The 71,467-nt window shown below is 49.9% G+C and overlaps 1 protein-coding gene across 1 annotated transcript; it reads right to left on the reverse strand.

Moving 5' to 3' along the window:
• Window positions 1-9,921: 9,921 nt before the first annotated feature.
• On the reverse strand, window positions 9,922-59,739 carry NGF (nerve growth factor). The gene is made up of 3 exons (XM_081113090.1): window positions 59,659-59,739; window positions 17,383-17,506; window positions 9,922-10,813 (listed from the first exon to the last, which is right to left on the reverse strand). The coding sequence occupies exon 3, from the start codon at window positions 10,799-10,801 to the stop codon at window positions 10,076-10,078; it is 726 nt and encodes a 241-aa protein (XP_080969216.1). The 5' UTR covers window positions 10,802-10,813; window positions 17,383-17,506; window positions 59,659-59,739; the 3' UTR covers window positions 9,922-10,075.
• Between the last annotated feature and the right edge of the window lie 11,728 nt (window positions 59,740-71,467).

The raw sequence follows: 71,467 nt of genomic DNA on the forward strand, positions 1-71,467 counted from the left end.
CTTACAGAGGTCATGGTGAATGCAACGTGTAGGATAGATATAATTATCATTCCCTTTTACTGAGGCAAAGTTTACTTAACTTGCTCAAAGTCACATACCTTAGTTTTACAGAGTGAACGGTGTGTCCCTAAAATTCATGTGTAGAAACCCTAACTCTCAATGTGACTGTATTAGTAAATGGGGCCTCCAAGGAAGCAATTAAAGTTAAATAAGGTCATATGGATGGGGCTCTGATCCAATAGGGTTAGTGTCTTTTTTTTTTTTTAAATTGAAATTATTATTTTTTTTAATTTATTGCTTAAAGTATTACAAAGGGTATTACATATGTGTCCATTTTATCCCCCCGCCCTAGACAGTCCCCTAGCCTCCCCTATCCCCCAGTGTCTTATGTCCATTGGTTATGCTTATATGCATGCATACAAGTCCTTTAGTTGATCTCTTACCCCCCTACCTCCTGCCCCCCAACCCTCCCCGGCCTTCCCGCTGCAGTTTGACAATCTGTTTGAGCCAGCTCTGCCTCTGTATCTATTATTGTTCAAAAGTTTATAATGGTCTCTATTATCCATGAATGAGTGAGATCATGTGGTATTTTTCCTTCATTGACTGGCTTATTTCACTTAGCATAATGCTCTCCAGTTCCATCCATGACGTTGCAAATGGTAAGATTTCCTTCCTTTTTAGAGCAGCATAGTATTCCATCGTGTAGATGTACCACAGTTTTCTAATCCATTCATCTACTGATGGGCACTTAGGCTGTTTCCAGATCTTAGCTATGGTGAATTGTGCTGCTATGAACATAGGGGTGCATATATCCTTTCTGATTGGTGTTTCTGGTTTCTTGGGATATATTCCTAGAAGTGGGATCACAGGGTCAAATGGGAGTTCCATTTTCAGTTTTTTAAGGAAACTCCATACTGTCTTCCATAGTGGCTGCACCAGTCTACATTCCCACCGGGTTAGTGTCTTTATAAGAGCTCTTCCTCCCTACTTATCCTCTCAGGAAGAGAGCCCTCACCAAAGACCAAATTGGCCAGAAGACTTTCCAGCCTTAAAATCTGTGAGAAAATAAATTTATGCTCTTTAAGCCACCCATTCAATGACTGATACAGGCTGTAAATGAGAGAGCCAGAATTTGAACCCGGAATTCTACTTCCATAGCTTACTCCCTTAGCCACCTGCTAAAGTATAAATTCATAAACAAAACAAACCAGGTGGATTAGAAGTTTGGCTGAACGTGGACTGATGGAGTAAGGTTTCTCCCTTACCCCAGTGAATAAGGGGCAGAGATACATGTGTAGCTTATGTGGCGTGTTGAGGACAGTGGGGATCAATGTGTTCTTTGGACTTGTCACTCCTTGCCACCTGAACTGTGCACAGTTAATCAGTACTCAGATCCACCCATAGTCCAGATGGTCTACACGTGTCACCAGGCTGAGCCTTCTCTGTTCAGTGGCACAGTCAGGATTCTGATTTAAATATTGCTTTCTTGTCTGACACTCCCCTTATTCCACTGGGACCTGGTTATCCCATTCTAATTGTGTCTTTATTGCTTTACATAAGACAAAGCCTTTTATAACGAGTAAGAAAACTGAAAAGCTTTTAAAAACTTTTATGACTCACCAAATATGCACAAACCACAACCCAATGAAGCCATAATTAAAGTCTATATAGACTAAATCCCTCACTGAGTAGAGTTTTGCATCCTCTTACCACAGGGTATCCAAACCCTTTGATGTATGTTGGGCCCTCTTGCTCATAGACCTCTGTCCTATCATCACTTTCCGCACCGTGAATCTTATGCCACTGTGATTTCTCAGTGGAGACGAAGTCGTGTCTGGCAGGAGGTACAGAGGGAGGCTTCCTGGAACATGTAGGGAGAATCCAGGAAAATGACCAAGTGAAAGTTAAGAACAGAAGAAGAACAGCGGTAGCAAACAGACAGCTTTCTCAGCGAGAATTCTTGCTTGTGCTGAATCCAGAGGCTGCTGGCATAAGAGAGCAAGACTTGATTTAGAGGGAATTTTGCCCACATTTTGGTCTTTTGGCTCTCATCCTGTGTAGGATCATGTTGTAAAAAACAATCAAACAGTCTCTGAAACAAAATATTTTTCAGAGATAAGTTTATATTTACCACCTGAGGCTGCAAGTCTGTGGCTTTGAATACCTAGATGTAAACCAAAGAGATTCTGAATAGATGACTTCTGGTATGCACATACAACATTTACTTTGGTTTTATTGCTTTTAGCATCTATTAATTCAGAGAGAACTAGCCGTCTGTTCTGATAAACTTTAGGTGGCTTAAATTCTCTGCTATGTTTTTCCAGCAAAGCTTCTTTTAGGGCATTTGAAAGCCTCCTCTCTTTTTTTGGTATGTCCACGATATTTTACTTAAAATAGTGATATTTTTACTTAAGGGATAAAAGAGAGATTGTAACTACATCAGCATCCATTATAGATCCAGAAAGGAGCCAACTAAAGAGAAAAGGAATAGAACTGGCTGTTATTTTTAAATGACATTCTTCAAATATGACAAACTGTAAATAAACTGTATATTGCCCTTTAAGGGTGAGAGCCAGAGGTGGAAACTCCACATATGGCCATCAAGGGAACAGTTTGGGGTTTTCAAATGCTTCAATGACTCCTGACATGATTTGGCTTTGGAATTCATCTACTTAAAGCTGGAGGAAGACAAACTCTGAGACTGATGGTTGCTACTTGTTTTACATACTTAACTGTGACATTTTTACAGCCATTGCCAATAGTTATATCAAGTGTCATATAAATTGTCCCGGGTGCAGTAAAAACAGCCCCTCTGAGAAATTTTAGGACAGTCCCGAATGTCTGACGCCGATGAAGATGACTTTTCATCCCTCTGTTATCAAGATGAACACACTGAGCGTCGGAGAAGAAAGCAAGCCTGCTCGGAAATATTTTGACACGAAAGATGGCATCAGGCCTCCGTCGTGGTGCTTTGCTTGTCACCGACTCTTCTTCTACGACTAGGACCAAGCCTGGTGCCAAGTGGCAGATGCCTTTCCCTCATCCTGCTTTGCTGCCAGAGGCCTGACTCTGACCTCGCCTCTGCCTCTGGCTTCCCTTTGGGATGAGTTTCTACATCCTCAAGACTTGGTTGTAGCCCTCATCACATTCTTCCCATATTTATGTAAGTCAGGCCTTCCCCTTCCTGACTTCTCCCCATCAAGGGAGGACAGCAAAGCTTACCATGTGGGACACTGGCCCAGGAGCGTGAGGCAGGGGTTGAATTCCCAGTGGCTGGACGCAGAGCCAGGACTGTTGTACCCAACGCTAATTTGGACTTTGAGAACAAGACGGATGAGTCTGGTTCAAGTTCCCAACTTGACCTAAATGAGAACGGAGGTCTGGGCTTGGGATGACCATGTGTGGTCTATGACCCTGCTTCTCCAGGGTGTGGCCCCCAAAACAGCATTGTGGGCCTTGCCAGGGCGCTTGATAGGAGTGCAGGATCTCAGCTTCCCACTCTCCCTCTACTGAATCAGGTCCCCAAATGACTTAGGTGAACATTAAAGATGGAGAAGCACTTCTCTGGAAAACCTAGGGCAGGATCAGGGTCAGGGTCAGGGGGACAAGAGTTTGGAACTCAGTAGGGATGAAATGGAAGTGATAGCAGGTTAGGAGCAAGCAGGTAGAGGCCAAGGTGAAGAGACAGCGTAGTTGCTGCCAACACCAGGGTGTGTGAGAGCCCGCCTCCCTGTGCTGTGGGTGTGTGGTATGTAGATATATCCAGACTGAAAGCTGAAAGACCGAAATCCTCTCTTCAGCCTACAATTCGGATGTTGGAGGACAGGAGGCCCATCTTGTCCCCTGTCCACTCAGGACCTTGGGTGGCATTTGCACATCACAGATGTGTAGCTGGTCTCTCCTGAACTGAGTAGGTCCCTTCACCCACCCTTAGGGTAATTGTAGTGGAGAGTTACCACTGATTCTGGTTTCCCCCAGGAGACTCCTGGTAAGATAAAGACACTTTGCTGTTTTCTTTCCCAGAAGCCACCTTGCTGGATCAGAGAAGTTCCAGCCCTCTATTCAGTGAAAGTCCAGGCAGTGCCCCAGAAGACCAGGCCCCCACCTGGGTGTTGAGCTATTAACATGCCATTTCTGCATAAAAGAAAAATGGACTTGCTGATTCTTGCTATTATTGCGGAAAAGTCGGTGCGTAGATGCCAAGTTCAGAGGCTTGCTGTGCACTTGGGGGATTGTTACTGCCAGCCCCTGCAGAAGGCCGGGAGTGAGCTCGGCTTGCAGCAGCCTCCTCCTGGCAAGAGTTAACGCTAAGGTACAGCTGAAAAAATGTGAACGCAGGAGAGCCAGCTCGTGGGATTGCTTTTGCAATCAGAAGACGGCCCAAGTCGGAGCTGCAGAGCCCTTTGAAGGGGTGCCAGCTTGGACACATGTTTCCAATTATCATATGCAATCTCGAGACAGTGTGCAAGTTGCACTTTCATTATGTCAAAGTGAAAGGAATGGTGAGGGCGAGATAAAGGGGGAGAGGCCCGCTGAGCTGGAGACTGCACTTAGCCGTGGCACCAAATGTTAGCCGAGGCGTCTAGCTGGCCTCACACTCAAGTCCATCCCCGGGTCCGGGGCACATGAGGGCCTTCCTTTTTCCTACTTATTTTTGGGGGGACCAAGGAGATCCATCCCAGCTGATCAGGACGGGTGGAGGAAGCCCCATCTTCAGGAAGCTTCTTGACAGGCTCTTCAGCATTTGGTCTGAATACAAAGATATCCTGTGCCCACCTGCAGGACTTCACATGGTTGTTCTTTGAGTTTTTCCGAGGTCTGTATTTGCAGGAGAAGCTGGTCCCGCTGCCAGTTTGTGGTTCACGATGAGGTGAGAGGATAGAGGCTGCTCTCTCTCTCTCATCCAGACCTGGGAAACCTCTGGTTTGGGTTTTACCTTGTTTGTAAATCTGGAAGAAGTCCCAGCACAAACAGTAATTTCACTCAACCTTTCCCCCCAAACACGGTTCAGAGGTTGTTTCCTCTGAGACGTCTTCCTGGTTTTACTCTTCCCATCTGATTGCTTCTCATTGCTGTAGCCATCGCTCAGAATATTCATCTGCATAATCTGTGCATTGCTCTGTGTTTTGAAGTCAGTTTGCGGGTGCATGTGAGTGTGGAATGTACACTTCCCGGCTGCTTCTTAATGCTCAGTGGCTCTGTGAGTGTATATGTATATTGTGTGTGTGTGTGTGGGGGGGCTATATTTACTAGTATTGCATATGGCTGTGTGTATGTTTGCATGTTTTATATACAATAATTTACTATATGCCAAGCACTGGACTAAGTGCTTTACAAGTCGACAGCGTAGGATCTATTATTATCATCCACATTTTCCATGTAAGAAAACTGGAGTACAGAGAGAGCGGTCATTTGTCCAATGTCACTCAGACAAGCTGGTGGTAAGGCTAGGGACTGACCGTGGCCATCTGATCATGTTCTTCACCATGACACCAGCCTCTGAAAAGTGCTGGGATGAGTCCCACGCAGTGGCCTCAGGAAGGACCTTACCTTCAACTCAGACCGTTAACCCACTTATTGCTGACACAGGGTAGGCACAGGCCGGGATGGGAACTAATTCTATCTGACCCGCCCTAAGATACTGATTGAGTGCCTGTGACCTGCAAGATTGGGTCCAGGGGCTGCAGCCCTGGGTTTAAGGGGTTCTCCTCAGGCTGCTGCGGGGGAGGGCCCGTCCCACCTAATGTTGGCCCTGGGCCCCCGAGCCATCTCCACATGCCCAGGTGAACTTTAAGCAGGTCAGCGCTCTTCCTTTGCCGACCCAAAGTAATTGGAGCAAAACAGAACCCACATGCTGGACACATGGAAACTCTCAGCGCCAATGGTTTATAAACTTGCCAAGGGCCGAGAGAGTAAACACATCCCAGAGAACCGTGGAGAGGCTCGCTGGCAGTGATGTGTGAACACAGAAAGCGCAGCCTCTGGCATCTCCGCAAGGTGCTCCTAGTACTAGAACGTGGAGGCTTGCTCCGGCTAATCCACGTTAACTGCTTCCTACGGGGCCGGCACACAGCACACGCTCAGGAAATGCTAACAGTCATATTAGCTTGCTCGTCACAGAGTAAGCCCATGATGCATTTACAAAACGCTCTGTTCACGAACCTCCTTGCCTTGCTGAAAGGTGTTCCACCCTGTTCCAACATCCTTTCAGGGTTTCTCAGCCAACTCTACTTAGTTCTCAGAACTAAAACGTATTCCATCTTCTTCAATGCCAGGCACTTGTGTATGTTTATATTATATAATTTATATCATTTAATTGTCTCCCAGCCCTCTGTCCTCATTACACAGATAAAGAAATTGGAACTCAGAGAAGTGAAGCAACTTGCCTAAGGTCACACAGCCTAAGGAGAAGTATCCTCTTGTCTGGCTCCAGAGCCCATGCTCTTAATCAGGTCTCTAGCATCTAGGGCAGTGGTTCTCAACCTTCTGGCCCTTTAAATTTCCTCATGTTGTGGCCCAACCATAAAATTATTTTTGCTGCTACTTCATGACTGTCATGTTGCTACTGTTATGAATCGTAATGTAAATATCTGATATGCAGGATGGTCATAGGCGACCCCTGTGAAAGGGTCGTTCGACCCCAAAGGGGTCGCGACCCACAGGTTGAGAACCACTGATCTAGGTGGTCTTCCTGAGCCCAGAGCAGAATAGCTGCTGGTCTTACTCTTACCCTTCTGAGCCCGGCTGTGCCAGGTCCATATTTTTAATGCCCATGACCGGAGGGTTTCCCTTACGCCATCTCTACATCTGCCAGCAAACAAATACCTAGTGAGCACCTCATAGTTGTTACTCTCCTACAATCACTGCAGAATTGTAAGTTTAGAACAAATCACTTTGCCCTCCACTTGCAGGGGACCTGACTGTTTACTTTCAAATGCATGGTTTTGCTTTAGCTCTGGGCTATAGAAATGCTTATTTTCATTCCACAAGGGCAGGAGCTGAGGTCAGAGAGGAACAGTGGCTTGCTGAGCGTTCGCAGGCAGGCATGGGAGCTGGGCCGACATCCTGGCTCTGCTGACACCAAGCCCACGTTTGCACCTCCACATCGGACTGCTTCCTCAGCACCAGGGCCCCAGCTCCCCACTGTCCCACTCAGGCCGTGGAGCAGAGACTCTGAGGTCACTGCTGAGTTGGGCCCTGTGTTCCTGCGGGCCCCTGCCCAACGGTCGGTCCCTTTCCTCCAAGGAGCAGGGACCCTGTGGCCCAGGAGGGGCAGCCCCTCTGTCCTCTGCACCCCAGGTGGGGGGCAGCCCCTGCTCCCATCACGCAGATGATGCCGAGACGGTGGTGGGATGGACAGCAGTCCTGGGGTTCATGGGAATGAAAGGAGCCGTTTGGTTGTGTTGCAGACCTGTCTCCCGCGGCAGGATGTCTGTGAGGGGAAAGCAGGACTCGGGGAGGCTGGGGCCTGCGCTGGGAGGGGGTCAGAGGACTGACTTGGCACATGAACTAGGGTCAGGCTCCGTCTCCCAGATCCAGCATTCTGCCTCAGCGTCGTCGCTAGGAGAGCTGGGCTGTGTCAGGCCGAGGCGGCAGGGACTTCGGTTGCTGGAGGGACGCTTTGGAGAGGGAGCTGCTCAGGGGAAGGCTTCTGTTCTGACCTTGGGGCATTCCGTGACCCGGGCACGAAAACCTCAGTGAGGCGAGCAAAGGGAACGTTTACAAGACCCACTTGCCACTGCTGCTCCTGTGCAGAACACAGCGGGCGGTTTTGAGCCATTTTCAATGTGTCCAAGCGTCTGGGGCCTGGCGACCCAGGACGGCCCCTTGGGGGCAGCCCGGGTGGGTCTGGAAGCCAGAGCTCCCCTCTGTGTGGGGGGCAGAGTCCAAGTTGCAGAAACCACCAGGCTCAGGGTTGTTTTTGGACCCCTCGGTTCAGGCAAACTGATAATCCCATGCGGTGTGTAAACACATTGGCTCCAGGCTCGGCCTACAGCCAATGCTGCCTTTGGGGAGGGCCGTGGTTAGTGGGGTCAGGGGGCCTCCATTACCCACCCCTCGGCCTCCATCCTTCCTCGGAGGCTGTCTTCCCTCCAGGTCTTGGGGACCCATGCCCTGAAGTGTGGAATGGCTCCCAGATCCAGACTCCACGCTGGTGGAGACAAAGCCAGCTTCCCAATGCACCCGCCCCCCAACCCCCCAACTCCGGGGCCCAGCAGGCCTGCGCAGCCCTAGGAGGAAGCGCCCGGGAACTGTTTGTTAAGAGGGGCCAGGATGGCTGAGGCCCTGGCACTGGTGCCCAGGGAAAAGCCGCAGACACAGGTCAGCGGGAGGCCTCTCCCCCTGCAGTCTTTATCTGACCAGAATGTTCTGGTTGGTGTTTCTTTAACATAAATCTGCATTCTAGCTGCAGTAGCGTTGATAGGAAAAGCAGGCTACATTTCATCATGCTTTCGCCCTCATCAAATTCCTCTCGTGCCAAAGCTCTTGACGTTTCTAATTCACCCTATTTGGGTTGGGTTGGGTGTGGGGTGGGCCATGGAGAGTTACAGAGGAATAAGCACGATTATTTGCTTTTTATATCAGAGGGACAATTTGGGCCAGTTCTCATAAAAGCTAGGGTCAGGGAAGGGGTGGGGGGAGAGCAAAATTCCCATTTCAGGGTAAGTCTCTCTCTTGAGGGGAGGTAGTTGTACCTTCAGAGAAAATACAAAACAAACAAACAGAAAAGTTACAGGGCAAAGTGGCAGCTTGAGGCTGGTTGGAGTCCTGTTCTGGGCTGTAACCTGGAGTCTTTCTGTCACCTCCATCTCTGTCACCTCCATCTCTGTCACCTCCATCTCTCTCTAAGACAAGATGCTCTTGACGTTGTCAGTGTTGATTAGCACCCATCCCGCCAAAAAAGAAGACCCCCCCAGGGTGCTGGGTCTCTTGGAGGCAGGGGAGGCTGGTAAAGGTGAGATGACACCTTCCCCCTCCTCCTGCTCCGTGTCCCCCTTCGCACACCCTCCCGCCCTCCTCTCTCCCCTGGTGGCTCCCCTGTTGGGGAGCAGCGGAAAGGCACTGTTCCCCTGGCGTGGCCCACCTTGCCTGGTGTATTTGTGTCGGTTTTCGCTCCATTTACTTGTGTCTTTCCTACCCCTACCCTCTCTCTGAGATCCCAAGACCCTGCCCACCTTCAGACAAAATCACCCAATTAGAACGGAAACATTTTCAAGTTTTTTTTCAGGGCAGGTCTCTGACTCCCCTGAGCAGAGGCTGACATCGGAAGGGCTGCAAGGCCCTTCATGGGTAGCAAGAGTGTGGAGGCCCTTCTATTTCCTCGGGTAACGAAGTCTTTCTGTGGGAAGCGGCTGGAGGAGAAGCTGAGGACAAGCCATTTAAGGACTAAGACAATCCGAACCGTGAAATCAGATCCACCGTGACAGGCCTCATGTGGTTATTTCGGTGCAGCTCTGCCAAATAGCGCCCCAGCCTTTTGCAGATCTTCCTCTAGAAGCCGGCCAGCCTCGCGGGTCCTTGGTGCGAGTCTCCTCCTGCCTACAGAGTGAGTGGGCCCCCCAGGACGGAGCCTTCTGATGAGGCCCCACAGACTCCCCGAGTGGAGCAATCAAGGCGCATGCATCCAGGCCAAGGGGCAGGTAATCCAAGGATTAGGGAGCTTTGGCTCTGGAATGCAGAACAAAGTTGCCATGCAGCAGACTTCCCTTCCTAATCACGTCCACTGTGGGCTAATATCTGAAACCAGTTAGCCTTCCCGGAAGCGGCAGTGCCGGCTGGGGTGGGCTGAGGGCTCCAGGCAGGCCTTTCAGGGGAGCCAGGGGCTGCTGTGGACAACCCCTCCCTTCCCCCGCCACCCTGGCCGGCCCCAGACTTGCAGATGGTCACCCTGGGGAAAATGACCGGAGTGGCAACACACAGGATGCTTCCAAAAATTTAATAAATAATGATATTTCTTTAAAACTGTATAAACTATAAATTACCATGCAGTCCTTATAATTTAAAATAATTTACAGGTTGAGGTAGGGAGGGGCCCAGGAGAGAGTGGAGGGAGCTGGGGCGGGGCTGGTGAGGGTCAGGCTCTCCTCCCAGCCTTCCTGCTGAGCACACACACGCAGGCCGTGTCTATCCGGATGAACCGCCAGGCAGCCTGCTTGTCGTCCATGGTCAGTGCCTTGACGAAGGTGTGCGTCGTGGTGCAGTACGAGTTCCAGTGCTTGGCGTCAATGCCCCGGCACCCGCTGTCCACGGGAGTGGGGTCCCGGCACTTGGTCTCGAAAAAGTACTGTTTGAACACGCTGTTGTTGATGTTCACCTCTCCCAACACCATCACCTCCTTGCCCTTGATGTCCGTGGCCGTGGTCTTGTCCCCCACCCACACGCTGATGCTGTCGCACACGGAGAACTCGCCCCTGTGGAAGATGGGGTGGGACGCGGAGCGCTTGCTCCTGTGAGTCCTGTTGAAGGAGGCCGCACCACCGGCCTCCAAGTCCAGCGGCTGGGTGTCCGCGGCCACAGGCGGGGGCTGCGTGCTGAACAGCACGCGGGGTGAGCGCAGTCGCCGCTTCTTAAACAGCTTGGGGTCCACAGTGATGTTGCAGGTCTGCCCGGCCACCCTGGCGGCTATCGCCCGGGCCGGGGCGCTGCGGGCTCGGCGGAGGGCTGTGTCGAGGGAATGCTGCAGGTTCGTCCAGTGGGCTTGGGGGACGGGGTGCCCTGCTGGGACATCGCTCTCTGCCTGTGGTTCTGCCTGGATGCCGATCAGAAGAGCTGTGATCAGAGTGTAGAACAACATGGACATCACGCTATGCACCTGAAACGAGGCAGAAATGAGGGTCATGCACGGAGGCTCTGTCGCACACAGGCAGAGTCTGGGTCGCGCAGAATCGGCCTCCCAAGAGGATCACAAGGAGGCTTCACCCGGGAGGCTCTGGAAATGACCTTCAGCCGGGACACTTTCGAGAGGGAAAGGGGGTGCTAGGAGCAATGACACTCGGACCACAGGCATAAATAGGCCTGGCTCAGACACCGGCTATGAGGTCATCCTCTCAGGGGTGCGCTTTTCCAGGAAGGGGCAGAGGCCCTGAAAGTCTGCCCTGTGGCCTGGTATGAACATGGAAGCATCGCTCACAGAATCCCTGGAGCTCCCTGCCTGCCAGCTGGAGGCAGCCGTGAGCGGGTGCGTGTGCACACGCATGTGCACCGGGAGGCAGTGGGTGAGTGGGCCTCCTCTCCTCTCTCCTGCCCAACAGCTTGACTCCCCGGGACGGCAGTGGGCAGGGCTGCCCGGGACATGTCCGGAAGCCTTAGCAAGAACACACACCCTCTTCAGAGCCGCCGCACTGTGTCAGCTCTGAGATCCCGTGACTCTGAACACTTATGAATCCATGAAGCATCGTGTTTGGCAAAAGCTGTGTGGTTCTGAGACCATCTCAGTCAGCCAGCCCGTCTGGTCAGCCGCAGGCCTCGCCTATGACGTGACACTGAGAACGTTCCCTCTCTGTGCGTTGTTGTGAAACTTTTCAAATATGTTCACTTCTAATTTCTCATTAGCCTGTGAGTTAGGTTACGATTTATCCTCTTTCTCCCATATACGAGGAAAGTGATCCACAGAAAATCAACCAAGGGGCTTAAAGTCACTCATACACACTGGAACAGAGATAGAATCCAAACCTGGTCCTTTACTGAGCAAGTCCACCCTTCCATGCTTTCCTTCCTCCCTCACTTTCTCCTTCATTCTTTAACATGTCCTTTCTTTCTATTATTTGTTCTTAATGAGAAGAGATCAAGTGGCATATCTGTCTCTCCCCAAGAGGCAGTGCAAGCCCTGAGCATGAGCCAGACGGGCCCCGAGCTGCGTATGGTTGCCCACCAGTAACCAACCACTCCCCCCCCCCCCTCGGGTCAATTAACTGTGGCACTAGCTCTCTTCTTGAGCTGGTGAGCCTCTGTTCACATGTGTAGATTCATATCACCTCCTCTGTGAAGCTTCCCCAAGTCTTCTTAGCAGGGTAAGAGCATCCCCTGTAGAGGGTGTTCAGATTCTAAATCTATCCCTTCCCCCACCTCCCCTCCCCATGCCCATGGGTCCTTCTGCTCCCTGCCTGCTTGTCCAGCCGGGCACAGATACCACCTGCGTCTTGAGACCTTCTCAGATCACCCCACTCAAAAGTGATCTCTTTCCATTCTCAACCTCGGAAGTGTGTGTGTGTGTGTGTGTGTGTGTGTGTGTGTGTGTTCTCTCCTGCTAAATCAATGTAGTGGAAAGAACTCTGCATTGGACCTGGGGTTAGAAAACCTTGTTTGGATTCCCAGCTTGGCTACTTGTTAACAAAAGGAAGTCACTAATCTTTCAGAGCCTTGGTTTCCTTATTGATACAAGTGGGCAATAAACACCATTTCACAGGGTTGTTGATAGGATTAATTAGGCGCTCATAAAATCCGAGTTAACGCTGACTCACTGTCATATCCTGTGGCCAAAGACTTCATCTTTCTGAATTATATAGCTGCTTCTTCGAGCCCCGAGCTCACTCCATCTACATCTTGTCATAGCACCTTGTTTTACCTCCATCAGGCTTCTTTCAAAGTGTAATGATTGGAGCCTGGCCCCCCACTGGCTGTGCCTGGGGTACAGAGCTGTGCCACACCAGCTAGTCACTCCATCCCTGGGTGGGCACCTCCCTCATTGCCTGCCTGTGCATAACCCTACCACCCTCCTAGTGCTGCGGATAACCACTTACACGCCTGTCTCCCCAGGAGAGCATTAGAAGCTGTGCCTTTTGCATTTAAATATCCCAGGGCCATGGGCAGTGCCTGGCATGTAGTAGGTCCTCAACAACCATCAGGAGAAGGGACGGAAGAGTGAACAGGGATCGCCAGGGCAGCTCCCCATCTACCTCCTGTCCACCATAGCTCACGTCTGGATTTTGTGCATGTGGCCACACCCAGCGTTCCCACTGCTTTAAAGCGATGCGTTCTGCTCAGTACCGTGCTTTTCTGCATCTGGGAAATAGCTCTTTGATCAGATACCAAGAACAAGACCATCGCATTCTTTTCTCTTTGGTCACTTTGAAAACACTCGTGTTTGCTCCAGTTCTCCAGCCGGCCGTGCAGGGGGTTGGGGCACGTCTGGGCTGCTGACCACGCCCGGTTCTGTTGGCCAGTGGCCGGGCCGATCAATGCCAGCGGCTGTTAGAGAGCTCATCACTCAGGTGGCAGCGAAGCCAAGCCCTTTACTTTGGCTCCGTTTCATGCTTCATTTCTCTCTGCTTCTTAGGACACGGTATCTCTCATTAGGTAGATGGAGGGAGAACTGGAACTGATATTCATCCCTCTCTACCCAAATTAGAACTTGGATAAGGAAATGAAAGAAAGGACTACACTGTAGGGTTTTGATGGCAATAAGGGCCATATTGCTCCCTGTTTCCCCTTTCCAGGGGTTCCCACCTCACTCCAGTCTCCCCGTTGGTGCTCTCACCCTCTTCTAAGGATTCACCTGAAATTGCTATGTTGTCGATGCCTGGAGACTGACACCTTAAACGCGAGGCATCTGAAACAGTCCCTCTTAGGACCATCACCTCCTCCTCTTTCCTCAGCAGCAGCAGCCCAGTGGGGGTCCCTCGCTGATTACGCAGCCGTTCCACGGCTACTGCCTCCTGACCCCTCTCCCCATCCTTCTCCGCGTGTTTCTGTGCATGCCCCTTTCTCCACGCCTGGGCCCCTGTCCTTCACTCTCCAGCTCCGGACCTGGGCTCAGCACCGGACTCCGCTCTAGTCTCGTGCCCTCCCTCCAGCCCTGTGGGTTCTGGTTCAGGAGCATCTCTTGAAACTGTAATCTCTCCCCTCTATACCTGGACCCTCATCTCTCTTCTCCCAGTGCCTGCTACCCCTGGCCGCCCCACTTACCTTCTTAAGGTGCTGTTCTGAGCACATCAGCCCGCTCTGAGCACCCAGTGGTGAGCCGGTTGTCTCGCGAGCCAGTGGGACTGCTCAGGCGCACGTCAGGCCCTGCCCGCCTTCACCGCCTCACACGTTTTGCATTCCCGGTAAACAGAACTCCTCCCCGGAGCGTCTGCTCTGTGCTTCCCCACCATTGGCCCCTTCAGACTCTTCTCTCCCAGGCATACTCCCTGCCGCCCCTCCCTGTGTCTTTTCTGCTCCTATCTCTGCTGGCTGGACTCCTTCCTGTTGCCTTTTAACACCCAACGAAGATGCCACCTCTACTGGGGAGCTCTTCCTGTTTCCAAAGAGACAAACTCTCCCCCTCTCCATTCTAAAAGCATTTCCTCCAGTCTCTTATCACAGTTGTGTTCTTCTCTTATCCTTCCTTCTAGAGCAGTGGTAGCCAACCTCTCGGACCTCATGGGCCACCAGTGGTTCCCGGGCCACCGGTTGGAGACCGATATTCTAGAGGGCAACCTCCCCGAGGGCAGAACATCCTGTTCGTCTTTGTTGTGTCAGGTGACCTCGCCCCCGCAGCTAGCTCCGCCTCTAAGAATCTGAGTATGTGGCAGGATAAAAGGCACCGGAGGGTCCCCCCACTCTTAGTTCCTTCAGTGCTCCGTAACGTCTCCATCTGAGTGGTCACATTTAAGGTAGCTTCCAACTCTGACCTTCTTGGAGTTTAAGCAATTACAGTCACACTTTGGAGATGTTGTGGGTTTAGTCTCAGGCGACCACAATAAAGTGAATATTGCGGTACAGCAAATAGCACAATTTTTTGGTTTCCCAGTGCACATAAAAGTTATGTTTACATTTTCCTGTAGTCCATGAAGTGTGCAATAGCATGGTGTCTAAAAATACACCGTATAACACCTTCATTAAAAACAACTTCATTGCTATAAAATGCTAACCGCCCTCTGAGCCTTCATTCAGCGAGTGGTAATATTTTGCTGGTTGAGGGTCTTGCCTCGATGCTGATAAAAACGAAATATCTGGGAAGCGCGACAAAGCGAAGCGTGATACAACGAGGTCTGCCTGTACGAAGCTTCCAGCTCTGCTGAGCGGCCTTGGCAAAGCTCTCACAGGCTAATGCTCCCTCTCAGCCCACCGTTCGCACAGAGCAGTGGGGCCTGGTGATGTGCACTCTGGGCCGGGATCTGCATCATGGACAGACAGTTTCATTAAGATTTGAAGACACTCTCATCTGAGTTTCAGAGGAAAAGGTGTTATTTTTAAAAAAATATTTGATTTACCATAGTGTGCCCTTATAATCTTTTTAAACTAAAAAAGTCTTCCTTTAAAAAAAATCATCAGTAGAAAAAAAAAAAAGAAGAAGAAACGAGTGTGTTTTCTATTCCAGTGATATAATGCACAACGCAGTTTACAAAAGAACATTCTCTCCTTAGTTGGAGTGAACCCGGCAGGACTTTCATCTTATTATTTTTAATAACAACCTTTGAAATGGTGACAGTCCTGACCAGGGCTCCACTAAGCGGAGCTCCGGAGCTCCCTGAGCTGAAGGGGGGGCGGTGAAGATAGGCTGAATGTGTGAATGCTCCCTGATGGCCCTGCTCCTCCCAGAATGGAAGATAAATGACAGAGTGCGCGGGACCCACCGGTGCCTTTTATCCAGGTACGAACAGGCTGCCCAACCCTTTCGTCTCTTCCTGGGCCAGGGGTACCTCACACCCGGCAATAAGAAGAGACATTCCAGCATCAGGTGAATGAGTTTTGTGTAGGTTTTGGCCTCATCTGAATAGGGGATGAAGCTGCTGGACAGAGCTAAGCCACTGGCCCAAATAGGAGGGCTGAGGCACGGGGACGCTTGGCCACCTGCCTTCAGAGGTGCGTTGCAGAGGGGAGTAAGAGCCTTCCTGCCTCCAGGGGCTAGTTCCAAGAGCTCTTCGTGATGCTCGGGCCAGAGATTGCATCAGTGAGCCAAGGTCACTGCCTGTTAGTGAGAGGGGAAATTCCTGCGGCTGAGGAAATCCAGCCTCCTCCTCCTCCATCTCACTCGCCACATTATGACAGCGGGTCAAGGGTCATGTCTTGTTTTACACTCGGCCTCCGCTGTAAATGTAAGCGGCTGCTGTCTTCAGTTGTAGACTCAGACATGCTCAGTGGTCGGGGCCTGTGTGGGGTGTGAGGGATTCTGTGGCTCCTCAGCTCCCCGGGGAGGTAGCCCCGACCAAGGCTGCGGTGGAGAAAGGCACCCAGCCCTTTGCTAGCTTTTCCCAGGGGGACTTGAGGGGATGTCAGAGGGTCTCAAGTCCAGAGGTGCAGTGCATGGGAATCACCCAGAGAAGGTGTTAAACCACAGGCTGCTGGGCCCCTCCCCCGGTTCCTGATTCGGGAGGCCTGGGGTGGGGCCCGGAAATCGGCATTTCTCACAAGTTCCCAGGGGATACTGGTGCTGCTGGTCTGGGGACCACATTTTGAGAACGACTCATCCAGCTCAATCGTTGAACTTGCAGAGCAGAGAAATGGGCCTTGAAGGCTAAGTGACCTGGGGTTATGCAGGCTCCACAGGTGGGCCCTTGACGTTGCTCAGCACTTTCCAGGGGATAGAGGACTGAAGTCCCACACACGTCGTAATTGCTGGGGTCCTGGGCTAGGTTTACTCAACCCCTGACATCAAAGTGAAAATTCCTTTCAACAGACCGTACGTCTTACCCTCCTTAGGCCACAAATCCAGATACCAGGAAACATTTGGATATTTAGTTATTTTAAAATCTAGTTTATCAGGTTTCTGGGCCTCGCGTAAACTTGATCCGAAAGCACTTAAAATGCCCCTAGTGGAAATAAGCAGCCAGAACACGCGGGCACATGCGGGCACCTGTGGGTTTATTGGTCACTGCAGGGCAGAATGGAAACAGAATCTACTGATCCTTGTTCTTAGAGACACATCTTAAAATGAATGAGGTGAGATCTTATTATCATCTCTTGGGCTTAACTGTCTCATCAACCATCACAACAAGCCGGGGATATAGGCCTTGTTATTTCCATTTTGTAGAGGAGGAAGCAGACACGGTGAGAGTAACTGGACCACGGGCACATATCTGGAGGGAAAGGAACTCAGAGCCAGGCCTCTGCCTCCACATCTGGGCTCTCCCCTCGCTCCACTCCATGGCCAAGGGCACGGGAGTGATCAAGGACCTCGCATCCCATAAGGCTACCTGCACAGAGAGAGCAGGAGCTGTGTGAGCCCTGTGTCCTGTCGCTTTAGTGGTGGGCGCTCAGACTCCCAGCATGTCCCTGGAAGCCCTGAGAGCACAGGGACTTCCTCTCCCACCTGGGCCAGGAGAGTCACATGTGTTGGAGGTAGGCCTTATGATCAGCAGTGGGATCCAATGCCCCTTCCCCAGCCTGGGGCTCATTTCCCGCCCTCCCGGCAGTTCCAGAGCCAGGAACCACGGTAAGATGGACACCCCCAGCGCTTACCTCAGTGTGGCCAGGACGGAAAGCTGCTTCCTTGGAAAAGCCGTTATTGGGCCCGGACGCTGAGCTGAGCTTGGGTCCAGCATGCCATCCAGCCACCTGGACTGCACGACCACGGGCCAGGACTCTGTGGGAGGAAAGAGCTGGCATGAGATGGGCACTTCGCCACATTCTCAGGCAGATGGAGAGCTGTGCCCCAGGCAGGAAGGGAGGGATGTGCCAACAGGACAAACCCCATTTCCCTGCGTTCTGGGATTTTATCAGCATCAGAGCTCAGAAAGGAGCTAGAGCCCAGCTTCCCAAACTGCTTGGGGCTGGCCTTGCACAGACCTATGGTGGCATCTTGTGCCAGCGCTTTTGGTTTCTGCTGGGACACAGTCTGGCTGATCTTATGCCCAGCATAGGTGCTTCCAATCCCACACCAGAGTCCTGCTCCAACAGACCCCCTAATCCAGCACCAACATGGATATTATTCTGTACATCACACACATGTAGATGTAGTAGACCCAACTCTGGACCAGCCTAAGATAACATACGGAAGGAAAAGTCTTGGCACTTGAGAATAAATTGGTGCTTTGATAAAAACCACATAGTCATATCAATTGATGCGGAAAAAGCATTTGACAAAATCCAACACCCTTTCTTGATAAAAACTCTCAGCAAGATAGGAATTGAGGGATCATACCTCAACATAATAAAAGCCATATATGACAAACCCACAGCCAACATCATAATCAATGGGCAAAAACTAAAACCATTCCCCCTAAAAACAGGAACAAGACAGGGATGCCCCCTCTCACCACTCCTGTTCAACATAGTACTGGAAGTACTAGCCGTTGCGATCAGACACGAAGAAGAAATAAAAGGCATTAAAAAAAAAAAAATCCAGGCAACCTGACCACTTGACAGATAACAGAGAGCTCTACAGGACTGAGATGGGAATCTCAAGAACCATTGCACAAGCCAAATTCCAGGAATCAGAAGCTATGGGGATCATTCAAGGAGAAAAAAATGCTACCCAGTTTTAGGTTGTAGTTCCTGGAAGCAATGGAAGGTTTCTGTTTTCTCACTTGTGTAAACTTCATATATATATAGGTGCTTTATTCATTTAGTCAGCAATATTTCCTGAGCACTTACTATGTGCCAAGCACTATTTTAGGTGCTGGGGACACGGCAGTGAATAAGACGACAAGGTCTCTGCTCTCATGGAGCTTATAGTCTTGTGTAAATAAATAAGGTTATCTTCAGATTCTTCTTATGCCATGAAGGAAATACGTGGGGTGTGATGACAGGGGCAAGTGGCGAGGGGCTACTGTAGACAGGATGCTTAGTGAAGGGTTCTCTGAGGAAGTGGCCTTCACATTGAGATCTGAAGGATGAGAAGAAAAGAGAGAGAGAGCATTTCAAGCAGAAGGAACAGCAAGTGCCAAGGCCCTGAGGTAGAAACAAGTCGAAGTTGCTGAATGAGTAGGGAATAGTCCTAGGAAATGAGTTGGGATGAGGTAGAAGGAGCCAGGTCTGCAGGGACATAGCTGGGAACTATGGTTTTATCCTAAGGGGAATGGAAAGGGAGTGAAGGGATTTAAGCAGGAGAGTTACATGACACTTTTTAAATGAATGAATGAATGAATGACTAAACTATTGTGTCTGCTGCAGAAGTTGTAGGGTGTGGCAGCTCTAATAAAAGAAAAAAAATTATAGGATGACATTGTTACCCTTCCTGTCTATATTCTCTTTCCAATGCCCCAAACTCCTTTCCCCTGGGCCTTTTTTAAGTCTTTTTCCACTGTGGATCCCCACCAGTTACCTTCCTTCAACCCCCCTCTCATTTTGTGCTACAGAAGCAAATATCAATGAAGACACTGTGGCCCCAAGTCCCTCACATAGAGAAGCCAAGGACAGGGAGGTGCAAGGGCCTCCTGCTGCTAGAACCATGAACCAGGGTGCTTCCATTCCTCTTCCTTACCCACTTTGCTCAAAACAGCCTCTTTGCTTTGGAATAACCAGGAAAACCTTCCTACTCAATTGGGGTTCAGGCCTAGAGAAGAACACTTGCTCAAAGACTCTCAAAGAAGGTTATGTTCTGCAGCAAAGAACATTTCCACTCTCTCTGGGTTGGATTTAGCACAGGAGAGGGCGGATGTCATGCGCCCCAGGGTAAAAGGTTGGCACCATGGCGTCTGGTTCCATCACTCGTAGGAAAGGGGATCTGATCTAGTCCACACTCTTTTTTTTCTTTTTAAGAAAATCTTTATGGTTGAAAATATTACATATGTCAGGGTACCAGAAACTCTTCGTTTTGGTCCAGTTTGCTCTCCTTCTAGGGTAGGTCACTCAGTATCTTTAAGGAGTTTCCTCCGACGCAGAGCGAGGAACTACCACAGGTGCCCTCCAGCTCTGATCGTCTGTGACTCTATGAGCGTTAATGTTTTCCAGCCCACATCCCTACTGGGTACTTGACGAATGCTTTCCCCCATTCAAACACTGGAATTCATTCATTCCATTAATTACACATTAAACTTGCAGGTGCCATGCCAGCTACTGTATTAGGTGCTAGGGACACAAATAATACAAAATAACATTTAACCTCCAAGAGCAAATAATCCAGAGGCGAGGAAAGGCCAGCACAGGGACTTATCACATACTTAGCACAATGCGATAAGATGACGGGTACTGGGCGCGATATGGGAGGAGGACTTAGTCTTATCTGGCCAGACTCACCAGAGACATACGTTCCTAGAGGAAGTAACATCTGAGGAGGGTTCTTAAGGATAAATAGAAGCTTGTTAAGGAAGATGGGGAGGAAAGTCATCACAGAGCCCCAGAATTTAAGAACTGGCAAGAGGTCCAACATGACTTCATAGGGGGTTTGGGGAGAGGTGAGAGGAGTATGTGATGGGCCTTATACAGAAGTAGGTGAATATGAGCTTGTAGAGTTCACTGCTGTGGCCCGCCCACTGGCTGCAATTTCACAAAAAGCCTCCACTTTTTATCTAGGGAACAACCAGGGAAGTAAGGGTGACTAGAAACATTCTGGATATTCCACTATATGCCAGGATGGCCTCCAATCTAGATTGGAGAATAAGAGTGAAGTTCAAAGTAAATAAAAAAACACTACAACCTCTAAGCAGACCTGCCTTTCTTGGGGTCAGCTATAGACCAACCACAAAAGGTTCCCTGCCCCTATTTCTGCGTTCTCTGGGCCACGCTGCCTTGGTGCATGCCCGAGTGTTGTATCTGAGACCCTGGCCAGCATCTCCCATGCCTTTGGCCTTCTCTTGTTCAGTGCAGGCACAGGGGGCTCGCTGCTGGGGAGAGAAGTCCACTGTCCAGAACACTGCAACACGACGTGATTCTCACAGACATGACTGCCATTGTTTTTAGTCTCATGCTAGTAAAGGTTGCGGCTCTAAAATTAAATCTGATTTAAATATTACCAGTTTCTAATGCAAAAATATTAGGAACAAACAACCCAAAGGCATATCTATTTTTAAAACCCTGTCTGTTCTCATGAGGTAATCACTTCATCACATGGCTCTCACACTTTTATACACGCATGAAAATTAAACCCAGCTCCTCTCAGGATCACGTTCTGTTCCTTCCTGTAGGGCACGAAGGGATACTGGTGAAGCCTGGGGTGCCTCTTCTAGACCCGGACAGCCCTCTCCTATCCTGGGTCTCATGCTTTACAGCAGTGATTCTCAAAGTAGGAGTATTAGCAATATCTAGGAACTTGTTAGAAATGCAAATTCTAATGCACCCCCTCCCATCCCCGAGTTTAAGCCTGTTGGTATGGTCCTCTCTGTTGATGCTTGCCTCAGCGTCCCCTTCAGTTACTTTCTTTTTTAAAAAAATATATATTTTATTGATTTTTTTACAGAGAGGAAGGGAGAGGGATAGAGAGCTAGAAACATTGATGAGAGAGAAACATCGACCAGCTGCCTCCTGCACACCTCCTACTGGGGATGTGCCCGCAACCAAAGTACATGCCCTTGACTGGCTGGAATCGAACCCGGGACCCTTGAGTCCGCAGGCCGACACTCTATCCACTGAGCAAAACTGGTCAGCCCTTCACTTTCTTAAGGCCTCAGTGATATTTTGGTCAATTGTAGCCAAGAAGCTTAGATGATTAATGGCAAGTTGTTCAAAATCTAATCAATACATAGTTTAAGGAAGCTGACCCTCTGCTGGTAGTTTATCAGGAGGGAAGGGCATTGGCTCAGCTACGCAGCCTAACTTCAGTCAGCACCCTGCAGAGTCCTCCATGCTCGTACTCTGTGGAAGTTTCTACCTCCCTCTTGGCTCCCACTTTCTGCTGCCCTCCCTCACCCCAAACCCTCTATGGCAGTGCCTCTCAACCCTGCCACATGCTGGAATCCTCTGGGGGAGTTTTAGGAGCTCCTGACACCTGTCCCACCTCCAGAGATTCTGATTTAACTGGTCTGGAGGGCCACCTGGGTCTCAGTTATTTATAAAGCTCCCAAGGTGATCCCAAGGAAAAGCCAGGGCTGAGAACCACTGCTGTTCAGTGAATGGGATGCTTGACATTGACTTTGATAAGCTAGTAATTAAGAGAAATTATCAAGAAATGAACATGGTTCAGCAAATGTAAAGTGCAGGTGTGGTCACATTATTGGCAACAAGGTGTGAGAATATAGCTCGCAGACTCTCTGGGGGATGCTGTCCCCATCTCCCCTGCTGCCCCCGCTCCCCACCCGTCCTCCCACCCCTGGTTGTCTAGATGTAATTGACATTTGTGAATTGGAAGGTTTTCTTTTTACTCCTCGCATGCCATTTAAAATGTTGTTTGATGTCGGAGCTATGGTTAGCTTATTATTAAGCCCTTATTATTAAGCCCAAGGATTACTGGCTGACATTTTTAATACCAAAGATTTGGGGATGCTTGACCCCAAAGATCTCTTGGATGACTCTTCAGAAGTAATGGCCGGTTCCAAGAGCAGCTCACACCACGTGGAAGGTGCTAGAGCGCTGGTGTGAAGAGCAGGCTCCTTTCCCCGGCTTCCACCTGCTGGTGGTCTGCGAGCTGGGAAAACTCACTAAAAATGTAGAGCTTAAGAACACATTGTGGAGGGCGTAATAATTGTTTGTGCTGTGGCTGTGGTTTTCATTGCCGTAACCGTTCCCTTTAATTCTCTCCTCTCTCTGTTAGTTCTTATTCTGAGCCTCTACACAAAGAGAACATTTGGAGTCTTTTGCGTTGCATGTCTGTTTTCCTAATTTTTAGCCTAATCAGAAGTTTTCTATTATGGATTATGACTGTGAGGTTTGCTGAGTAGGAGCTCTTTTTTTTTTTTTTTTTAGAAAAAAATTCAATTTTGGCCATTTTGAGATGATTTGATGTGTTTTAACTATTTAGTGGTTTTGGCACATCCAGTAGGAAAATAGTGCATCTGGCACCGAGGACTTAGGAAGACATTAAGGTTCAGCAAAACCACTATTCTTTTTCACTGGAAATTTCAATAATCACAGCTCTAAAGGGCCTTGCCACACACTGCCCTAAAAGAGGAATGGTCCTTTGGCTCTCTCGGAGATTCTGGGATAAATTACAAAACCCTTCCTGGCATTTCCCAAGAGAGTCAGGCAGCTCAAAGGAAGAAGCTATTGTGGTTGATTGACCTTGAGCTGCAGAATCAAAGAGCATTTGCTAGGAATGTGCATGACACTCTGGGGTGTGTGGTGGGCCAGTCTGTGTGGCATTTACCTGACTGGATTCCTGAGCTGTGCAATGCCAACACCACAGAAAGGCTTTGGGTACTTACAGCATTAACGTGGTGACGATAAGACATGAAACACACAGCGACCTTCTATTATAGAGCTGAGAGCAGTAAATACATTTTTTTTTTTTGCAGGAATATGCTGCTAAATAACAGTCATTGTAGTGCAGCCCATCAAGTTAGCAAATTCCAGTAATAAATCTGTAATCTCCATGGGAGTGTCAAAAGCAATCGAATAGTTTTTCAAACTTTTCTGTGACCCTAAGAAAACATCTCCTTGGTTCCAACTGGCTGATCCTTAAACCACAAGAAAAAGATCCATTTCAGCTCTGCTTTCGGCCTCTCCCTGCCTGTTGTTTCCATATTTGGGACTAAGAGCAGACAGAAGTACTGGGGAAAAAGGCGGACTCTCAGGTTGGCTGGAGTCAAAGTGTATATCCAATAATACCAGCACCTATCGGGGTCCCCAGCCCACTGCAGGCCTCGGGGGACCCCCTGGGATGGAATATGTACATGAATGAAAACAAAACGTTGCCAGTGAACGTGAACTCAGATCCAAGCCCTTTATTCTATTTGTTTTATAGGATTAAATGTCCTCAGCTCTTCTTGAGCTAACCTCTTCCTCTCAGTGTGTGGTATGTTTTCCAAGCAATGGGTCAAGCAATGTTACAACATATAAGTCTATAATGCAATTCAGATGTAATTTAAGAAAGTCAGACAAGCTAAAGATTCATAGTCCTGAGAAAGTCCAGGAAAAATCCTGGTTTAACAGACGCAGTGTTCTGGGGCTTGAAAAAAAGACAGGCAGTCCACCCTTCAAGGAAAGAGGGATGCAGGGCAAGCTATGGAACTCGAATGTAAGGATTCCAGTAGAATGCCGCCTTTACCTTGAAAAATGTCCGTGAGGCGAGGGCATTTCTGTGTCACTGCAAAAAACTGGTGCATCTCAACCAGTCTGCATCCGAGAGAACAAGGACCACAAGTAGCCAGCCCCAAACACCCCGGGGGGGAAACCGAGTCCCAAGGCCATGTCAGATGCCTTCTGACTCCCCACCACTCTGGAGTGACAGCTGCCACCGTGTCTCCTGCTCCCTGTGCATGGCTTTGAAACCATCCCAGTCCCAATGGGCTCCTACCCCACAGGACATACACAACAGATGAAGGAATGTCGGATGTCATGGGTGTGGTTAACTTCCCTGAAGGGCTGCTGGATGGGTGTCCTTAAGCTTCCCTCAGGCAGTCTCACCTAGCTCTTGTACTGTCTCGGGAGGAAAGGTCAGGGGAGGTGGAATCCTGCTGTCCCTTCTAAAGTCACTGGAGTCTCACATAATCATATTTTAGAACATTCCCAGTCTTCTAGTGTTTCTCTCTTTAGGTTTTACTTGACAGAGACATAAACAGAATAAACACTCCGCACTAGGAAATTCACTCCGGAGCTCACCAGAGGCCCACAGGGTGCATCTGTCTCCAGGGACCTGGCACACTGTGGGCAATTAGACAGTCAAAGATGGGGCAGAAGTTTTCCCCACTCAATCATGATAGTGGTGGTGGTGGTGGTGGTGGTGGGGGGAGTGGGGAGAGAGAGAGAGAGAGAGAGAGAGAGAGAGAGAGAGAGAGAGAGAGAGATCAGCCACTCACCCTGTTGCTTCTAAAGAGTTAAGTTTGGAAGTTTAAGACTCAGAGAAATAGAAACTAACTTAGGAATCTCAGTTGTTATTTTACATAATCAGACCGTTGGAGCCGTGAAGAAAGGGCACTGATGACTCTGCTGTCCAGTGGCTTCCCCTGACAGCTGGGCCAACGGAGGCCCCACCAGTTTTCAGCTGGGTGACCTTTAGCAAGTGACTTAACCTCTCTGTGCCTCGATGTCTCCATTCAAAAATCGGAATAATTATACCTTCCACCCTGGGCTATTGAGAAGATTAAATAGAATAAGCATTTAGCCCAGTGCCTGGCACCTTGTTGGCACCTTTATGGGCACATAAAGACAGGGTGTCCCCCAAAATGTATACATACTTTAACAGCTGATACCTCACTTAATTTTCACTCCTTTTCAGGTTTAATGGGTTTGAAATAATGGGTGAAGCCAGACTAAGCTTTGAACAAAGAACATTTATCCTAAAGTGCCACTAGACTTTTTTTTTATGGGGATACATAAAAGATAAAATTTACAGTCCAAAACTGGCAGCAGTTGACAAATTGAGGACACGCACATGTTGAACAAAATGATTCTTGATGCTTATGATTCCACTGCTTCACGTTATCAGCAGTGCCTGGACCAGAGCGGCCATCAGTATGAAAACATCGGGAAAAAATTATTCCTGTCTGTAGATTCTTTTAAATGTTTCAAGTGAACTGTATGTTAATCAACACTGACTTTATAATCATTCAAAGTGGGTAAACATTTCGGGGGACACCCTGTATTAGCTATTAATATCATTAGAGACAGTCAGCTACTCTAGTCATCAGGCAGCGCGTTACTGGCAGGCTGGGCACAGAACAGAAGTGAAGCCTGTGTCCACCCCGTGTCCCCATCTGGCTGTCTCTGTGCTTTGCGCCCCAATCGTGGCCGCAGTGGCTGGCCGTGCACATGCTCAGTGGCCCCGTCTGCAGCTGCAGGACGATTATCTGCAATCATTTGCCAACCAAGATGCTGAGTAAGAAACTGAAACATTTGCCTCTGAAATGATCCGTTTCCTTCAGCCCTGTTGCAGTCAAACAGAGGAAGCTGCTCGCTGTAACTAGTTGGGGGCGACAGGGAGGGGCCGGCAGTGCAGCGCAGTGTTCTTTGGGGACCGCAAACACTTGCCGGGACCCATAGAGTTAACAGCATCTTAGCGTAGGTAATTGCCCCTTCCAAGGGAATACACCAGGAAAGTGTCCTCATTGTCAAATTTAGGCTCAACGATCCAGGGATTTGGGACACATTTAGGCACCACCTGGATGGTTGACTTCTTGAGGTCTTTGGTGTTTTTCCATCTATGGGCCGGTCCTGGACTGGGCACTGAATGATTGTTTACTGAACAAGACTGAAAACTCTCCACACAGCTGCACCCAGCTTATTCACAGTGAATCAGTATTTCATATTACGTTGGGAAAGAACAAGTGGCCCTCCTTCCTATTCCTGGGTAACTTTGGCAATGCGGCGTTTCCCTGAAGGAGCGCGCCCCCCCTGGGTGGGTGACAGGTGCACTGCTGAGGAGCTAAGAGACTTCGCTCAGTAGACCTTCATTCCGCCGTCATCACGGGCACTAAAGAGCACTCACAGGTGTTGGGCAAAACCTACTCCTTCCTGTTTCCAGCTTGCTTATTTTTCTTGTCCAGAATTTCCTTGGAGCAAGCTCCGCTCCAGCAGCCGCTGGTAATGTGCAATCCACTGGGATGGCAATCACCTCATTGTTTAGTTACCACCCCTGAAAGGAGGAAAAATAAACAAGAAAGAAAGCAGAGCTCACACATACAGAAGAGGGTGGGGCTGCGTGATGATAATGAAAACCATTTGCTAGCGTTTCACTCCTTCCTTTGTGAACCAGCCGAGTGGCTGGCACCAGGCCTCTGTCTGCGAGGGAGCTGCACCTCCAAGGCCTTCCAGGGACCCGCTCCATCCTGCCCATCAGGAATGTCACCCTTTGTCCCCAGGAAGGAGGGGGCTTGACTGACCGCCCCAGCTCCCTCGTCCACAGCCACCAGGCCATCTCCAGCTCTCACCATCGGTCTCCCCCAGGGCACCACCCCTCCTGTGTGATGGTGCATTGACCTCGGTTCTTTCCAAGCTCTGCCTGAGCCAGCCTTCGGTTCACTGTGTGGGTAGGTCTCTCCTCTCTAGTCTGTATCCTGTCCGCCTATCTGTGTCCAGGACTTGCAGCCCAGCTTTCTTTTTAACTGTTTCTACTTTTCTTTTTATTCCACAGACCTGATTTCCATATTCCTAAAATATAGATTCATACTTTTTTTAGGATAAGAAACAAAAATAAATAAAAATTTACAAGCAAAACGAACAAAAAAATTCCAACAAACAAAAACCCCCAGACCCCACAACAGGTAGAACAGTGTAGATTTGCCAAAGCACGTCTGTTTGGCTTGCACTGTCCCTGAGAGAGGAATCGCCTCCAAAGGCGCATGTTAGAGTTATGGACAAGATCCCTCCTACCAGATGCTCTGTGCTCAGTAAGTCTGAGTGCCCCCCTCTCTGCCCACTTCTCAAATCTACCGCAGCATCTACACACGTCCTGTTCAGGTCCGTAGAGCATGGCAGCATTATCTCCATCAACACCACCTCCATCACCATGACAATGACCTCCACCCCCATCATTGCCTCACCATCACCACCACCATCATCTGCTCCCACACTTCCTCCCACCACCATCCTATCACTACCTGCTACCACCATCAACATGACCACTTGCACCATTTTACCATCACTGTTACCACTCCCACCTTCAATACCAACATCACCATTACTACTATCACCACCACCATCAAAGGATTAAAGAACTCCCTGGAGTCCAAGAACTGACCACTGTTCCCCAAGACCTCTAGGCTGTCAATAGAATCAGCAAGACTGGGAGTCACTTAGTTGCTTCCCGAGTAGGTAGGTGAATGGTTTAGGCCCATATAATGCCCAACTGAACTGGGTCTACTCACGAAAGCATTGCTCTCCTATGTATTCTATTACAGTATATCCAGAAACCATTCTTTTTATTTTATTTTCTTTCTCCTGATATATTTTTGAGTCAACTTTGTTTTCCCAGTAATATAGATGTCAACATTATTCAGTTTAGACCTTGATACATTTATCTCCAAAGAGGAATGACTATCTCAAGGACATTATGTGTACACACACACACACACACACACACACACTCCAGAAGGTAAATGAGGAATTATGGGCCTTGGTCCTCCAAAACGAGGCAGGTGCTTTTGTTTGCCTGATGCAATGAGTTAAGGATAAGTGCACAATGTTTGCCGATCACTTTTGCGTTTTTCTGCGTCTTCACCCTTGGAAACAAGTGGATTTGTGCTTAGGTCTGCAGGAAGGAACGCTCTCACCCCTCCCCTCAGCCTCTGCCTGGAAGACTGACTCCCTGGCAGTGATTGGCTCCCGCTTGAAAGAGGGGCGTTCCCTGAGAGTTAAAGGCCAGGCTCTCTCCTGGCCCTTCTGTCCCAGCAGGGAAAGGGACCCACCAGCTAGCTGGCCCAGGAGGCAGGCTTCTTTCTCAGCCACTTGTTCAGACTGAGTGGGGAGCTTCTTCCTGTAGGGCCATGAGGGTGAGTATGCCAACTCTGGAAGTTTGAGCTTGAGCTTGGGGGAGAAAGGGCAGGGGTGGGATAGAAATCCCCAAGGAGCCCGCTTAGGCTGTCTGAGAGGTAGTGATTAGGATAGAAGTGCCTATATTTTAGGTATAAAGTTCAATGTAATGTAATACGATGTGTTAAAATATGTTGAGTACTTCCCTAGAATAAACTGTGGGTTAGAAGTGAATGCAATTACGACCACTGATCACAATATTTATTGTGTTGTATGTGCCAGGCGCTATACTGAGGGCTTTCTATACTTCCTCCTTTAAAATACTTACTAAAATCTTCTGAGGTCAGTATCATCCCCATTTGATAGGTAAGGAACTTCGGCTTAGCATGCAGAGGGCAAGTGCAAAGCCACCCTGCCTAGGGGATGGGAGGATGGAAAAGCCCAGGTCCCCCACTCTCTGGTCTCTCCTCTTCACCCCGCTCTGATCTGCTCAAAATCTGACCATGCAAAGGAGCAACGGCCGTGTTCTCTGGGTTTTGCATTCGAGGGTCCATTTCTGCTCCTGTGATATGGATAATGTATGGGCAGGATTCTGCATGTTTTCTATTCTTGAATTTACTCATTTCTTTTTAGAATCTAGTACTGATTTTCTCATTGTAATTGGCCTTGACTCCTCCACTTGTCTGTCACCAGACCCTCCTCGCTTACAACCTTGAGGGCGACCACAGACCATGCTCCCTCCTCACTGAGATACTCTATCCACCCAGAAACAGCTTCTTGGAAGACCCACGGTTCTGGCAGAAATGCAGGCACAGAAGATAGATGCTGAGAATGTGGGGTTGTTTCTTACTGGGCAGTTTATAAACATAGGAATGTGGCGATTCCAGTTACTCTCCTATATTTTCTGGATAAGATTTGCTGTTAATTGTGAGGCCATGGAGTGGGCTGGCGGGGGCGGGGGGCGGGGGGAGGGAGGGCACAGGCAAGACATGATCTACTCACTCTGGACTGGGGTGGGATTCTCTGTTGGTTGGCATTTTGGGCGTGAAGACCAAGCCTGAGGCTGATGGAGCCAAGTGGGGTCTGTTAATATTGCCATTCGTGGACATGCACTAGAAAACCACCTCATGCATTTACAGGAAAACATCGAATGTAATATCTTTGTTGAGTTTAATCAGAACCAGAGTAAAATTCCAGTTGCCAAGAATAGAAACTTACCCTAATGATTTCATTTTCAGCCCAAAATATACAGTGTTTTCTCTGCCTGCTCTGTTTGCCGCTTTCTAAAACAAGAAATTACCCAGCGACGACTTTGGTTTGAGGGATGGGAGGGAAGTAATAAACACTTAGCAGCAAAGCAAAGCGATCGCGTGTCGAAGGACCTCGGTGGACGGGCATTCGGAAGCACGTTCAGTTGGTGAATCGTTGCCTTTATTTCCCAGGACCCCGTGAACCACTCGGTCAGGGTTCCCTCGTCCCAGCTGTGTGCTCTCGGCAGCGAGCACTTCAGAGGGCAGAAGTGAGTCAAAGGCAAGAAGAGGAGGTTGAGTTACTATCTCTGTATTTTTCAGGCAGACATAGTTGTTTTCATAGTTTCATCTTCTAGAAAATGGCCCTTTTCTAGAAGAAGGAGAGTCTCAGGCTGTGAGAAAGAGACAGGGCACCTAGACAGAAGAGAAGCTGTTCGTTCTGATTTGTCATATTGAGTCGAGGAAATGGTTTAGATTAGGAATCATGCTGCTCTGAGTGCAGCAGAACGGTGGTTTCCGCTTTCAGACCTGGGGTGGAAACCTGGCCCACCAGCCTACTGCCACCAGACGCTCTTTAAAAGAGACAGGCCTGCTGCCTTCTTTGAGCTTCTCAGGAATAGCGTGAGCAGGAAGGAACAAGTCATCAGAAGGCTCTCCACCAGGGAGCACTGACTGTCACCTATAGGACAACAGTGACATTTTGGCAGACGCATCAGAAGGGCACACACTGGCCATGAATCATGTGGCTTGGCCCCTTCCCCCCGGGCACCACGGGAATCTGAGTAATGCTGGCACTGAGGAGGGCCCTGGCTCTGGGGCTGGCTCTGTTGCTTCCAATTAGGGGCCAGCCTGAGGCTGAGCCCAGGTCAGGGACAGAGGGAGAAACCGATCTCATTTCCGATCAGCTTGGAGCGTGATGAGTGCTTGTGGCATGAATGGATGTGTCTCGAACAGATGGACTCAGACCAGCCCAACACCTGCAGGCACCGGGAGAGCTGAGTGAGCTGGGATTCGCCCTACCGTTAGGAAGCCTGATGTCATGGTGGAGGGAAAACGAAGATGTGGAGGGAGGAAGATGGACCTAGAGTACAAAGCAATTGAGAGAAGAGGGGAGTTGGAGAAAGAATAAGAACAGTAAATGAGGGGCGAGAGGGGGCAACAAAATGACAAAGGAGAATGAGCAAGGAAAGGAGGGTGAAGAGAGAGACCCAAAGGGCAAAGGAGCAATGGAAAGAGAGGGGAGCAGCTGAGAGAGGAACCGGCGAAAGGAGGCAATGGAAGATAAAGGCAGAGGTTGGGAGCAGACCTTGAAGATGGCCTTGGCCTCAGCTTTAGGAAAGTGGAAGAAATCCTTGCACAGATCATAGTCTGTGCTGGTGAGATGTGACTCTGGGTTTCCCTAGAGAAACAGCCCGAGCAGCAGCTAAACAGCCACTAGCAACTCCCCCAAAGAACCCAGATTTCATCAAACTGGCTTCTGGTAACCTTACCAGATAATCCTGCTGATATTTTCCAATTAGCAGTCTATTAGAATATGATTTTTACTGGAAACATTCCATTCGAGCCCAAACCCAGTGATAACATTGCTTGGCAGAGTGACACAGTGATTTCATTCCATAGGTTAGGACAAGGCCACATCCCAGGATACTACACAGCATGTTCAACACAAAAGTCCTTCATCCCAGACCCGCTGTGCTGGGTGTGCCAGACTGGCGCGCTTAAGATACATGAGATTAAATGACCTCACTATTATCAGATTCAGAGAAAATGCCTTGGAAAGAAATGGCAAGTGAAAAGGATCAAAAGACAATGCGGGGGGAATTGGGGCTTCCCATTGATGCTCCGATCCAGCTGCAGTTCGTTAGAACGTAAACTGTGTTCAATCACATCCTCTGTCATGAATAAAACCCCAAACCAAATCCAAACACAGATAAATGGTGATGTACTTGGATTTCACTTGGGGCTTGCATCATGGCTCCACCAGGTGCCATGCATACGTCTCGGGTGCAGGCCACGTCTCCATTCTGCCTGCGCCACTGCCATTTTCCTGTTACTGCTGCCCAGCCAGTTAGTGTGTCCTTCTCTTCCTGGCGCCTCAAGCATTAAGGGCAAACCAGGAAGGTGGGGCACCTGGAAACCACCCCCTAACAAAAACGACCGGATGGATTAGGAATGTTACGGATGCAGGAAAGCTTTCACGGGGTGAGGGAGAAGAGCTGCTCTCCATCGTTCCGGGAGACACAGTTGGGATGAATGAGCAGACCTGGGGTCTTCATCAACATGAGGTTGCTGAGAATATCCGGCAAAAGGGCCGCCTGCTGAGGTGGGATTTCCATCGTGAGCCCTGTTCAATGCGGGAGAATGGCCTCTCATAAAAGAGTACTAAACTGAAAGTCTATTCAATTATAAGCAACTAGGACCACTCAAAGGAGGAAGGGAGGCAGGAAAGGAAGAAGGAAAGGAGGGAAAGAGAGAAAATGCGTCATAGTGTCAACATGAGGGTGATTCTTCATGTTCCACAAAGTGAGCCTGGGAGGTGGAGAGCTGCAGACTCAAGTTACTCATCTGACTGCCTTCACTGAGGCTGGTACCACATACAACTGCTCATTCAGGAAGCCTCATCTTGGTAATATTAGCATGAAGCTAATTTTAAGTAGATGCATATGTTAAAGGCAGACACAGGGGGGGAAAGACTAAAAGGAAATACAGCAAATGTTAGCGGTACTTGAGTTAGAGGATTATGGGTAATTTTTGTTTATTCTTTATACTTTTCCATATTTTCTAAATTATTGCAATGATCCATGAATAGCTTTTATAATCAGAATAATGTATTTTAAAATACTTGGACAACATTATATCTAAAACTATTGAAATGTCCATAGATTTTACCTATTAATTCCACTTTTGAGACTTTATCCTAATAAAATAATCTGAAAAGGGGAAAAAGATACACTCCTGATTTTTGTGTGTGTGGGTAAATGATTTATAATTGCAAAAGCAGACGCCAAGTGTTCTTCAATAGTGGGATAGTTGTTAGTTACTTTGTGGAAATTCTTTTTCAGGAGCTTCTCTGTAGTCATTCAATATGAAAAACTGTGAAGACAACAGGAACGAGGAGACATGCTTGTGCTATAGTGTGAAAGGAGGGAGAAGCAGGTTCGAGAAGACTGAAATCATGGCAGCCTAGGGACATCACATGTGCATAGCAGCCAGGTCTGGAAGTAAATACCTAAAATGAAACCAGTTGTATTGAGTGTTAGAACTTCGGGTGATCGCCTCTGCTCCTTCATTTTCCAAGTGGTTCATAATGTTGTTATAATGTCTTTATAATGAAAGTAAAGTCCATAAACCTTTCCATATGTTCTTTCTGTAAACCCTTCAGGTTTCAGGCGATACCGGATACATTCCCACGTCAGCGTTCGCCCCATGGTGCCTAGTCTAAGCTGTTTCGTTCTGCAGCGGCTCGGTCCGTGTTGCTGACTAAGTCCCCAGGTTTACTCTGTGGCTTTTGGCGAGTGCAGGTAGCGGACATGCTCAACCTGTGAGCAGCCTCTTTGTTGTCTCAAGTTACAGATTTATCATGTTGAACAGAGAATGAGAAACTGCTGAACGGCTCGGATGTCTGTGGACACATTCCCTATAATGGGCAGTTCTTGGCCATGAATGTGAAGGGTTGAGGATTCAGACTCTCCTTTATCTATTGCTGGCTTGGGCGGCTGCATACTCCAAAGCTCACATAAGGTTTGGATATAATGTCAGCTTCTGATTATCTGTTACATGGGAGGAAAAAATTGGAAACAAACCGCCAAGCTATTTGTAGTGCGTATCGTTTGGTTTTGTACACCCCAGTTTTGGGGCAAGAGCAGGAGGAGGAGCAGTGGGAGGAGGCGGAGGGGAACCACCAATGCGTGCCCGCCACTTGCCCAGCATTATACTAGGGCCTTTCACCGTGTGGCTCACTTACACTTATCAGATAGACAAGGGAACTGAGACGCCGATATATGGTAACTTGTGGCAGGCCGCACAGGCTAGGAAAAGGAATGATCTAGTCCCAGAGCACATACTGACAGATGGTCCACAAAGCGAAACAAATCACTTGCCATTAGTCTAGAACTGACTTTAATCACCAGGGGTTCTTTTACCACCCGTGGTTCTCAACTAGGAGTGATTTTGGCCCCGGACACCACCCCAGGAGACACTTGGCAACATCTGGAGACATTTTTGCTGGGGGGTGCTACTGGCATCTTGTAGGTAGAGGCCATGGATGCTGCTAAACATCATATTGTGCACAGGACCACCTACCACAGTGAAGAATCATCTGGGCCAAACTGTTAATAGAGTTGAGGTGGAGAAAGCTTGCCATATCATAATAGAACCCAATGTAACTCACCCCACTAACTTCACTTCCTGTTCACTTATGATATTAAGTTTCCGTGGCTCTGAACAGTTCTCAGAGATATGAAGCATCTGAGGTGCTGTTTATTGGTCATATAATTAGGAACCACTGAGCATATGTAAATCAAATAAATGTGCATAAAATCTGGATGACAGTGCCAAGTTTAACTCTGAAATTTATGAGGGGAGTTCATAGTGAAATTGCCAGCAAGAAATTAACAACTCCCCAAGTGTTACCAATTGTGGCTAACCCTAATCTGTATTAAATTCTACAATGAATAGCTAAACATTCACGGAGTCTCACTCGGGATTCCCATATGTAAAATCGGAAACTTGGCTGTTCTCCGATGACAAGGTCAAATCACTAAGTTTTAACACTTCAGCTGTGTCTATAAGCAGAGTGTAAATTGCTTTAGTTTGCTGTGGCTGGCCTATTTGGAGGAGGAGTACACATTAATTTTGTTCCTTCTATGTCATCAAAACAGCCCCTGGAAAACCGGAGTTAATGAATTAGTCAATATTTTTGTGGTTCACCATAATTTTGAGGCATAGAATTATAACAGTATTTGAGAAAGACTCTTAGAAACTCTGCAAAACTGAAAAGGACTCAGGAATCATCTAATTTAGTCTTTAATTGATCAAGTGGTATTCATTGGATGACCTACGATGTGCCCAACACCACGCTCAGTACCGTAGAAAATAATAGGCAAGTATAAAGCATGAATTTTGCCTTCAAGTAATAAACAATATGGGAAAGAGATAAGACAAATGCACAGGAAATATTTAGTGAATAACTTGGGTTCTAAATTGTTTTGTATAGACTGTCAGCAATGACGGGGTTCAGGGAAGGTGTATCACATAAAATTGTTGATATTTGTTCACTTGTGTACCTGTCCATTATCATGACAGCCACCTGCGTGCAGGGACCTAGAAGGAACTTTCTACTCTGTATCTGTCTTGGTGTCTAGGCAGAGCCTGGCCCATGAAAGCCAGCTAGTAAATGTCCATTTAATAAGGGAATGAATGATCTCAATGGGTAATGGACCTGATCTTGGCCTTGAAGCCACAGGAATGTCTTGACCAACGTTTCCCACTCCTGGGATGTCCAAAGAGGTTTGGTAAAACAAGGGTTCCATGGCCAAATGGTTTTGGGAATTGCTGGGTTAGAAATAGCTCTCTCTAATCAGAGCTTCCCATATTCTAATACGCATTGGGTCTAGAAGGACTCACTGACTTGGGGTTAAAATTTATTTGCTCATGGAAACATATCTTACTAAATATTTGGTAACATAAATTTGACTTAAGATACCAAGAAATCCACGTTGAGAATAATTACTCTAACTATCCAAAGGAAATAGCTTCTTGAGTTGACTAATGCTTTGAAAACCAGTATGCCGGAGCTCTTACAGTTATGATTTGGGGATCTTCTAGAAAGAGTTCAAAGGAAGTCCTGTCCTTTGGGGCCAGGCCTGTATGAAGGAAAGACCAGGACACTTTTTATGCCGCCCTAAGTAGCTTTTCTCAACGGCCTCTCTGTAGCTCTGGCTTAGAGAGTCCTACTTTGGCGTGAGGCCATGGCTTGAGCCTGGGACGCACATTTTTTAAAAATTTGGATGAGTCTTTTCTTAATATTCCCACTGGGCTTGTACTTTTATTTTTTAAATGTCTTCTGCCCTGAACTGCTCAACTGGGCTTGATAACTTCCCAGCAGGCTGCTGGCTGCAGAGCATGACCTGGGATAGTGGCTGTTTGTTTCTCTGTAAGTCTGCGCTTGCTTTGATTTGGGTGGGTTTCTTTCCATCGTTTCCCATTATGAGGATCACTTATGGGATCAAACCACTAAAAAGGCAAAAGCAAAATTGTGTTTCTTTGTTAAAAACGCTTTCCTTTTGAAATATATCTTTCAAATGTACAGTTATTTTTCCTTTTCTGATCAAACTTTGAAACAAGTCTTCCAGACCCCAAAGGGTTTTTATTAAAAGACAAAGCAGTTTAAAAATAATTGATGGTGAACTGGGGAGCTGAGTAACGTTCTATTACCATCAGGAGCAAATACAAGCGGACGGTGACACATTTTGTGAATGATTTCTATTTCAACATTTGAGCCTGAGGATACAGTTGAGAAGGCAGAGCTAAATCCATTTTTGCAAGTAGCTTTGATTTTAAGATAAATTTGTAAAATGATTCCTAGCACATTGTGTCATGTTCTATCTCAACTCGTGGCCATGAATTTTGTACCTGTACTGGGACTGGGTGTGGGGGTGGGGGGAGGGCACCGGTCCTGAGGATGGCATTACAGAAAGACCCCACCCAGTCCGTTACTGCAAATCATTGGATGTGATTCCAACATTGAGGAATGAAGTTGTCAAATTCTATGGAAATGCGGCAGAATGAGGCAGGAGCAAAAGTCGAACTCACCAAGATGTGTCTACCCGCTGCTATTGTGGGCATATGGCACACCCTCCCCTTCAAGACAGGCCCTGTGACCCTAGTGGCTCAGGTGTCACCAGCTCTTTGGTCACATTTACTCTGCTGCTGTCCCCAGCGCTGGCTCTGCCTGCACAGGCCTGACAGGAGATCACTGTGCACTGCTCTGCTGTGGCTGCTCCTGTGTCCAGGGTTCTAATGAAACACGGAGACCATCTCTCAGAAAATGTACAAGCCCTTTGGGCACAATGCCTCTTGCAGATGATATGAACTGGGCCTAAGTCACATAATTTATGGCTAGTGCTTGGCAACTGTTCAACTGAATTCAACAAACATGTAATGAGCACCTGGGCCCCGCAGGTGCAGCATGCTGGGAAGTTAGGAGGGGAATAGGCTGGTCTGGGCGGGGTAATACGAGAAGCACATACACAACGAACCCGAAACAGAATGAAAGTATACTATTGACTCACTTGCTTAGCAAATATATAGTGAGCACCTACTCTGTGTTAAGAGCACTGTTCTAGATGTGTGGGGATACAGTAGAGAACAGAGTGGGGACGGGCTCTGCTCCCAGGGAGCTTAAATTCTAGTGGGGAGGACAGAAAACACAGAACAAATAAGCAACAAAAAGTCAGTTGGTGGTAAGGGCTGGAAAAAACAAAGCCTGGTGAGGGTTTGGGAATCGCAAGTTGAAGGAAGTGCTGGATCGGTCAGGGAAGGTCTTTCCGATGAGGCGATGTTTATAGAGAGACCTGGATGAAGTATGGGAGACAGCTCTGCAGAAACAGGGCCGAGGGTGGCCAGTGTAAAGGTCCTGAGGCAGGAGCACGCTTGGCAGAAACATCGACCATGCCCCTGCGGAGGGGCGGGCAGATGATCGCCGCAGGAGAGAGTAGCAGAAGATGAGATCTGAGACGCAAACAGAGCCAGCTGTTGTAGAACGTTATGGATCCTGGCGAGGGCTTTATTCTAAAGGAGAAAGGAAGCCATGAGAAGGCGTTGAGCAGGAAAATGACACGTCTTGATATGTTTTTAAAGGAGCACCTTGGCTGAGCCACACAATGGAGAGCATGAGTGGAAGCAGGAAGATTGGTTAGATCAGTGGTTCTCAACCTGTGGGTTGCGACCCCTTTGGCGGTCGAACGACCCTTTCACAGGGGTCGCCTAAGACCATTCTGCATATCAGATATTTACATTACGATTCATAACAGTAGCAACATTACAGTTATGAAGTAGCAACGAAAATAATGTTATGGTTGGGTCACAACATGAGGAACTGTATTTAAAGGGCCAGAAGGTTGAGGACCACTGGGTTAGATGGTTCTTGTAATAACCTGGGTGAGAGGAGGGGGCCGTCTGGGCTAGGATGGCAGGGTAGAGGAGGTGAGAGGACATTGTAAGTGGGGTAGGTGGAAGGAACAGGGAAGAATAGGATTCCCGAAGTGATGTAGAAAAGTGGGGAAGGGGAGAATCAAGGATCCCCAAGGTTTCAGCATCCAGCTGGATGGAGGTGTGATTTGCTGAGATGGAGGGCACTGGGGAGGAAGCAGGTGTTAAGATCAGAATGACAAGTTTAGGTTTAGACATCTTAAATTTGAGCTCCTTAGACATACAAGTGGAGCGTTTGAGTAGGCAGTTAATACAGAAATTTGGAATCAGGCGGAGAGGTCAAGGGCTACATTTTGGAAATATCTCGCTTTGGAACTCATCTGGATAAGGAGCCTGCAGAACTAGGTCACCGAGGTTTATTATGGGATTCAATTTCTGACCTTCATTCTTCTGCAGATGAAATTAAACAAGTCTCCCCTCTCTGAGACCCCCCTAACCGCCGCTGTGCCTTCCCTGGTAAGTCTCTGGAAGGTTCCTGAAAGCAGACACTCTGTCTTATTTAGCTCCCAACCCCTCACACGGCCGCGCATGCACCTGTCACATCATCGCCCACAAACCACGGCTGAGTTGGAATGCCACCTACTATGCCCCCAGGGCTGTGCTGCGTGCTGTGATGTTGCGAGTGGGATCAGGAACCAGTGGGGAGTTAGTCTCATCATACATCAACCAGCAGAGAAACTGAGGGACCATCTGTCAGGAAAGAGACTCACAGGCGGCAAGGGCCCCAGGGTCCAGTCTTGTCTCTGTTACTCGGGGACAGTGGGTATGTCACCCCATCTCTGGCTTCAGTCTCCTCATCTGTCCAATGGTCTGGACCGATTATCTCTAAGATTCCTTTCGGATCCCTGCCTCACCAAAGGAAGCATTACTTGTAGGGTAGCTGGGAAGAGATCTAAGACCTGCTGAGGGCGGGGGGACTTGAGTTCACCTTGATATTCCTTTCACACTCACATCTACCTCAGGGAAATTCAGAAAACAAGACAATTGATATCTGCTCATTTGCCTACTTTTTTCATATCTTTAAAAGAAAATTAAATATACATACTTATTTCAGTGAATATATATATTTCATTTTCATATGACTAGTGATAGCTAAGATTTGTCAAATATTTTGTATATGCCAGTGGATATGAAGTGGATGATCTCACTTCATGCTCATGCTGGCTCTATGAGTACAGTTGTTTTCTTGCACAGAGGAGGTAACTGAGGCCATATATATGTTTGCCTTGCTGAATGTCAAAAACCAACCAACCAACAAACAGATACACTCTAACAGTGTTTTACCCAAATTACATCATTTTAACCTAGAAAACCTCAAAGAATGTCATACAACTGAGATTAAACTTTTATATCTTAGAGCAATTGAAATAGTTTATTACCTAACTAGCATTTTAAGGTAAATTTTTCTCAATGGATATTTTGTGTGTGTGTGTGTGTGTGTGTGTGTGTGTGTGTGTATATATATATATATATATGTATGTATATGTATATATATATAATTTCCCCATAACCTCAAGATTTATTTATAACTAATGGAATATTTTGGGGTGGATTGAGTGTAATTTTCTCAAACAAGTATGCAAAATTCCAGATATTCTATTGTGTTTTTTTCCAATCCAGGGATAGCTAATGCTAACTCAGGGATAACTAATGTTAACATTTAGGGGACACCCTTCTAGAATTTACTTTAGTTTTCTAAAGGATCTTATTTTGACACAGGCCTGGCCCCTCGGAGCGTGTGATGGAGAAGGGGAGGTCTTTCTCATGCCCAGTAGGTAAAAATGGAGTTTGGCCTGGCAGCGAGGAGGTGGAGTCACGGCTCTTGTAATTTTCCAATGGGATGGCACTTGCCTGGAGCCACCATCTGTTTGCAGGGCAGCTCTGAGTGCTGGGCATCTGATTTCAATAAGCCCGGAGAGCAGCCCTGGCCTAGAGCACATTAGCAGCAGGCACAGCTGCTCTGTCTCCACACCCCACAAGCCCACGGAGAGTTGGTCTCGTGGCGCCGTGGTCCTGCGTGACAACAGAAGACAGTGGTTGCCGTTGGACCCTGTCCAATCCTGCAGAGGTCAGCTCTTGACCCAGAGCCTCCTGGAGCGTAGAGGCCAGGCTGGTATTGTTCTTTATGATTCGTTGTGTTGTCTCAATTAGAAAAAAGAAATCTATGGAAGTCTGGATGCAGAATTCTCAAGTCTGGAATTCCGCCCACATATGGAAAACAAGACTCACTCACGGAAACAATGCCACTGTGTTTGTCACCCACGGACTCGGGGATGCGACCACAGAGAATAATTGGCACGTCCTCCCAGCGCTCTTCGCCTGGGACTGATAAAGAGCCATCCCCGAGCCCAGCCGCAGTCAGACCCCAGTCCTGCAACTGGGGCAGCAAGTGGCGCGCACTGTCTAACGGCAAACACAGCCCCGCCACTGGCAGCCGGCCCGCGCTCACTGCCATTTTGGCTACTTATCAGCAATAAGATATTTTATTTCACAATATTTAGACAATGAACACAAGAACATAAACAAGTTAATTATTTCAATGTTAATAAGGAAAATATCCCTTCATCTCCAGACCACATGCGTTTATTTCAGTGGAGTGAGCGGGTCACCCTGGGCTGCTGGCCCTCGCAGGCCTTGTTAAGTGGGCAGCACTGGACTTCACCTTGCCCTCCTCCAACCTCTGGCCCTCCTCTGGCCCCCACAGTGCTGCCTTCCCCCTCCTCTGGGCTTTCCATCCTCTCCCGCGGCTCCCTCCCAGGACCCCTTGGGGGCTCCCCAGGGTCGGGCTGCATGGAGCCCTTGTGTGAATTAGCAGAACGGACCCTTTTCTCAGGCAGCGTCAGCTCTGTGCCAGGGGGATGGTGTGGTGAGCAGAGAGAGCCCTGACTCACCCCCTCGGCTAGAAGCTCTGTGCTGGATACAACCTGTACCACCGCCACGGAGACTGACTGCCCACAGTGCCCTCCCAATGACTGGACGGGGCTGGCTGTGGACGGGGCTGACTCACAGTGCCCGGCCCGGCCCCTGAATTGTTGCACAGGCCCGGAGGGTCCACAGGTACCCCTGGGCTCCCAGGCGGTGTCAGCAACGGAACGGGGAGGGGATGTGACATCTCTGCAGGGCAGCTGGGCGCCCGTCTTCACGTCCACCCAGCTTTTGTCTGCGGAGCTGTGGGTGGCTCACCCTGTGCCAGCCTCTTTCCCACACCTGTCATCTCCGGCCGCCTCCTCTCCTTTGTCTCCTCCGCTCTCTAATGATACCGCACCTGCACACAGCAAGCACTCCACTCCCCGCCTCCCCGCCCGCAGCCCACCTGCTGGCCTCTCCCCGCCAGCACACCCCGCTTTGGGGAGCCCTTCTCCCCAGCCCTGCGCTCCTCCCCAGCACCCTGAGAAGTGGATTCCAGTCCAGGTGTGAGAAGCTGGTGATGCCACCCTGATCGCTCCTGAGTTCGCGTTGAAGGGAACTGGAGACTCACTGTCACCAGGTGGCAGTGCCTAGAGTGGTGCCCTGGGCAGAGAATGTCGGGGAGCTTCACGGGACCCCCTAAATCAGTCCCCCGTGTGTTCATGCCTGGCTGTCACCGAGAAGCCTGGTGGGAAGATTGACTGGTGTCACCCAGCTTTCAAATCCAGTAAGTGGTTGAGCTTCTGTCGCCCAGGGGGTGCCTTCCCCAGCCAGGACAGCTAGTCCTGATCAGTAATAGTCCCAGCGCTTGCCCAGGAGCCGGGAGATGGTCAGAGGGAAAGGAATACGTCTATTGATCTAGAGCAGTGATGCCGAACCTATGACACGCCTGTCAGAGGTGACACACGGACTCATTTTTTTGGTTGATTTTTCTTTGTTAAATGGCATTTAAATATATAAAATAAATATCAAAAATATAAGTCTTTGTTTTACTATGGTTGCAAATATCAAAAAATTTCTATATGTGACACGGCACCAGAGTTAAGTTAGAGTTTTTCAAAATGCTGACACGCCGAGCTCAAAAGGTTCGCCATCCCTGATCTAGAGCGCTCAGCTTCTCTTCCCAGCCAGACCCCATGGCTGCTCTGTGCCTTTAAGATTCCCCATCTCACCGCCCTGCCTGACTGCCTCATGGTGCCCTGTTCCCTGTCCAGTCACTGTTCCCCCACATTCTGTGTGCACAGCAGACACCACACACACACACACACACACACACACACACACACACACACACACACACACACAGGTGTTTCCTGGAAACAAAAATGCTTCCATTGCACAACCCTCCCTCTGGGATGCCCACCCCTCCTTGCTTCCTGCCCATATTGGTAAAAACTCAAAACTCACTTTTTTGTTTGGCAAATCTCTTCAGAGAGCCGGGATTCAGTGGGAGCACAAGGTCAGTGGAATCCATTGTTTTTAAACTTGATCAAATCGTATATATTGTGAGCTCTGCCTTCCACTCACCTGCTGCTTCCTGAGCCTAGACACAGACTGGGGAAACCGGCGGTGGGGCCAGCTCCTAATCTGGTGCCCTCGGCTGGGCTCGCCGCCCTGGTTCCTGTGCCGGGGCAGCTGAGTTATATTAAGGAAGAACAGTGTCGGCCTGGCAGCCTCTGCCAGGCCCCGAATTCCTGAGGGGTCACAGCCTAACTTGAGATCGGCCTGGCTGAGTGTCTCCCGCAGTGCTGGGCAGGCGTGGGCGCTTGATAAATATCGTTCGATGGCAAGGGGTGACGAAGACCCCAAGAAAGGACTCTTTCTTAGTTGCTCGCTACTAATTTGCCGGGATGTTCCGGATCCTGGAAGGAGCCAGGGGGCCCAGGGTCTGAAATAAACAGCCCCAAGGCCCAAGGCCCTTGCTGACAGTGCCTTCCTGGGAATAGGTTCTTGATCGAGTTTCTGCAGGAAACTAGGCCTGGGCTTAAAGCCGGGTCTGTGCTGTCCACAGCTAGGAAGCAGGTGGAGTACATGCAGCCTGGTAGTGTTGGTAATTGCCTCTCCCAAGGCAGGGGCTGAAGGGGAGAGTAGGCCTGCTTTGTGGCATCTGCTGCTTTCTGGGGTGTAAGTACTCCCACCGTGGCCAACTGCAAGCTACCAGTGTGACCTCATGAGTGTGGAGAGAAGAGACGTTCCCAGTGGAGCAGGAGTGAGCCCACCCTGGCTGCAACATTGCCCGGGATGAGAAGGGAGGACTTCCTTTATCTTTGGAGCATCTCACCTTCTCCTCCTGTCGACCTTTCAGATCTCAGATGTACCATGCCTTCCTCCAGGAAGCCTTCCCTGCCTGCCATTAGGCCCTCTCAGACAGCATACAGCGTGTGGCTCTCTCAGGGCCCTGATCAGAGCGGGACCTCCCCTTCCTTTGTGTGGTTCTTGGTCGCTGTCCTTCTGACCAGTCTGCAAGCCCGTGCGGGAGGGAATTGTATATGGTTTTTGTCCACCTGTCTCACCAGTGCCTAGCACAGCTCCTGCCACAAAGCTGGTGCTTGAGAAATAGCTGATGAGTAAAGTAGAAGGAAAGAAAGAACGGGAGAAAGAGAGAAAGAAAGGAAGAAAGAAAGAAAAAGAAAGAAGAAAGAAAGAAAGAAAGAAAGAAAGAAAGAAAGAAAGAAAGAAAGAAGGAAAGGAGAGGAGGAAAGGGGAGGGGAGGGGAGGGGAGAGGAAGACAAACCTGAGCCGGGCTTTATGCTAACTCTGATTTTAGATAAGGCACTTCATCCACTGGTCTTCTTTCTTTATTTCCCCCTCTCCCCATCATATATTTAAAATCTTCCCCGTGAGGATTTCTCACGATTCTCTCGATGCTAGGGTTCTATGGATCTTTGAGTCAGAATGGTTGTGCAGGTCTTGAATATTTGCAGCTGCCTCAGCAATGTCTATTTTTGTGTGTGTGGTGTGTTTGTGGTTATATGTGTGTGTGGTTACGTGTGTGTGTGCGCGTATACGTGCACGTGTGCGTGTGGTGGAGGGTAGACGGGGGCAGTCAGAAGAAGCCTGCAGAAGGGGGAGAAGTACATTTTATAATGAAAGGCCTTCATTCCCTTTTCACGTCTGAGGCTCCCAGGTCCTAGAAGAATCCTCCTGACCCTGCGGTATTAGATCCATCCCAGTGATTCTTTGCCCGAAAGGCTAAAGGCTTCCTTGGAATTAAAATGCAAGTAAAAAGGGCTAATCAGCTAGTAGGTCCCTTGCAGGCAGGTCTGAGTCGTAAACGTCCTAAATGCAGCTAATGCCCAGGGCAGTGCAATGCAGTGAGAACTCAGTAAAAACTACGGAATAGTTCGCCTTCAGACAGACCTCACTTTGGCAGTAAGTACTGGTTCTAATTAAGAACTTTGGTGGGACCCAACGTTCCTCCATTTTTATGTGTTTACTTAGGGACATATGGGCAGACACAGCTTCAGAACACTTTATAAGTTTGGTAGCTTTGATCACAAATGAGACAACCCTGCAATTACTTCTCCCTGAGTCCAGCCAAGCTAGAGGGCTCTTGTCTCTGGCGTTTCTTTCCTATCCCGGTCCAGCTCTTTTTGGCCAGGCCCATGGCAAAAGCAAAGTTATGGGCCCCTTTCCCTTGTGCGGCATAAGTTCATGCCAGAGACCATGGCTTTGTTGCTTTTGTGACCACTATGAGCGGGGAAGCCACCTCCAGGCCCTGGTAAGAAAGGAAAAGAGCCCTGGTCTGTGCGAAGCATGACATTGACTTTGCATGTGACGAAGCCACGTGGAGGCAGAGTGGAGAGAATCCCAGACATCTGTGCGAGTGAGTTTTAGCTGCCTGAGAACGCCCTGTGACGGGAACAGACCCTGGAGGCGGGGGAGAGCTGTCCCGGCCTCAGTCCTGGGTCAGTGCTCAGGAACCCGGGTTGGAACTGTCTATGCAGAAGCTGTTGACCTGTGTAAGAACTAGCAGGGGAAGATGGGTTGTGGCAATGCCAGCAATAATGACGAGAACACTAAACATTTTGAGGCTATGTGCCTGGTTACCCATTTTATAAGCATTATTCTATTTAATCATCACAGCCGCCTTATTATTACCCCCAACGTATAGGTGGCTTAACTGAGTTATCCCACAAATGAGCAGTAAATCAGTGATACTGTGGCATTGAACCTATGTCTTCCTTGTCTAGAGATTTCCTCCCAGTGTCTTAAACCCCATTTCCCTTTCCTCTCACTTTCCAAGGACCTCATACTTTAAATTTTACAAGGGTCCTCAAACTTTTTAAACAGGGGGCCAGTTCACTGTCCCTCAGACCGTTGGAGGGCCGGACTATAGTTTAAAAAAAAACTATGAACAAATTCCTATGCACACTGCACATATCTTATTTTGAAGTAAAAAAACAAAACGGGACCAAATACAATATTTGTATTTGCATGTGGCCCGCGGGCCGTAGTTTGAGGACCCCTGCTTTAAAATATCCCCTTGAGTCACTGACTAATGTTTGAAAGTTTACTCCAAGGTTTTATTAATATAATGAGGACAGCTGCCATTTGTTGAATGACTCTTATGTGCCAGGTACTATGCTGCTACATATATTCTCTCATTTAACCACTACTTTGTAAGGATGTATTACTATTGCTCCGATTTTACAGTTCAGGAAACTGAGCATCAGGGGGAGTTTATGTAATGTATTTAAAGTCCCACAGTCAGTAGGAAGGAAGGCCCAAGGCCAGCCTTTGCTTGCTCTGTTGCCTGTGAGTGGTCCACAGCCTTCTGGCCGAATTCGATGGCTACTCAAAGCAGTCGCCTCTGGGATCAGCAGCAGCCGAGCATGATTGGCCATGCATTGCTTATGAATGAAGGGTCAGAGGTCACTTTTTATGGTGTAGAAGTTTGACGGCATCAAACTTCTGTGTACCAAGCAGAGGACCTAGTGATCAAAGTGGGCCTGGTGGCAAGTTGGCAGGCAGGCTTCGTGAACAGAAAGTCACAGGGGCATGCCAGCAGCTCTCTGAGGAAGCAGAGAAGGGATGGTCAGCTCGAGGTGTGACTTCCGAGGCTGTGTGATGGACAGCCTCATCACCTCAGCCCTACGAGGCACACAGGGCCCAGGCAGCTCTGAGAAGGTGTCTGCGGGAAAATCTGTATTTTCATGGACTGAGTCAGGGCTAAATTAAGCATTAGGGTAATCCACCACATCTGAATTTCATCGCCATTATATCATTCTTCAGACCTTGTAAATGTTTATAATGATATTTTTGGTAGGTTGGAGTAAGCCGTCTACATCTGAGGTATATTACTTTAAATCTACATTTATAGACTAATAAAATGAGGTATTGGCCAGCTCGTCTCCTATAGTCATATCCTCATGTGTTTCCAGGCAGCAAAATGAACCAGGGTTATGAGTAAGTGTCCTGAGGTAGCCCTGAGGGCACAGGCCCTAAAATATCCATACCGTGTCATTTGTAGGAGGTGTGGGGATGACCAGACCTGTGTATCTGGGACCAGGCATTCCCCTCTCAAGAGAGGCTCAACGATCTGCATCTCCTGGAAATCTGAGGCCTGGGAAAAAGGAGCCATGGCCTATACTCCCTCCCCCATCAGTCTCGCTCAAGAACTGGGCATCAACATCCTTACTGTGAGGTGGCACTGGGGCTGACCTGGGATGGGCTGAGCATGAACTATGCATTATCACAGGTGGCATTACAAGAATTACATTTTAAACGGAAGCAAAGGGCCAGTGTTTGACACTGGATCAGTGTTTGGAATCAAGACTCTCTTGGAGCCATGATTTTCCTACTTTTCTCACATAGACCCAACTCAACAGGTCTGTTCAGGACAGTCTCTGCCTGGCCTTCCTAGTGGCCCTGATCCCTCGCTCACTCCTGGGAAACGATGGTGAAAGACCTTCCCAGTTCCTTCCCCAGGAACTACCGTGAGCCCCTTGGGATGAGCTGACTCAGAGATTCTCCTCTGGAGGTGGCTGCTCTTCCCTCCCAGGCCCCGCCCTCCCTCTATTCGGAACCAATGGCAACTCACCTCTCTTTCCTGACTCCTCTGTTCAATCACACATCTTGGGCCTCTGAGTCCTCCAGCTTTGCTCTTTATACCGAATATTAAAGTCCACAGCTGGCTCTAATCTACAAGGCGGCCGGCCCCCCAGGTACGTTCATGCTTGTGAGGAAGCTGCACATCCAAAGTCCTGCCCCTTTGGGGCCAGCTTAGCTGTAGGGGCGGGGACTCCAGAAACTTGCAATGCAACCCATGGCACGCCTCCTCCAGGAAGCCTTCCCCGCAATGCTGCATCCCACTAATCTCCTTTCCTAACCTCTGTAGTTTCTTTGCACCATACTTATCAACAGTCCATTCGTTCAGCACACACTCATGGAGCTCCCACTATGTGATGAAGTACTTGGTGAACACAGAAGTTCCCGCTCTCATTCTAACACAAGAAAACAAATAATAGAATGAAGTACTAAGCAATAAATGAAGTTGGGTAAGGGAACAGAGTCTACTGGTGGCAGGGTTTGGTGCGGGTGGGAACAGACATTTTCAACCAGGGGGTCATCTGAGCAGACCTAGTGGTGAAGCAGATCTGTGGGTAGGAGTGTCCTAAACAGAGGAAACAGCATATGCAAAGTCCCCGAGATAGTCACAAGATCAGTGTGTTGAAGACATAGCAAGAAGGTCAGCGTGGCTGCCACAGAGCAGGCAGGCAGGATGCAGACTGTTGGAGAGGGTGTCAGCGCCAAATCATATAAAGGTAGGGCTTCTCTACCTCAACCCTGCTGATATTTTGAGCCAATTCTTTGTTGAGCGAGGGTGGGTGGGTGGTTATAGCCCTGTGCATTGCAGAATGTTAAGCTGCATCCCTGGACTCCACTCATTAGATGCCAGTATCACCACCACTACTACCCCCCACCCCACCCCCACGCACACACACACTGTGACAATCAAAAATGTCTCCAGCTGTTGCAAATGTCCCCTGGACAGGGGGACGGGGGGGGGGGGGGCGGGGGCGAGAATTCACTCCTGGTTAAGAACCACTGAACTAAGTCCATGATAAAAATTTGGATTTTACTCTATGTGTAATGGAAAGCTGTTGGAGGGTTGAGAGCTGGGAAATAATGTAACATGACTTACAGCTCTAGAAGGGCACTCCGACAGCTGTTGGGTTAAAAGGCTGTGAGGGAACAAGGATGGAGGCGGTGGGACCCAGGAGGAGGTTCCTGTAGTCGTCGGGTGAGAGGGGATACTGGTTTGGACTAAGAAGCAGTCGTGGGCCCTGGCCAGCTTGGCTCAGTGGATAGAGCGTCGGCCTGCGGACTGAAGGGACCCAGGTTCGATTCCGGTCAAAGGCACATACCTGGGTTGCGGGCTCGATCCCCAGTGGGGGGTGTGCAAAGAGGCAGCTGATCAATGATTCTCTCTCATCATTGATATTTCTATCTCTCTCTCCTCCCTTCCTCTCTGAAATCAATAAAGAAAATATATTTTTAAAAAAGAAGAAGCAGTCGTGGGATGGGGAGAAGTGACTGGATTCAGAATTTCGTATGAAGCCACCAGAACTTGCCGGTGGTTTGTCTATGAAAGGTGATGAGGAAGGCAGGATCAGGGATGCTTTCTAGATCTGGGGTCTGAACAACTGAGGGAATAATGACGTCATTGAGACTGAACTGAGACGTGAAGAATAGTTTGGGGGTCAAAAATCCTACATTTGAGATGCCCATTAAACATCCACGTGGCCATGGACGTTTGGATGGAGATCTAGAAGTTGTAGGTCGTGTTTAATGCCTGGAGAGCATGAAATCATCTACGAAGAGTGATACAGGAAATAAAGGATCCTGGAGCGGCTCCAGGCCACCCCACTATTTCGAGGTCCGGGGAAGAAGAAGCTAGCAAAGGGGGTGGCGGAGGAGGCCAGTGAGAAAGGGGCATAAGGAGAGCTCCGTGTCCCCAAGGCATCCTGGCCCGTCACTCCATCTGCCTGAGCCTGTCCTCAGCCAGGTCGCCACGCAATCGGGGAGCTCCTTGGGCATTTGTTTGTGTTCAGCATCACCGACCACTCAAACACCAAGATCGAAGCAACCGGAAGACTTCACAGATGTCCCCCTGTTTAACCCTGACACTCACAAGTGCTATTAGTCCCATTTTATAGCTGGGGAAACTGACAACCAGAGAGTTGTTGTACCTCACCCCCCATCACTACCGACTACCGGGCCTGGCACCCTGGGAGTCTGATTCCATGTTCAGGCTCTTTCCACAGTGTCCTTGGCCAGGGGCCCACGCAATGCCTAGCACAGGCCTCCTGCCCGGGAGGGGCAGGCAGGAGCGTGGAGCGCTGGTGTAGGGCAAGTGACTCTTAAGGTCCCTCAGCCACCACGGTCCAGCATTGGCACCTGGAGTCTGACGCTCCTCACCTGGGGCTCTGACATCTTACCCCTTGTCTACGGCCAAGGTGTTTTCCCAGCCCTCAGACCATGGTCAATGCAGCAGCCCATTCAGCAGGCAGGGGCGAGATCATTAGTCTTATTTTACAGATTAAGAAACAGGCTCAGAGGGGTTCTGTGACTTGCCCCACATTACACAGCGAGGAGAAGGCTGAGCCAGAAATAAATCCCTGCTTTCCTGAATTGCAGCATTACTGTGTCGAAATAAAGAACCCATCCCTGACTTAACCGTTATTCTGTCTTACACACAACTTTCCCCATCCATAAAAGAAATAAGCTTCAGGCAGGTGTGTGGACTTTTCCCAAGCCCAAGCATGGCCAGTCCAACTTCTGTCCATAATCATTTAAGAAGCTGAAATGACTAGAGTTGAACGTTTAAAATTTTAAGATTACTTTTTTTGTTTTTTTTGCTTAATCGTAAAGGTGCTTTTCAAAAGAACCTTTGAAACATATTTGTCGCTTTACTAAGTCCTTCACTTTCTGACCTGCCCAGTTCTTTCTCAGAAAAAATGAAAAACAACAATGCTTAAAAGCCCCACCCCCCAAATGTTTTCTTCCATCTCTAAGATACAGAGAGAGATGCTGACACCCGGCCATGAAATCTGGAGTCAGATTTTGGTGTGTGACCTCCTCACCAAGGAAAAGGAAAACATTGTTAAAGGTTCACACTTTCCCATCCAAGGGCAGACACGACACCCTTGAGCCCGGACGAAAAGAAGGTAATTCGTTTCTTGCCTAGGAGACATCCTTAGCGGTGTGTCATGTCCGGGACAATCGATTCCATTTGTCATTATGAGTTTCAGAAAGGGTGGACATACACTTTCCATCCCCCCCAACCCCCCTTTTTGGGCACAGAAAAACTAAGTTGGCATTTGCTTTTCCCTTCAAAACAAAACAAACCAAAAGACCCCCCAAAACCACCAAGGTGCAACAGTGATGAATTCAAATAGCCTCTTGGCTACTTTGCTTGCCGTCTACTCAGGTTCAATAGAGTCCCCTGGGCGGAGGGGAGGGGACTGGGTGTGATGTGACACACATCTCTCTTCTGCTGTAAATGTTACTGGAAAGGTGCAACTGGCCTGATGACAGTGTTACAGGGAACAGTGGCCTGAGCGGTGGCAAGGAGAGAGGGATACTCAGACGAAAATGACACTAGAAATAAATCTGTTTTCTCCCCTTCCCTCCCCTCACCCCTCACCGCCCGGTAACCTCAAATAGAGCTGCCATAGCTGCCTTAGACAGGAGCGCTGGTACTTTGGTTGGGACTGGAATTCAGCATTTGAGGAGATGTCACTAATAATCCTCTCTGAGTCCTGGTGGTGAGCATGGGGCCCAGTGGGAGGGCGTTTCACAAGGGGAGAGTTGGAATGAGCCCCAGGGGAGCATGGGAAATGCAGAGGGGAGAAAGGGAAGCTTTCTTGTTAAAAAAGAAGCTGGGGGTGGGGGTCGGGGGGGTGGGATTGTCACTGCTGATCTGCCTGCAGGGGCTGCGTTAGCAGGGCTCTCAGGAAAAGGGGACAGGTCACCTTTGTGGCCCCTCTGGGTGTGCGCCACTCTTTCGCACACCCTCCCCTGGGAAGGGAAGGTTGGGCCTGGGGTCAGTGATAGGCTGCCCCTAAGTTAGGGCTGGAGTTAGGATTAGGTTTGGTTTCCCTGAAGGTGTCAGCTCCAGTGTCCACATCAGGAGCCTAAAGCTGTTTATAGGAGGGGAGACGCTTAAACGGCTCCCTCCCCCGCCCCCCACACTGCAGCAGCCTGGAGCCTCCATCATGAGAAAATGGTAGGCTCTCTGCTCTGGGCAGGGAGTGCTTAAGAATTTGACAATGTCAACACTTTAATGGCATCTTAGCCCTGCTGTCCTTACAAAAATATACTGAGGGGAAGGGATGCGATTTGTGGGGACAGAAGCTCCTCCCAGAGGGACTGCACCCATAGGAGGGCCAACACAGTTATCCCCTCCAGCGGCGGGAGGAGGATGTCTTGTGCCCCTTGGACAACTGCGGTCACGGTCGTGTCTGGGGGCCAGAATCACAGGAAGATGGCTCTGCAAGAACGAAGTGGGAGGAAGATGACATGGAAGGTGGGGACAAGGGCCAGATATGATAATTGTTTTCTTGCTGGGTTTGCCAGAGAACATCAAACCGCAGGGATGAAAGCGGATAGGGAAGTCATGGTGGTGATGAAGTTGCGTTGTCCTAAAGAAGATAGAGAGAGAGGAGAAGAAGGAGGACAAGGCAGAGGGGAGGACAGACGAGGACAGCAGCTCTCACTGACTCGGGGCCTCCTTGGTGGCAGGCAAAGTACCGGCCACACTGCACACTTTGGTCTGTGACTCCACACGCCAGCCCTGCGAGGGGTCATCATTCTGACCTTATACACTGAGGCTTAGAGAACTTGTTGCCCAAGGTCAGGCAACTGGGAGCCACAAAGCTGGCACTTAACCCCGGCCTCTGAGCTATGCCTTTTCCTAAGCCATGCTCTCATCCATACCAGTAGCTTGTAAGCTTTTTTTTTAACCACGACTCACAGTGAAAAAATACATTTCCATCATGATCCAGTTTGCACATGTATATGTGTAACATATATACAACTGAAACAAGTTTCATGAATACTTTCCCTTGCTGCATGCAATACCCACTAATTGCTGAAAATCGTACTCTGCTCTCTTTCATTTAGAGAGAGAGGGAGAGACCAGTAAATTGATTCCACATCTCCATATGGGTCTTTGAACAACATTTTCCTTTCCTCTGGCCTCTGACAGTCGATTTGAAATGTTTTCAACCCCCTGCTTGATCTTGTTGGATGCCGGGCAACATCTTTGCTTCTGAGGCATGTTGCTAATTGTGCACTCTGGACGGTCCCTCTGGTCAGGGGCCATCATCAATCAAATATTTCAGAAATTACAAATATCTGACAGAGACGCTCGCTTGGAAAAGAGTCAGTCCAGGAAGCCATCCAGAAAACATAACCGCTGATCTCAGGCCCCGACTAGTAATATTTTAGGCGGTTGATGCATGCTTTCGCAAAAGCAGCTATTCTCTCTGTTTCCAGAACCTAAAGGTCTCCTCTTTTCTGATGGGGCAACGCACAGTCACCATCTAACACTAAATGCCAAAGGACAAGAAGAACGCGAGGGGCGGTGGGAGACCTACCAACCCACCACCAACAGTAGGGCTGTCTTTCTCAGTTTTTGGTGATCATGCCTGCTTTTCGGGGGGGGGGGGTGCGTGTGCCTCCACCCTGCTCGCAGATTTGGGGGGTGATGTGGTTTCGACAGCAAGGGGCAGTGCCAGGCTTGGCTGAATCAGATGTAGGTCATGGAAAGTGAAGCCCAGATCAGGTGGCTCGGCGTGCGCCGGCCCTGATGAGCCCGGCCACGGTGACTTCACTGAGAGCAATGTGCACACTAATTGAGAAAACATGTTCCTGTGATGGCCTCATGCAAAAATCCAGTTACGAATTTTTTTTTTTTTAATTCCTAAGAATTCCTTGAATATTTGCCGTGCGTGTCTATACAGCCTCCCGGAGTACTTTTCCTTCTTACTGAGGGGAGCTGTGTTTTTCTGCTGAGGCCCAGGTCAGATTTTTAAAGGGGTAGGATTCTGACAAGTGGGCACAAGGACACAGACCTCGGGAGGAGCAGGGAGAGGGCCGGAGAGGAGAAAGGTCACCTATACCTTCTGTCTGTTTCCTGGGGCAGGAAAAAGCAGTCGAACTCAGGCACTTGCTCCATCAGCCTCTGGGCTTAGTAAGGGCTTTCCAGCGCCCTCTCACTCACCCTCACCTCTGACCTCTGACCTCTGACACTGACCTTATGGTTCCCTTTTATAGATGAGGAAACTGAGGCTCAGGGATTACGGAATAAACTGATAAAATCTGTCTGATTTGGGGCCGGGCTCCTTCTATTAAATCTACTCGCCCGCGGGACGGCCCCTCCCCCAGGAAGCCTTCCTGGAGGGCGCCTCATCATTGAGGCCTCTCCCTTCTCTGAGGTCTTATGGCCACACAGTCAGCACCTCTTCGGCTAGCTCCCCTGATATGGCTCGAGACGGTAAAAAAGCCTGCTGACAGGTTCTGTTGGCGCTACACGGATGTTTTTGAAAGTGAAGAAATTATACATTCAACCTCAGAGTCTTGACTTTTCTCGAAAGGTTGGAAGATCTGGCCACACTGGATTTATAACAGTGCAAAGCAAAGGGGACGCACGGCCTGTCCCCTTTCCATGGGCCATGCCATTTGTAGTTCACTGCACCCCACCAGCCTGTGGCCTTACCTCACTCACATGCCCTGACCAGCCCCTAACGCTATTTTAATTTCAATTTCGGCTCCACAGCAAGCTCCTTGGGCAGGATCATGATTTACATTTGTCATGACTCCCCTGGTTAGCACCCTGATAGAGATGCTAATTGGAAGGAGGGGAGTCAATCCAGCAGCCTGATAGCTGGTGGACCTCCCTCCCCAGTGGGGTGGGCTGTCCCCCCTTTGGCCACAGGGATATGCAATTCAGCAACAGCTGCCCGGCTGCTTACCTTGGCATGGAGAGCGCAGACGCCCTGCTCTCGTGGAAAAGCTCACAGCCTCCTTCTTCCTTCTCCTGGAAATTCCATAAGACACAGAAAGTCCTACAGACACCAGTTGTTGGAGGAGGAGGAGCTGTTATGCGGGTAAGGAACCAAACACTCTGAAAGCTGCCAGGACAAATGGCCCTCCTCGAGAAGTGCCTTATTTAGAGAGCGTTGCATAACGTTTCTGAAGTACGAGTCTGAGGGGAAGCTGCCTCGGAAAGAAAACCGCCGGAGCGTAGCCATGGGTCGCCTTTTACCAAGATATTATGAGGCAAAGAAAATGCAGATGAAGAGTTTGGTTAAAATTCTATGTAAATGAGAATGTTCATCACAGAGGGTCAAAATATAGACTTAGAGAATGAAAGGTGGTATTGACTGACCTGAAGTGAAAAGGCATCAAGAAAGATACCCCCCCCCCTCCCCCTCAGATCAGTCCTGCCCAGGGAGAACAGGAGGGGAAGGATCGCGTGTTGTGGAGTGCCCACTGTGTGCCAGGCGCGGGCTGGCGTCCCACCGACAGCACCCCCACCGTGCACTGCAGCCGGCAGAGAAGGTACTGCTCATCTCTTTTCCAGAAGAGCACCTGGGATCAAGAGATGCTCTCCTGCATCTCTGTCCCCTGGTGCTCATCTCCATCCTCTCTGCTCACCTGGTCCAACATCCTTCCTGCAGTCAGAGCCCAGCATGACCGCTCCTCCCTTCAAAAGCACAGTCCTAAGGGGGCCTGACTCTCTTGGCATCTCCCGTCTCCGCGGGGATTCGACACAAGGTTGTGGCACCCCAGTGTGTTCACCTCCGAGCCTGGTCTGCTCAGGTCCTAACATGGGATGGCATGTCACCGGAGTGGGCAAAAGAGATACTCAAGTCACTGTAACCACACCTCAGAGCCACAGTGACAAGGGCCTGAGACAGCACCTCCCTGTACCCCCACCTGGGCTGAGCACACCTGGCTTCCACCAGGCAGTCCTCCTGGGCGCACCCCGGAGCAGCATGCAGCAAGCAGACAGGTGATACGTACCACCGACCCTGGCCCCTAACCCAAGAGCCGAAGGAAGACGGCACAGCAGCCCCTCTGTACCAAACAGCAAATACAATGTGGTTCCTGGGAACAGGTCCCGTCGCTGCGGGCTGTGGCTGCCCTCCACGTGGCAGGGCTTCTGTGCAGAGCTCGGGGCGTTCCTTCCCACGCGTCCAGTGCCAGACCCTCCCCACCCGCAGAAGCCACCACAGGCGCGGCCCGAACATCGCCCTCTGCTGAGCCTGGTGGCGGGCTTACAGGGAAACCCTGACTGACTCTGACTAATACTCCTGCTCATAGAAATAAAAGGATGCTCCACGAGTGGAAGGGCTTGGCCAAACTCTTGGGCAATTCAAAAGGCATCTGCTAGTCCCACCTGACAGACCACAGGCTCAGCCAGTCTCCTTACTGGGATCTCACTAGGGCTCCCAGCCTTTTTTTTTTTATTACTTCATTACAAGTCAACTCTCCAAACTCTATCAGCCCTACCCCTTTGGTAGTTTTCTCTCTCCTACTACTTGGGGGTGAGTAGCAAGTAGGCCTCCCTGTAACATCCTCCCAGGCACTCCTTGTGGCCCTTGGCACTATGCATAACCAAATGGTTCACACTGCCCTCCAGGGAGAGGCTGGGTCAGAGGGAAGGATGAGCTGTTCTCCTTGAGAATAAGCCCAGCGCTAGAAGCACCGTCCCTCCAGGTAGCATTGCCAGCCTCTTTTTCACTCCAATGTCACATTATTGGTTCCCATTTATCCTCACAGCTGGGGCCCAGGTGTATTAATTTGATAGCAACATGTACCCACGTGGCATTAAGTGCTGTCAGTGCTGGGGAGGTTCTGCTTCCTCATCCTGTCATTTGGGGAGGAACCTCCTGGTACCACAGTGAGACCCACTTAAGGAAGGAAGGGAGGGTCTCTGCCCAGAGCTGCGGGTACCCCGGGCAAACAGTCTGCCTGTGTTTTTAGTAGCAAATAGCACAGACAGAGGCCGCCACGATCTAAACCCTGCCGGCCCTTCTCCCCATTCCCTCTGGTTTTGTTTGCATGTGGCTCATTTGCAGTCACACTCCACTGACAGAAGGCAAAGGATGAGGCTGGTGGGGAGACAGCACCGATGTTCCTGCCAGTGGCTTCCCGGAGCCTGAAATGCTGATTCTTGGAGAATGGTGCCCCAGGCCCATTCTCAGTGATAAACAGATGCCCAACATTAAGGCCTGGAAGAAAGGGCCTCGCGGGTAATTTCCAAGGGCGTTCTGAACTGGGAGCAAATTATCCTTTTAATAAGCATTTAACCATAAATGGCACGGCGGGGAGGGGCAATCTTCGGTTGTCACCCTGACTTCCGTCATTCAGTCGCGAAGGTAGGGATACGAAGCTTCCCGCATTAGGTAAATAGGTCATCCTTACCCAGGAAGTGTCCCCAGCTGCCACTGGCCCCATTGAGAAACACTAGTAATTCAATGCACTGGTCCTGCCGATTGGGAAATGGAAGCTGAGAAGTTCAGTGACTTGCTCAAGGGCACCAAGCTACTTTCCCTCCTGTTTCAAAACTCAGGAAACGACCACAGGAAGTTACCTAAAATACAGGAGGAAAATAGCAAGAGATCATCCCGCGATGTTTCAGCCTGATTCCTGCTGTGTCGAAGGCCAGTAGTCTATGGCGACTTCTCAAGAGCATGTAACGTAGCCCCTAGGAGGATACGGGAAGAATCACGGAGCACGGAACTCTTCTTTGTTGTCCGCTGTCATCATTCTGGTCTTGGCCCAACTCTGTGGCTGAAGGGCTCTCCGCCTCGGCTCAAATAGTGACAGTCCTTGTGCACATCCCCCCAAAGGCCGGGGCCCCGGGCCTCAGCGTCTCCAGCCGCGCTTCTGCCTCAGGACCATCTTGGCTTTACTGCTCTTTGGAATGAGGATGTTAACGGTTTCTCCACGGCCGGGAAACAAGTTTCCTGGGAACGGGTTGGGGAAGGGTCCTCCATCTCCATGCGTTTGCTTCCTGCCACCGCCCTATGCTGTTCTGTAAAACTGGTCCATCACGGAGCTGGTTTCTCAGACCAGCCAAGCCTGCGAGCTGACGGTTCCGCCGAAGGTTTGTAAGGTCAGAGGCGCCAGTCACAGAAAGACAAACCCTCTGGGAACATGGGTTGTTTGCTCAGAGATGTCCAGACATTTTAAGTGAATCCCCTGCAAGCCTGCCACTGCCTCCCGAGAGCAGAAAGTGTGTGCTGCCAGCAGAGGTCTCCAAGACTTACCTGCTCTGGGCCCTGACGTCCCTACAAGGTCTTTTTGGGGGAAGACAGATGGCCGGGCCTCTGGTGCCGGGTGTGGCACCGATGTCTGGGTGGGCGACTGCTCCGTGCCCAGTCCGGAGGGGCAGGAGCGCGTCTCCTCTGTAGCTTCTCTGCGGCTCCATGCAGCTGCGTGGCAAGGGGCACTCCTGGAATGTGCAGCAGGAGCGCTGCTCGCATTTGAAAGTGAAGTGCGGTGGTTCTCATCAGTTTCATCTCAGCGGTGATGAGAAACTTCCCTGAGGCTGCAGCCCTGCCCTGCTCTGCCCTGCCCTCCCTGCTGCTGTGGCAGCTGGGCCCCCTTCCTGGCCAAGGCACGGATTTCTCCATGCAAGAGAGAGCGAGAGAGCGGAGTGTGAAGCTTCATCCCCTCCACCCTCTGGTGCTCTGGGTAGGAGATGTGGGAGGGCAAATGGGACAAGGTGAGACCCTCACTCTGAGAACGGCTGAGGGTGCAGTGCTGGGATGCCTGCCCTGAGTGGACCCATTTCCCAATTCTGTAGTGGGGCTGGGCTGCTGCAGGGGTAAGGCGGCTGCCCAGGGAAGGCGTGGCACCAGAGCTGGTTATAAAATCCTCTGTTACTCCTCCAGTTCTTTCAAACACGTGTCCCCATGCCCCAGAGACCTGGCGCCTCCTAACATGTTCCCCTTCGAGGCTGCCCTTTTTTTCACCTGCATACAAATATGGGGAAAGCCTGGGGGAGAGGTTTGGGAGCCTGGGCTGTTAGCCCCGCCCCTCTCCAAGGACCCAGGTGTTGGGACGCTCATTTCTTCAGTGTGTCCATGCCAGCAGGGCCAGTCTCAGCCCCCAGACCACTCGCACTGCCCCCTCACCCCAAACCTCTGGGAAGGCTGCCTGTCATGGAGTGACAGTGGGGTTGCCATGTGACTTAGTCCACAGAAGAGACCCATCCGGATCTCAAGTGGACTCTCTTGACCAATGGTTCTCAACCTCCCTAATGCCACGACCCTTTAATACAGTTCCTCATGTTGGGGTGACCCCCAACCATAAAATTATTTTCATTGCTACTTCATAACTGTAATTTTGCTACTGTTATGAATCGTCATGCAAATATCTGATATGCAGGATGTATTTTCATTGTTACAAATTGAACATAACTAAAGCATAGTGATTAATCACAAAAACAATATGTAATTATATATGTGTTTTCCCATGGCCTTAGGCGACCCCTGTGGAAGGGTCGTTCGACCCCCAAAGAGTCGCGACCCACAGGTTGAGAACCGCTGCTCTCTCTGCTGCGGCTCTGCAGAGGGGGAGTTTCAGGCGCAGAGCGTGGAGCCCCTGGAGATAAGTTCCGGTGGGCCCTCCAGCAGGATCCTGACTTTGCAGAAGGCAGCTGGCAGCACATGTGGGGGAGGAGGGGCTGGCACGGGCAGTGGGTGCGCCCAGGGGATGGAGCCAGGACATTAATCAAGGGCCTTTTCTCCAGGATGACAGACAGGGCAGAGGCACCCCGGCGAGCACTGTTTTTGCTTTCCAGCTGGGAACGTGCGCTAAGTTGTTCTTGAATACCCACGGCACCCAAAAGGCTTTGCTGTAATGCTCTTCAATGCACGGAACACCCATAAATTATCCTTCCCACTCTTACAACTTCCAACCTGGAACAACTTGGAAAAACCAGCCTAGCAAGCAGGCTCCTCTCAAATCTCAGTTCGCAAGAGAAGAGAAAGTTCAAGCAGAAAGCACCTTCCAGGAGAATTGCAGAGATTTTTGTTGTTGTTGAAAGAATGAGGAAAGTCGTAATGGAACAGCGCAAAGCCTCTTGTTTGCGTTGGCTGCGCGATGCCGCTCTCTGCCCCCTGGGTCCTCTCAGCCTTTGCTGCCTGGACCAAGGCGCTGCCGGCCCCACCCCTCCAGGCCAGCTTCTCACACACCTGGCAGCAGACAGCCGGTGCCCAAGAAGCCGGAGCCCAGCCTTGGCGACCTCGGTCGGTCCGGGCTGCTTGATGGAGGCCCCTTGGCCCGCAGGCTTCCTCCATCAAGCTTCGGGGGCCTCCCTCGTGAATCCCAGCCCTGCAGCTACGCGCAGAAAAGCCCACAGACACTTGCTCCGTTCCTGGCAAGGTCCAGCGCGCCCTGCCCTCTGGTCCCCTCACCTGGGGAATTTCCAAACTCGTGCACAGCCCAGCCCGCGCGCGCTGCACTCGCCCTCCGGTGCAGACCACGCTCCTCTGGTCCAGGCGCGCTCCCCTCCCGCGCGCATCCCTCTCGCCTCCCGCCACCCCGCTCACTCGCTCTCCCTCACTTGCGCGCTGTCCCCTTCTAGCCCCGGAGCGGATAGTCCGCCCCTGGCACCGCCACGCGGCTACCGCAGGCGCCAGGGTGGCCTCCGGACTTCGGGCCATTGGGAGACCGTGAACTCCGCCACCGGAAAGACCGCAGCTCCCCACGACTTGCCCGCCCGCCTGCCGAGACTCCCGCACCCCGGCACCCACTGGGGACGCTCTTCTAAGGAGCCTCGGGGTGCACGGAGGTCTGGTTCGTGGGGCCGGGACGTCCCGGGAGCCCAGCCCCGCCGGCCCCGGCCCGCCCCGCCCCCGCGCAGCGCCCTCGCGGGGCTCGCTCCAGCCTCCGAACTCACCCTGCGCGCTCGCTCCGTCCCCGGCGCTCTCTGCCGAGCGGGAGCGCCGAGCAGCTTTTACACTCACTGTCTGAAATCCTTAGCCCCTCCTCCCAGACTCCTCCTCACTCCAAACCCGTCCCGACTCCATCGCTCCCGGCCGGAGCCCCACACCTGTCTGGGCTGGGCCGCGAGGCCGGGCGGTAGATGGTGCTGGGGACTCGAAATCGATCCTTCCCCGAAGGGCTGCTCCGCTCCGCCACGGAGGGTTCAAACCCCAGAGGTCAAATGGAAACGCACGGGGGTGAAGGGGCCGCGCATTTTGGGGCACCAGGCAGGGGTGCTGGCCAAGGTGGCCCATGGGCCCACGGGCTGTGGGTGGGCGGGGTTAACCCCGGATCCCCCTGCCCCCACCGACTTTGCCTGCAGCCAGTGTCTGGGGGTCTGCCTGGCGTTTGCCATCCTGCCTTAGGTTTGGCTATTCCTCACAGTCTAGAGAGAGAAGCCAGGGGGCTTGTCACCCCGAGAGAAGCGAGCACCCAGAGGAGCCCCAGAAGATGCAGGTGCGAGCGCTCTCCGACTGGAGGGCGGTGGCTCCTACAACCAGAACTGGCTGGAAGGAGCCTGCCCTCTCCTACCCCAGCCCCACACTAGCAAGTCAGAAATATCCCTGAAGTCAGATTTTTCACCAAATGTAAGCATGTTCTGGGAGATTCATAGGTCTTTCAAAGTCATAGCCCACTTTTTCTGGTGTTGAACTCAGCCAGATGTCTTCACTTCCTCCCTGGCACACTGTGTGCTGAAGCCCTACCCTGTGCCTGGTGCAGGGAGAAGGGATGTGGGGAGGGAGGCAGAGAGGGAGAGGCTCCCAGTCTCTTCATGGTGAAGGTCACCCTCGGGTACCTGGATGTAGTGCATAGAGGGGTTCCTGTTGTAAGTCCCAGTGGAAGGCACTTGAGCAATAAATTTAGGCTCTTCTTAGGCACTTCCCATGTCCTTGGCACGGATTGGTCTGAGGCCGCCACTGCTTCCTAGTTTCATCTTTGCCCTAAGTTCACCCCATTTGTGCCTGGTCCGCGAAGGACGAGGTAGGAGGAAAGCCCCAGAATTGGAAGTCAGTTTTGGCTTTGGTCTGGCCGCATTGCTTCCCAGCAAAGGCTTGGCCACTTCTGAGTTGTTCGGTACAGACTGGGGGGCCAGCACACCTTGGAGGTGAGTGCTGGCGACGGGGCCACCGTAAAGGACCCTTTTGCAGAAGCAGTCCCCGAGTCGGGGTGACTGGTTAGGAAATTTATCATCGTCAATTAAACAAAGAAATGTCCAGACAATAGGACAAATTCACTCATCAATCATGTCATGTATAAACTTGTTTGAAAGCACTAGCCGTAAGCCTAACATAATAGCTGCCTGAGAATTTAGGGATGAAGTTGAAAATTTTAGAATAACAGAGAATTTAGTTGTTGAACGCAGAGCTTTGGTATATGTCCCTGTGGCATCACCCAGAAGGACAAAAGGATTTGGGGCACTTGTGGCTTTTCTTTTATGTGGTGTATAAGAGGGAAATGTAGAAATGATGTAAGCAGAATATAGGCCTAGATGCCCTCCTCAAATTCTTGATCGTATTCTGACGGCACAGGCTGGCTTAATGAGAGCTCCTTTCCATCCGTGACTAGCTCTGTTTCTGTCCCTGAATTTTAAGGATCTTAAATAAGAACATGAAAATAAGAATATGTAGGCAACAAACAAATACTCCAAAGATTAATTACGAGCGCCTACTATGCGCCACGCACTGTGAGATGGCTGAGCTGCCTGTTCTCAGAGAGCTGGTGTTCTAGTGGAGGCTGGCTATTAGGCCCTGGCCATTGGGTTTATCAGGGTCTCCCCAAATCCTAGCACAGGACCTGGCACACAGTAGGTGTTCAGTAAATGCTTAGTGAATCCAGTAATGGTCAGAGCCATCTGTGACTGTCAAACAGCCCATCCACACAGGGCTGGTTTCCGGCGGGTTTTAGATGAGGTCGGCGTGGTACAGAGCCCACAGCCAGGGGTCTCTTCTCTTGCCTCTTCCACGTTCGTGACCAGTCCAAGCGGGAATGTCCTTCTCCTGGGGCACCGAGAGAAGGACCTGAAGTCTTGGACCAGTTGCATGTACAGTGGGGCCTTGACTTACAAGTGCCCCGACTAACGAGTTTTTTGAGATACCAGCTGTCCCTCCGCCGATTTTTTGCATTGAGTTGATAGAGTAATTTGAGTTAACGAGCTCCTTGTCTCCGAACGAATTAAACTCGTAAGTCAAGGCCCCACTGTATAGGAATGAGAAGCAGCTGGGAGGGCAGCGGGAAGAGGGAATGGTGCAGACAAGCAGAGGAGAAGAATGTTTTTCTGAAGGAGATTTTTCTCGAAAGAGCTTTCTATCCAGGGTATCAAAATAAGCGGCAGCTGATGCATTTGCTTCCTTGGCGGACCGAGTGTGGTGCGCACAGGAATTGTTATTTCCAAGGATCCAGAGCCTGCAGCCACAGCAGCACTCAGCCCAACACAAAGCTCTTGCTTCGTTCCAGAAGCCACGGCCAAGGGCTCATGCTGTGTTGCACGCCGGGAGGCTCAGCCTCGATCTGCCCGTGTGGACGCTGTGGCTGGCTCTGCTGGCAGTACGTCTGCAACAGAAATATTGTCCCAGTTGCTGGAAGAAGAAATAGCTTCAGCGCAAAGATTGTTTTTCCTTCCTTCTAATCAGAGTGGAGAAAAACTTGAGAAGAGGAAATATTTTATAAAGCTCAGTGTGATGACATGGCTACAGAATCACCAAGATAATCACTCTGGCCACCAGGAGGGGGACACGAGAGCCCAGGAAGGACTGGGGCTCAGCCAAGTAGGAATGGCCATGGTCAGACCAGAACTGGAGCCTGCTGACTTGTAGGCAAGCCTGCTTGCTACCTCACTCTCTGGAAGAGGCCGAGGAAGAGACCTCCAACCCCGGTCTTTGGTGCAGCTGGTAAAGGAGCAAAGGCAGGCGGGGTGCAGAACACTGGGTTCCCCGTCTCCTCTCGGGGCCATCTCTGCCTGCTCCTGGCTCTACCCCTCTCTGACAGCTGCCGTTTCTCACCTACAGATTCCCTCCCCTTTGCCTGTGCCCATCCACTTGTCTTTTCTCTTAAAGAAACTACTAGCCCTCCCGCTGCCCAGCCCCTGGCCCTCTCACCTGCTTGCACTACGGAACTCCTCAGCACCCAGCGTTTCTTCGGTTCCCCTTAGCTTCCTGCCAGCTGATTCCCACCTCCTTCATCTCACCTCCCCACTGAACAGACATTTTCTCCTTAAAGGTCACCAGTTGCGATAACATCATGACCACCATAATAATCACAGCATTTCTTGAGTGCTTCCCCTGTTTGGGTTGGGGGGCAAGCATTTTACTTGCCCTGTGGGTAGGTAACACCCATTTATTTGTAAATAAGGAAACGGAAGCCCTAAGGGGCAAGTCTCTTACGCAGCAAAAGCCCCTCAGATGGCTGGCAGCCATCAATGGCAGGGTAGAGACTTGGATGGTGCCTGTGGAGCTCTTGCTGTTAAACACCCAGCCCTCTCTCAGCCAAGCTCAGCGAGACTTTGCCAGCCCTCAGCTTCCTCCCCGAGGACGGCCTGCAGGGAGCAGTTTTCCGTCAAGTTTCTGTGGCTCAGTCTGCGTTCTTCTCCACCCTCAGCCTTCCCGCTATGCCTCCTAAGGTTATGATTCCACCCCCAGCTTCAACTCTGACCTGGGTGGTAACTTGTAACTCGGGCTGCAGCAGCCTGTGGGTCTCATCTCTGGAACCAGCCCTGTCTCCATAGGCCCAGGGCAGTTCAGCTCTTCGCCAGCGGGGGCACCGCAGCCCAGGAAAGCTACCAGCTTGGAAGGGGGAAGATTGAGCTCACCTACCCTATCTGTCCTCTCTGGCGGGGTGGCCGTGGGAGAAAGGCGTGTCCTTGTTGAGCCATAATAACTACGACTGCTTATGATCATGTTGCTCATTGTATTAAATAAATAGGTTTGTGCACCTGATATGTGTCTGTCCTACTCTAGGCTCTGGGGATTCAGCATGAACGAAATGAATGAAACAGCCTGTAGCCACATGCAACTTAAGTTCTAATAAGGTGCACGCCTTAGTTCAAGCTGTTCCCTCCATCTGACATTATTTATGGAAATATTTAGTAAGTATTTATGTAGTGTACATTATACAGGGTGGGGCAACAGTAAGTTTAGAGTTGTTCATATGGGAAATAATACAATAATTCATAACTAATAAGCCAAGAATAATCTGTGTTTTGCATACTCACAACTGTAAACCTACTTTTGCCCCACCCCATAGCCAGGCCCATAAATAAAAAAGAAAAGAGTGATTTCAGTGAGCTCCGTGTGGAAAGGAGGGTGAGACGCCTAGACACCGAGGGGACAGGTGATGAGATTCCCAGGTGCTGGTTGATTAGAGTCTGTCCTCCGCTCTCCTGACCCGAGCACGGGTGAGCCTCCAGGTTCTCAGACTCATCTCTGTCCCCAAAAGGCCTCCAATGACCCGATGGCCACCAGGTGGACAGCGCAGGTCAAGTCTTCACGGGTGGCATCTTCGGACACCTCTGTGGTTCTCACTGCTCTCCCACGAGGGCCGGTCCTCAGCCCGTCCTGAGCCTGCGCAGCCTGTTGCTGCTCCAGGGCTGAGCTGGAGGGGTTGTAGCAGTGTGTGGGTGATGCCACAGGTTAAAGAGGGAGGGACTGACAGATGCTTGGGGACAACAGGAGACAAGGCTGCAGACTGTCCTCAGCCCCTTTCCTCCTCACTCTGTGCCTGCAGAGCTGTTCCGGATGGAGGCCTGTTCCTGGCGTGCTAATTGTCACAGTGGCCCGTGAGCAGAGATGACTTTGTTCTTCAGCAGTTTGTCTTCCTCTTAGCACAGTGGTTCTCAACCTTCCTAATGCCGCGGCCCTTTAATACAGTTCCTTATGTTGTGGTGACCCCCAACCATAAAATTATTTTCGTTGCTACTTCATAACTGTAATTTTGCTACTGTTATGAATCGTAATGCAAATATCTGATATGCAGGATGTATTTTCATTGTTACAAATTGAACATAATTAAAGCATAGTGATTAATCACAAAAACGATATGTAATTATATATGTGTTTTCCGATGGTCTTAGGCGACCCCTGTGAAAGGGTCGTTCGACCCCCTAAGGGTTCGCGACCCACAGGTTGAGAACCGCTGTCTTAGCATCACATTTACAGTCTCTGGCAGATTAATCACAGCCATTGTTGTGCTGCTTATTCTACAGAGGGTACAACCTTACTTTCAAAATGTTACCTCCATTAAGAAGGCAGTGCATCAGGGGAAGGCATGTTTCTGACAGGCTGCCCTGGCCACCGAGCAGGTGTACGCCCTGCTGCCCGCCCGCCCCCCCGCCCTCCCCCCCCCCCCCCGGCAACCCCTCCAGCAAGGAAGGAAGTGAGTCCTGGGCTTATATGATGTGGTGGGAGGACTGCAAATACCTTGGCTGAAGCCAAGTTACATATTTTTCCAAGAAATTTTCTTCTTTGCCTTTGTTAGAAAGCAGCATGCCTTTGCGTTATGTAGCATAAAGAATGTGACTGTAGAGGCTTAGAGATTGGGCCTGTGGCCTTCAAGTGTCTTTTATCCTACGTTCCTTTATCCTGTCACGATCTGTGTGACCTCGGGCAAGTTCCTTAACCTCTCTGAGCATCAGATGCCTGAGGAGGCAGATCCCCACCAGGGATGCACCTGGAAACATGGGAAGATTAAGCCAAGACCACACCGGCGCAGCACGTTGGGATGTTTCTGGACACACAGTGCGGGCTCTGCACAGGGACCGGTATGGACGCATCTCCTCCTGCTCCGCTCAAGCTGGGGGAGCGGCCGGCCTTGCCAGCTTGACAGTTTGTGCAGGGCCCACCCTGGTTTGGAAAGCGCCTCTGCTTTGAAACCACAGAATCCAGAAACACATTTCAACTTCACTGTTACCCTCATTCTGGACCCAGAGCCAGAGACCAAGCCGGTTGGAGCAACAAGTTCATTTTTTAAAAAAAGAAAAACATTTTGTGGCGAGGGAAAAATGCCTGCACAAGAGGCCCCAGAGGAAAAGCTCCTGTCTTTGATGTCTCCCCACTGGGCCGAGATAAAATAAAGAGCTACTTTGCCACCACGGACCTCAGGTGGGCAAAGAGCCGGCTGAAACGCTGCATCTGATGTGGCTTTGGGGCAGGTAAGCCCTGATCCAGCCGGTGCTGTCACTGTCAGTCTCGTTGTCAGACCCCATTGGCGTGATGAAGGTGACGAGGAGGCCTTGGACGTGAGTCTGTGCTGCCACAGAGACAAGGAGATTGTTGAAGGGCTTATCCCTGTGGTGGGACCTGGGAGCCATCAGGCCCCTGGCCAAAGAGCTGCAGAAATGAAAACCACAAAACGAAACTAAAATTCCCATCGGGTGAGACCACCATCCCCACTTGGAATTCTCGATTAGGTCCCAACTACAGTTCTTTTGTTGTGTTGGGATTTTGTCATTTCAAACATCGAGCCCTCTGAGCCCAGCTCTGTGGTCTTTTCCATCAGATCTGAGCCCTACGGTACCTGGCCGAATTTGTTTCCCATCAGGGTCCTGACATTGAGTCGAGTACAATGATTCTAAGCAGTGGGCCATCATTTAGGATATTGGTTCCAGAGAAATCTTTGTTATAATGAAACGTCAGCACTGTTCTTTCATAATAGCTGGGATCTGTTAGGGTGCAATAAAGGTATATGGGGGGGGGGGTAAAGACTGAAGGCAGCCCATCTGGCATTGTCGTTAATGGACTTTAGAAGTTAATTCACGAAACAGGCCGCGCGTCAGAAGCAGCGCACAATGTCGCCTTGTTCCAGGTGTGGCTTTAGCAGGCGTTGCAAACTCCTTGCACGTGCGCAGGGAAAGACGCGATCCGTCTGCATCGGCAGAAAGGGAGGCTTCCCAGGACACCGAGGACAGTACTTACAGATCTCGCAGCGGGGGGACGAGGCACAGATTATGCCTTTTTATGGGGACATTTCTTTTCCAATGAAAGCAAAATCATCTGCCTTAGTTCACATTTTTATAGGCTTTGATATACTTTTCGGCACTTTCATATAATGCAAATACTCATTTAAACTTCAGAAGGAAAAGCTAACACCATTTCAGTTTATCCTGCACATTTTTCCACTCCTGGGGCCTGGTGAACACTACACACTGTCCCCCGGCCGCCTGGCTCTGGGCGGCTATGTGGGCTCTGAGACCGCGGATCTCGTCTGCAATGCTTTTCTCCCCAGGTTATTCGTTACCTTCTTCTTCGAAGAGGAGACTCAGGTCTGCACCTCCTGTTGCCTCTTGCCTCTGCCACTCCCGGGAAACGTCTGGTCCCCAATGACCTAAAAAGGCAGCTTGGCTTTCCCGGACCCCAGCGCAAAAGTCTAAGACAAAAGTCACTAAAAATGGGCATTGTCGGGGATTTGCAGAAACCACAGAGGGATTCAGGGTGAAATGTTTCAAATAGCTGTTTTAAAAGGTACAACTAATAATAAAAACCTAATAAAACGATAGTTAGGCGCTTGTAGATTTGAAGCATGGCAGAAAAATGCTTAATACAAACGGTTCTAGTTGGCATGCCAGGGGCCAGTGTGCTAGGCTGCGGAGAGCCGTGCTGGCTCTGGCGGCTTTTAGCTGTGCCCGGCCCACGGGGAGCAGCTCGAGGAATGCTGTGCCGGAGAGTGGCGCAAAGCTGGCAGGCAGGAAGACGCCAGAGAAGATGGAGGAAGCACAGTCTCTCTGTCCCTCTCCCTTCTTCTCTTTCTCTAAAAATCAATACGAATATTTAAAAAACAAACACACCTTGGAATCGCCTAGTCCCATGGTCGGCAAACTGCGGCTCGCGAGCCACATGCGGCTCTTTGGCCCCTTGAGTGTGGCTCTTCCACAAAATACCACGTGCAGGCACGCACGTACAGTGCGATTGAAACTTCGTGGCCCATGGGCAGAAGTCGGTATTTTGTGGAAGAGCCACACTGAAGGGGCCAAAGAGCCGCATGTGGCTCGCGAGCCACAGTTTGCCGACCACGAGCCCTAGTCCAAGTCCCGTGTTTCATTCAAAGAAACTAAAGTCCAGAGAGATAATGTGGTCCATGCTTGGTAGGGCGCGCGCAAACACACACACACACACACACACACACACACACAGAGTTGAACTGCATTTTATTCACTTTTACAAATAATTTTTCTTCTCGGGTTTGGTTTTTGGTTCAGGAACAAGCAAAGCCAAGGTTAATGCGATGGAAGGATTTGCAACCTTGAAGGAAGATGGACTGGAGTCCTGCTCAGGACTGGTCCATACAAAAATACAGGAGGAGACAACGCTCCTTTTACATGCTGCCCCTCCCCTCCCTGCGTCCCCTCCAAGGCCTGAGCACAGCCAGGAGCCCCCTGCCCAGGCCGGACCAGAGGCAGGGGAGAAAGCGATGCACTGGGAGGCAGGAGTCCTCTTTGGATACCAGCCCAACTCTCATGTTCTGTGTGACCTTGGACAAGATCGCTTACCTCTCTGGATCTTTGTTTCTTCAAATGAAACACGAGGCTTGGACTAAGTGATTTCAAGGATGTGTTTGCTTTTTAAACATTCGTATTGATTTTTAGAGAGAGAGAGGGAGAGGGATAGAGCGATAGAAACATCGTGAAGGAGAAACATCATTGATTGGCTGCCTCCTTCATGCCTCCTACTAGGGATCAAGCCCACAACCTGCCTAGGAATAGAACTGGTGACCTCTTGGTTCCTGGGTCAACACGCAACCGTTGAGCCATACCATCCAGGGCTCAAGGGTGTCTTTGAGTTGTAAGTTCAATCCACAGTAAGCAACCTCTCTAGTGGATATTTCCATTTTGAAATAAGCTCCCTGAGAAGGGGGCATTGATTCTCCAAGAGGAATGACTTCCATGGTGAAAGGTCAGGCATTCTGCCTGCCATATAAGAAACTTAGTTCTTTTTTTGACGTGTGTGTATCATACATGGTGGAGGTGGGAGGGCAGTTTGGAAGGCTGACAGCTCTTTCAAAACTTCTGGTTGCCCACATCAAAAACCTTGGTCTCATCATCAGTTCTTTTCTTTTCCATCCAGTATTCAATTCATTAGCAGATGCTAGTGGTTCAACTTAAGGTATCCAGAATCTGATCACTTTCCATTACCTCCAGTTTTACTGATGATCAATAGGCCATCAGCTTAGTCTCTCACCTAGATCAAAGCAATACTTCCTTAATTGCTTTCTCTGCTTTCTGCTTTGGGTCTATTCTGAACACCAGCGGCTGCCAGAACGGTCCTACCAGAACTCTTCTTTCCGACAAAAACCCGTCTTGGAATCTGTATCAGTCAGTTTGGGCAAGGTTGTGCTGAGATAACAAACAGCACCAACATTTCAGCAGCTTAACCCAAGAAAGCTTGTTTCTTGTTTAACGCTTCTGCTTGAAAGCAACCACATCACCTCTGCTCACATTTTGTTGACTGAGCAAGTCACATGGTCACACGTAGCCTCAAAGGGACAAGGAAGGGCAATCCCATGGGGTAGCCAGAGGGCGGATATTTCTCAGAAAACATAATGGCTACCATAGCTCCTCATGTCACTCAGAAAATATCCCAGGTCCTCACCATGCCTGGAATGACTTCCCAGCCCCTTTACCTCTTTGGGCTCATCTCATTCTACTGTGCCCCCTCCCTCCACTCCAGCTGCCTCCTACTGTAGGCAGGCTCCCTGAGGAATTGTGACTTATCGTAAGAAATAGACACAGGGGTGGTGTATAGTTGTGAGTACTAGTACATGAAATGCAGTTTATTCTGGTATTATTACTTATTAATCAAGTACTGTCTTTTTCCACAGGAATAACTGTAGACCTACTTTTGCTCACCCCTGTATTTGGTCTTCACACCCCTTTCTGGCACAGAGCTCCTAAAACCCTTGGAATTTCCTGCGATGAGAGCAGTAAATGTGTCTTTTGTTATGTCAATGAGGCGACTTTTGGACCACACCTCAGGATGAGGTCTGGTTGACTGAGGAGCCAACCCTGTGATGAAAGGGTTGGAACTCTCTGTCCCAACCCCCTGACCTCTGGAGGGAGAGGGGCTGGAGTCTGAATCAGTCCCCTGCGGCTGATGCGTTAATCAATCATGCCTCCCTGAAAACCTGAAAGGACAGGCCTCAGAGAGCCGCGGGGTTGGCGGACACAGGGAGATCAGGGCAGAATGGTGTGCTCCGAGAAGGTGTGGAAGCCCCATGCCCTCTCTGCAACCTGGCCCTGTGCATCTCTTCCCTCAGACTGTGTCTGAGTTACATGCTTTTGTAATAATGCAGCAGGTAAAATGTCTAAATGTCTCTCTGAGTTCTGAACCATCCAGCAATTTCGTCAAACCCTAGGAAGGTGGGGTGGTAGGGGTGGGCATTGGAGTCTCCAATCTATAGCTGGTCAGTTAGAAACACAGGCGACAAACTGGATTTGCTATTGGTGTCTGACATGGTGATGAGGGAGGGGTAGTCTTGTACGACTGAACCCGTAGCCTTTGGACTCTGTCGCTATCTCTGGGTGGAGAGAGTCGGACCTGAGTGGAATTGTAGGACATCCAGCTGGTGTCGGGGAATTGCTTGTGGTTTGGAAACCACCGCCCCCATGTTGAAATTAGAGGCAGGACCTTTACTCGACCTCAGGGCCTTTGCACTTCCTCTTCCCTCCGTGTAATGCATTTGCCCCAGATGCTTGCATCCCTCACTTCCTCACTTCCTTCAGGTCTTCGCTCCAGTGGCCCCTTCATATAATATAATATAATATAATATAATATAATATAATATAATATAATATAATATAAACCACCCCCTCCCACACATACCATACACTCCAGCACTTTCTGTCCTGCTTCCTGTTTTAATCCTTTTTTCCTTCTGAGTGTAGCACCTTCTAATGCAGTTGTTCTCAACCTTCTGGCCCTTTAAATACAGTTCCTCATGTTGTGACCCAACCATAACATTATTTTCGTGGCTACTTCATAACTGTCATGTTGCTACTGTGATGAATCGTAACGTAAATATCTCATATGCAGGATGGTCTTAGGCGACCCCTGTGAAAGGGTTGTTCGACCGCCAAAGGGGTCGCGACCCACAGGTTGAGAACCGCTGTTCTAATGTAACATATGACTGACATTTATTTTGTGGTAGAATGTTATTACTGAAAGCACGGCTCTGTATTACTTAGGTTCAAATCCATGACTTTTCCACTTCCTCCACTTCCTTGACCTTGAGAAGGTTACTTGACCTCTCTGCCTCAGTTTCCTTGTCTGTAAATTGGGGTTAATAATAGGACCTTCGTTTGAGGGTGGTGGTAAAGACGAAATATGGACAGCACCTAGGAAGGGGGTGGCACACAGTAACAGCAGTTGCTGTTCTTATTTGCACAGGCCATCGGCTCCATAGGCAGTGAGTTTTGTCCTTTTGCGGCCCGGGCCCCAGAGCAGCATCTGGTGACAGTAGGCACAGCAGACATAGTTGTTACCTAACGAGTGACTGCTTGACCGACTGGCACATGGATCCAGCCGGCGGGCACTCACTCTGCTCTGGCTCCTGCATTACCACTGAGGTCCCCAGGCCTCCGCATGAGGAGGAGGGCTAAGGGGCCAGCTCCCCCCACCAGGCCAGGCTGCACATGCTCAGGTCCCTGAAACACTTGCCACTTCCTTGGATGTAATGATGTGTGATGGGTGGCGTGGATTCATTTCACTGGGAAGGGCCCTGCTGCACTTTGAATTGAGTAT

This window comes from Myotis nattereri, assembly GCF_964212035.1.
Source record: "Myotis nattereri genome assembly, chromosome: 18".
NCBI classification, from domain to species: Eukaryota; Metazoa; Chordata; class Mammalia; order Chiroptera; family Vespertilionidae; genus Myotis; species Myotis nattereri.

Bases quoted from the DNA above. Each gene is read 5' to 3' on its own strand.
- NGF (XM_081113090.1), bottom strand. From the start codon at position 10,801: ATGTCCATGTTGTTCTACACTCTGATCACAGCTCTTCTGATCGGCATC.